The sequence below is a fragment of the Coregonus clupeaformis genome, chromosome 18 (genome assembly GCF_020615455.1).
Source record: "Coregonus clupeaformis isolate EN_2021a chromosome 18, ASM2061545v1, whole genome shotgun sequence".
Lineage (NCBI taxonomy): Eukaryota > Metazoa > Chordata > Actinopteri > Salmoniformes > Salmonidae > Coregonus > Coregonus clupeaformis.
The window spans coordinates 11,663,038-11,735,126 of NC_059209.1; the positions used below are offsets into that span (position 1 = coordinate 11,663,038).

At 44.5% G+C, this 72,089-nt stretch overlaps 1 protein-coding gene and 1 long non-coding RNA gene across 2 annotated transcripts; both read right to left on the reverse strand.

The window, feature by feature from the left end:
* Window positions 1-1,789: 1,789 nt before the first annotated feature.
* LOC121587485 (zinc finger protein 81) lies at window positions 1,790-21,555 on the reverse strand. The gene is made up of 4 exons (XM_041904459.1): window positions 21,064-21,555; window positions 4,703-4,818; window positions 3,843-3,969; window positions 1,790-3,378 (listed from the first exon to the last, which is right to left on the reverse strand). Exons 1-4 carry the CDS (start codon window positions 21,347-21,349, stop codon window positions 2,486-2,488), a joined length of 1,422 nt encoding a protein of 473 aa, XP_041760393.1. The 5' UTR covers window positions 21,350-21,555; the 3' UTR covers window positions 1,790-2,485.
* Window positions 21,556-22,095: 540 nt separating this feature from the next.
* LOC121587250 lies at window positions 22,096-23,314 on the reverse strand. Its single transcript, XR_006004025.1, has 2 exons — window positions 23,127-23,314; window positions 22,096-22,869 (listed from the first exon to the last, which is right to left on the reverse strand). It is a non-coding gene; the product is annotated as an uncharacterized LOC121587250 (long non-coding RNA).
* Between the last annotated feature and the right edge of the window lie 48,775 nt (window positions 23,315-72,089).

Consider the following 72,089-nt stretch of genomic DNA (forward strand, 5'->3'; position numbering starts at 1 on the left):
GCAATCTCCAGCGGTTATTGTTATGCCATTACTTTTGACAGGTGTCCTCCTGCTGCGACTGATTTGGATGGAGACCTTCACCTGGTGGGACTGGTTCTGTAACAATAGCTTGAGTTCTCGCTTTCCCATCGCTTCCTTGGGAAATTATAGGTCCTCGTTTTCCTTGTAGTTTATTGATATTTCTAATTGCAAAATTGCATAACCTTCATCAACTTCACAGATGTCAGCCACTGCTGCCTTGGTCAACGCACCAAAGAAGGACGCCAACTGCTTGTGCAAAGCCTTGGAATTCCACATGGGTCTGGGTATTCTGTTCATTTTCAGGGCTAGTCTGTTACAGTTTATCATTTGACACTTTAAAATGTCAAATTATATTTGGGTGGTACTATGGATTTGGAAATACCGATGTGCAAAAAGTTTGTTATTCTGGAGAATAGCTAGCTACAAACAATAGGAAAGGGGTGAAGAAGAGATACTTCCTGTACCCCATACTCAGTCTTCAAAATAAAAGTTTTAAACAGCAGCCTTGGTGACAGCCTGCGATCTCATCACACAAATGCTGCAGGTGGATCCCCTGAAGTTGCACAGGCAGGAACCAGATAAATGTGGTTATGTTCACTTTACTATATACCTTTGTGAAGTGTATTATGTGACAGTTATGTAAATGCATTGTAAAGGAACTCAGAAATTACAAAACGGATATTCATGAATATTAGAAATATATTGCAATGCACAAGTTCTCAACAATTACCTGATGGTGAGCTAGAATTTACTTATTCCTGACTTTTTATATTGCATATGAACAAGTAATAAACACTGTTCTGACTCACTAATTTCAGACATATTGTGGAAGTTATTCACCTTCAATGTCAACACACTGCCAAACCCAAATATTGACAATTACATGCTAATTGTATGGCTCCCACTTTAAACAAACTACAATCTATAAAGGCTTTATATAGTGTGCATAGTCTTCATAAGAACACCATAGATGTTTCACAAATCATCTATAAGCTATTGTCATATTCCTACTGTATAAATGGTGGCATTACATATGACATTGCCCTATCTGGGGGCTTTCCTCAATACAACCAATGTCATGTGTAATGTCACCATCAGCATTACACCATGTAATCCTTTGTATGTTTTTGGGGGGAATGGGTTATGGTACATTGCAAAATGTGACGTGCAACAGCCAGACCTGGCCTAGAGCGTGTTCTGACCCTGGAGTTGTAAATGTCATGTTTACAGCATGTTTTATGGTAAAGCTGAGATAATAACACATGGTCTCAGTAAACCGGTAATAAATCAATACATTTAAAAGGGTTTAGCTGAAATTGTATTTTGTTCAAACTGTCGTTTGACATGTCTGGAGGAACACACACTCACTCTTATCCATAATAATCTCATCATGTAGACTAGCATACTGTATCTGCGAGCTGTTGGCCAGAGCGCACGTGCCAAGACCAGAGTAGGCACATTTGCTATTGAATGCAACAGTTTGTGACAAAGCTATCGGTAGAGTTGAAAATGCAATGGAAACACATTGAACACATTTTATCCAGTACCTGAAAACTTAAACGAAAAAGTAAATTGTGTGCACTGTCATCAGGCACTGATTTTTATCCGCAAGAAGTCCGGAAACAGACCACTGGTTGGAAAATGCGCATTTTCTTTATGCAGATTTTATAATTTTGGCATGAAAATCACCAATTGGATGGAAACCTAGCTACTGACCCACAAAACGTCTTTGTAGATACATGAGTGTTGTTAGACAAAACAAGGAAAGTGAACTTCAAAACGTGATGTCGTTTTATTGGGATTTGCAGCTGTTGGTAAATAATGAATCTTCTGAAATAACTTACATCCTTTAAATAAACTTTCCTGCTGTCCGTATTGTAAAAGGTGAGTTTACTGGGAGAACACATTTTCTCTTACAGTTCTTGCGAGTTATCTTCTTGCAATCACACTAATAATGTTATATTGTTACGTATAATTACAACCCTTTATAAAGCACAGCTTTTTTGAGAATTTTCATAGTAGGATATGATGCATTAGGCAATGCACTCTATAGTTCCTATGAATACTTTATGTGTGCTATATAAAGCCTTTATGAATTGTGGTTCATTTAAAGTGTGACCATTATGGTAACAACTTATATGGAATGACTGTTCCATTTTCAAAATACATTCAAATAGCTTTGTTTCATTGGGTTAAATATTCTCAATTGTATCATTTCAAAAGGCAATTAAATGGAACAGAAATTGAAATGAGAGCATCGCAATGTTAGGCCACGTTTTTCACCTCTACCATTCTTGCGAAGCTCATCCATCAAAACATATCATCAGTGTGAAAATACAAAATAGCCTAATCTTTATGACTAATGTTCAAACTTAGATGTCAAACAGTGTCAAGGTTCTGGTCTAAAGCTTCTAAAAATGTTAGGCATAACCGTATTCATGGAGCTCTCAACTAGCGTCACACCTCACGGATTAGGGTGGTTTTTCTGTTGGTGTAACCTCAAATTTTGTTTCCCTGCAAATCTTTTACCACACTGCTCGCAGGCAAATGGCCGCTCTCCGGTATGTACGCTCTGATGTGTTTTCAGATGGCCAGACTGGGTGAACCTCTTCCCACACTGGGCGCAGCTGTACGGTCTCTCTCCCGTGTGAACCCGCAGGTGTGTCTCCAGATTTCGCGACGATGTAAAACACTTGCTGCAGAAGGTGCAAATAAAACGCTTGCCGTCTCTGCTGTCGTACTTGGCTGCAGCGTGAAGTCCGGCGGCGGTCATTTGATATTGGCCAGAGCTCAAGTCTGCAGCCTTGTCAAGCAGCATTTCCCTGCGGTCCGGTTTCAGGTATTGCCCGTGCTGCATGGAAACCATTCCCAGCATACCCTGGTTGCTCCATGAAGAACACATATCCAGTTCCACGTCGTAAGGTAGAGAGCTGACCATGGAAACTTCTCTTTTCATTTCGAAATTCCCAGCGAGAGAATTTGGACTACTGTCTGGTTCAAAAGGAAACCGTTTCCCTGTCAGGTGAGTAGGGGGGATGTCGGTGTCTGTTTCTGAAGGGAAATCATAAACGGGTTCCACTGTCTCCATTTCATCACCCCCCCCCTGTGGACTGGAGGACCCAGACTCACTGGGTGTCTCATGCAGCGTGTAGTCAAGGCTCAGGGGGTTCCATCTTCCGGCCGTGAACTTAGAGCGCAAAAACTGGGGGGTCCTCTGAGAACTCTCGTTCCCCTGCTCGGATCGGTGGCCACTATCCTCTCCACTTCTGTCCCACTCCCTCGTAGTCATGTTGGAGGAGGTCATTCTGGATGGCCCTTCTTCACAGTCATTCACTTCGACATACAACGCCTCAGTACCTTAGGGAAGAGATTGGAGCAAATAGGGATGTCAATAAATTGTTTTGTAAGGGGAGAGGTAGGAGATGTGCCTGGCAACAGGGTGGGGGTACATATTGCCCTACACAAGCAATGATAATGTAGATGATAAAGATTTTTCCTATGTCTCAAAAACATTTTAAACGGGGTTGTAGTTCAGCCATCTGCAACTAATGTCTGGGAGATGCAGATGAACCAGTTTGGCCCAAAACGCTCACGACAAATGATTGTCAGCGTTGATGTGCGGAGCAATATTGCCAGTAATGGGGGAGATTGTGTAGGCCTACACTTTATTTTTTGTGTGACAATGTTAGGAGTGTGATTCAACTAAGTTCACTTTACCACATCGGGGAGAGAAAAGCAGTTGACATAATAACAGACGTAGAATTTCCAATGTACATACAATTCCACCTGGCTAACAATTCATGTGTACACCTTTCACTTACCCTTCTCACTGAATAGCAGAACATCCTGTGTGTCATCACTATTATCCAAGTCCCCGCCCAGCTTCTCCTCCTTGATCAAGACTATGTCAGGTCCGCTCTTCTCCTCGTCAGGTAACTGCAAAACCACCTGATATGGCGAGAGAGCATATTTAATTGAAAATACAGGAACATGCAGGGTTTGCGGAATGAGTTGTAGAGGCAGCAGAATTGGGGACATGTACTGTAAGTCATGTTAAAAGACAAACTAGACATTAATAGTATAAAATGTTTGTATAGACCAGGGGTGTCAGACATACAGCATCTGGGTTAGATCTACACTGAAATGGCTCAAACCCAATAAAAACTGTGTAGACATGATAATAGTCTCTTCACTCTGTCCAACTCGCTAACAATTACCGAAAGAAAAGTTAGGACAGGGAGGATTGAAAATTCAGAAAATGATGGATAGAGGACTAGCACATTTTGAAGGTAAGGAAATATAGCACATTTTCAGTGTGTTCCTCCAGACCTTGGTGAAGACAGAATGCGGCCTGCGGGACAAAATGAGTTTGACACCCCTGGTATAGACATTGTGGTTTCACCAGTAGAGTCCATTACTTCCTAATGGAAAATGTCCCAAGACACTCAATGTAATGGAACCACCAAGTAATGGTTTTAGTTTGGATGTAGTGGAAACCATTAGATTGCGGTCTACTGGTCACTGATATTTTTTAAAGTTGGGCTCTCAACAGAAAAAACAGAATGCATTTGGGATAAATCAAGGATTTATCATCAATTAAACATGGATGGCAAAACAGAACATTAGAGAAAGCAATAAACCATCTCTAATAAAAGCTTAATGTAGACATTTTTTCTATTACCTCTTTATTTTCAGACTGTTGTGTGGCTTCCCGAACAGCTGTGATCTTTCCAGCTCCTCTTAGATTTTCATTTGACTGCTTGGTACAGGCAGCCCTTCCAGATGAAGAGGAACGTTCTAGGGACAAAGTGAGAAGTAGGCCTGATAACTAAGTAAGCTACAATATTGTAATGAAGACAGTATGTGCCATCAATGAATAACATATGATGGACAAGACCATCAAACACACACAACCAAAAGTATGTGGACACCTGCTCGTCTCATTCCGAAATCATCAGCATTAATATGGAGTTGGTCCCCCCCTTTGCTGCTATAACAGCCTCCACTCTTCTGGGAAGGCTTTTCACTAGATGTTGGAACATCTGAGTGTACAAAACATTAGGAACACCTTCTCTTTCATTTACATTTACATTTTGCAGACGCTCTTATCCAGAGCGACTTACAGTTAGTGAATACATATTATTATTATTATTATTATTTGATTTTTTTATACTGGCCCCCCGTGGGAATCGAACCCACAACCCTGGCGTTGCAAACGCCATGCTCTATCAACTGAGCTACATCCCTGCCGGCCATTCCCTCCCCTGAAACTCCAGGCTAACCGCCAGAGATGAGTCTGTACAGGCACACCTCTGTGTGGACACGCCCTGGCAGCCATCAACCACTGGCCCACTGCCTTGTGGGTTAGTCTGGTACGACAAAGGCTAGGTGAGCACACCCTGAGAGAAAAGCAGAGTAATGGCGGTGCCCGGTAGGCAGATGCAGACAGACTGGGGATCCGGGAGCCTACTTCAGCTGTGGAAGATGCTGGTCGTCCTGGGTTTCCCCCCTTGCCACTGGAATCCACCTTCCTACAGTGAAGTAGTGCTGTTGGGGATTGCGCACCCTCAGTGGCACTTTAAATAACCTCCTTTGCGCAGGTATCCACTTCTGACCTGGGTGAAGTCATCAACCGGAAACCAGACTAAAGCCTTGCAGAGTTGGAGTGTCTGGTGACAGGGGTAGGAGTGAATGCACCGGGAGCCCTTAATCAGACCCCTGCACGCCAGCGGCACAAGGCTATTATGGTCGCCAGCAGCTGGGACTTGAGTGGCAGCTGCTTTTGGCAGGCTACTGTGGGACTCAGCAGCCCTATTTAGGAGCCACACTGCTCACCCCAGCTGAGGAGAGGCCTAGAAAAGGTGGCCCAAAAATTGCCCACTCATTCATCCCTGGATAGGCTACTGCACCTATCGGGAGTTCCACTCAGCAGTCGAAAAATGCTAAAGAAAATAATTCCCCTGAAATTGGAGGAGACATGAAACATCAGAACTCTTTTGGACACTGATGACAATAACGATAGACCCTATCGGAGAACAGCTCTGATTGCTGCAGAACTAAGACACTACAACATTGACATTGCTGCCCTGAGTGAGATCAGGTTCCTGGATGAAGGTTCCCTGAAAGAGGAGGGAGAAGGCTACACCTTCTTCTGGAAAGTTTACGCTCCGGGTAGACAACATCAGCACGGTGTGGGACTGGCAATTAAGAACAGCCTTTTACCCAGTCTCTCCGAAACACCTGTCGGCATAAGTGAAAGACTCATGTCTCCGTATCCCCCTAGCCACGATGCGCTACGCCACTCTTCTCAGTGCAATACACGACAATGTTACCATCTGAAAATGAGGCAAAGGACTGCTTCTACCAGTCACTAGATGAGGCCCTTCACCACATCCCCAGGAATGACAAGATATTTCTGCTGGGTGACTTCAATGCTAGGGTGGGACAGAACAACCGGATATAGAGCGGAGAGCTGGGTAGGCATGATGTTGGCCAAGTCAATGAGAACGGCATGAGACTGCTAACTCTATGTGCCGAGCATGATATTAGTCATCACTAGCACCTTGCTCCAGCAGAAGAACAAATATAAAACACCCATGGATGCACCAAACACTGGCACCTGATCGACTAAGTCATAGTGAGACGTTCTGACACCAATGACGTCCTGCTAACATGTGCCATTAGGGGTGCAGAATGCTGGACAGATCATTGTATGACACTGGTTAAACTCCAGGTGAGAATATGTCACCCCTAACGCCTGCAGAAGTCCAGGAAGAGGAGTCTGCACTGTACCCGGCTTGAGAAAGCTGCAGTAGGGGACGAGGGAGATTGAGTTGAGAAGAAGCTCAGAGGAACCCATAGACCAGAAGTGGGCATCTATCAGCTCAGTGCTCTATCAGGCAGCGGCCCACTCCATTGGCTAGAGAGGTAGGAAACATAAGGACTGGTTCATTGAGAACTCGGACACCATCACAACCTTACTGGACAATATGCACAAAGCGCACAGGGATACTCTCAACAGCCCCACATCTGCTACCCTCCGCCAGCAATGGTGAGCATCACGCAAGGAAGTGCAAACAACCTTGCGTGCTCCACAAAAGGAATGGTGGACGAATAAAGCACAGGAAATCCAAATTTATGCCTACCAATACAACATGCACAATTTCTACAACTCAGCTAAAGCCATCTATGGCCATATAAATTGCTCCATCACCCCCCTGAAAACAGCTGATGTTCTGACTCTCTTGAAGGACCAAAACTAGATCCTGCGGAGGTGGGCTGACCATTTTGAAGCACTACTCAATCAGCGCTCTCCAACAGACCACTCCATCCTGGAAGAACTGCCTGCCTGTCCACCCATTCGAGACCTCAACCATTCGTCAACCTTCCTAGAGGTGTTATCAGCTATCCATTCCCTCAAGAACAACAAGACTCCTGGTGCTGACAGCCTCCCGGCAGAGCTACTGAAGAAGAGAGGTTACTTCTGCACCAGAACGCTCCACCAGTACATCACCGAGGTTTGGGACCGGGAGATTATCCCCCAACAGTGGCGGGATGCAAACATTGTCACCATCTATAAAGAACAAGGGTGACAAGTTCATCTGTGGCAACAGCCAGGGGATATCCCTTCTTGCTGTTGCTGGAAAGGTCCTGGCCAAGGTGATGCTACACAGGCCGGTGAATAACATCACATAGGAACTGCTGCTAGAGTCAAAATGCAGCTTCCGAAAGAACAGAAGCACGGTCGACATAATATTCACGGCAACTCCAGGAAAAGTGCCTTGAACAACATCAGGACCTTTTCATGGCCATTGTTGATCTCTCAATTGGGTGGAGGTCAGGGGAATGTGGAGGCCAGGTCATCTGATGCAGCACTCCATCACTCTCCTTCTTGGTAAAATAGCCCTTACACAGCCTGGAGGTGTGTTGGGTCATTGTCCAGTTGAAAAACAAATGATAGTCCCACTAAGCCCAAACCAGATGGGATGGCGTATCACTGCAGAATGCTGTGGAAGCCATGCTGGTTAAGTGTGCCTTGAATTTTTAAGAAATCACAGACAGTGTCACCAGCAAAGCACCCACACACCATAACACCTCCTCCTCCATGCTTTACAGTGGGAAATACACATGCAGAGATCATCCGTTCACCCACACTGCGTCTCACAAAGACACAGCGGTTCGAACAAAAATCTCAAATTTGGACTCCAGACCAAAGGACAAATTCCCACCGGTCTAATGTCCATTGCTCGTGTTTCTTCGCCCAAGCAAGTCTCTTCTTCTTATTGGTGTCCTTTAGTAGTGGATTCTTTGCAGCAATTCGACCATGAAGGCCTGATTCACACAGTCTCCTCTGAACAGTTGATGTTCAGAGTGTCTGTTACTTGAACTCTGTGAAGCATTTATTTGGGCTGCAATTTCTGAGGCTGGTAACTAATTAACTTATCCTCTGCAACAGAGGTAACTCTGGGTCTTCCATTCCTGTGGCGGTCCTCATGAGAGCCAGTTTCATCATAGCGCTTGATAGTTTTTGCGACTGCACTTGAAGAAACTTTCAAAGTTCTTGACATTTTCCAGATTGACTGACCTTCATGTCTTAAAGTAATGATGGACTGTCGTTTCTCTTTGCTTATTTGAGCTGTTCTTGCCATAATACGGACTTGGTCTTTTATCAAATAAGGCTATCTTCTGTATACCTTGTCACAACACAACTGATTGGCTCAAACGCATTAAGAAGTAAAGAAATTCCACAAATTAACTTTTAACAAGGCACACCTGTTAATTGAAATGCATTCCAGGTGACTACCTCATGAAGCTGGTTGAGAGAATGCCAAGAGTGTGCAAAGCTGTCATCAAGGCAAAGGTTGGCTATAAATAGATATATTTTTATTTGTTTAACACTTTTTGGGTTACTACATGATTCCATATGTGTTACTTCATAGTTTTGATGTCTTCACTATTATTCTACAATGTAATTTTTTTTTACAAATAAAGAAAAGGCCTTGAATGAGTTGGTGTGTCCAAACTTTTGACTGGTAGTGTACACACACACTCTGAACAAAAATATAAAGCAACATGCAACAATTTCAACGATTATACTGAGTCACAGTTCATATAAGGAAATCAGTCAATTGAAATACATTTATTAGGCCCTAATCTATGGATTTCATATGACTGGGCAGGGGTGCAGCCATGGGTGGGCCTGGGAGTGCATAAACCCACCCACTAGGGAGCTAGGCCCAGCCAATCAGAATTAGTTTTTCCCCATTAAAGGGCTGTATTACAGACAGCAATACTCCTCAGTTTCATCAGCTGTCCGGGTGGCTGGTCTCAAGACGATCCCGCAGGTGAAGAAGCCGGATGTGGAGGTCCTGGGCTGGCGTGGTTACACGTGGTCTGCGGTTGTGAGGCCGGTTGGACATACTGCCAAATTCTCAAAAAAAAACGGATGCGGCTTATGGTAGAGAAATTAACAATAAATTCTCTGGCAACAAATCTGGTGAACATTCCTGGTCAACATTCTGTTGTGTGACAAAACTTCACATTTTAGAGTGGTCTTTTATTGTCCCCAGCACAAGGTGTACCTGTGTAATGATCATGCTGTTTAATCAGCTTCTTGATATGCCATACCTGTCAGGTGGATGGATTATCTTGGCAAAGGAGAAATGCTCACAAACAGGGATGTAAACACATTTGTGCACAACATTTGAGAGAAATAAGCTTTTTGTGCAGGACTTTTAGTTATCAAAATCCTCAACTTAATTGAGCGAACAACAGTAGGCCTATAGCTTATTGGCACCAGCGGAGAGCATCGGCCATATCCCCGGTGAGTGCGCACTTCACATATTCACTCTTTATCATTGTTGGGTCAGTGCCACTTAAAAGCTTGTTTTTGGACAATTTCCTCCTCCAGTTTAGATGACGTCATATTCTATTTGTCTCTCCCCTTTTCATAGGCCTATTATATGGACAACGTCGTTTCTATTAATCTGTTTGTCAGTGCAGGCAGAGTAGGCTACCCTGTAATTTGTCATACTAAAAAAGATTCTGCTAATGTCTCCAGTCATATAAAGTGTAGTAGAATTGCATGAAATGTCTGGGAATACAGATATGCATCTGTTGGTCACAGATACCTTAAAAAAGTAGGGGCTTGGATCAGAAAACCAGTTAGTATCTGGTGTGACCACCATTTGCCTCATGCAGTGCGACACATCTCCTTCGCATAGAGTTGATCAGGCTGTCAATTGTGGCCTGTGGAATGATGTCCCACTCCTCTGTGTGAAGTTGCTGGATATTGGCGGGAACTGGAACACACTGTTGTACACGTCGATCTAGAGCATCTCAAACATGCTCAATGGGTGACATGTCTGGTGAGTATGCAGGCCATTGAAGAACTGGAACATTTTCAGCTTCCAGGAATTGTGTACAGATCCTTGCGACACGGGGCCGTGCATTATAATGCTGAAACACGAGGTGATGGTGGCGGATGAATGGCACGACAATGGGCCTCAGGATCTCGTCATGGTATCTGCGCATTCAAATTGCCATCGATAAAAAGCAATTGTGTTCGTTGTTCGCAGCTTACGCCTGCCCATACCATAACCTCACTGCTACCATGAGGCACTCTGTTCACAACATTGACATCAGCAAACCGCTCGTCCACACGACGCCATACATGTGGTCTGCGGTTGTGAGGTCGGTTGGACGTACTACCAAATTCTCTAAATTGACGTTGGAGGCAGTTTATGGTAGAGAAATTAACATAAAATTATCTGACAACAGCTCTGGTGGACATTCCTGCAGTCAGCACGGCAATTGCTAGCTCCCTCAAAACTTGAGACATCTGTGGCATTGTGTTGTGTGACAAAACTGCACATTTTAGACTGGCCTTTTGTCCCCAGCACAAGGTGAATCTGTGTAATGATCATGTGGTTTAATCAGCTTCTTGATATGCCACACTTGTCAGGTGGAAGGATTATCTTGGCAAAGCTTTTTGTGCATATGGAAAGATGTTGGGATCTTATTTCAGCTCATGAAACCAACACTTTAATGTTGCGTTTATATTTTTGTTCAGCATACATTTTGGAACATTCGCAGGTAGCCTACTGCCATGTGCGCTTATAATGTGAATAAATAGTTTATCAACATTAAGTTAAAACGTTCTAATCTGTTGCATTAGCCTAGTTGTATGAATTTTGGATCTAACGTCTCAGAGTCGATCAAAACTATCATGGCAACCCTGCTGTCTGTGTGGGAGGAGGGTGGTGTGTGGTACCCTTTCAGTTGTTGATTGATGGTCCTGTATGGCTCAGATGGTAGAGCATGGTGCTGGCAATGCCAGGATTATAGGTCTCGATTCCCAGGCTACCCATTCGTTAAAATTGTATGCACACAAAGTTTTCGTTATGAAAATGTGACTTTTAATATACCGGATATTTGAGAAATGACATAAAATGACAATTAAAGTTATGGTTAAATAGTTTCAAAATGCTGACTGCCTCTGCTCAGATTGCAAGGTGGGTGATGTGTGCAGTGCGCAACAGGCACTGGCCATTCTCTCTGTTCATGACCATTTGATCTGAACGAACCATGCCTCGAGTATGTCAACAGAATCAAGCCTTTAGACATTAATGTTAAATATCCTACATTATAATTGTCAAACATGACTGCCGTTTAGCCTATATTTATGTAATTAAAATTCACATTAAAGTTTAGCTACATTTTCTGGCGCCTCCCTCATGTCAGTATCGGTGTGGACATGAGGTTGTAGCCAAAATGCATAACAACCTAGGATACAGTTTTACATGTAGTCTAATTATTAATGTACATTAATGCAAAATATGATTCAAATATTCACCTTTTTAGAGACACTTTTTTATGTGAATTTTTTGCCTCATTTGACAGCCCCATTTATCAATTTCAGTAGTAGGCTACTCTTCTTAGCCTTTTAAATCATTGTGAATGACACTATGGTACTATGATTAGACCCATGTTGTCGCATATATACAGCTCTGGAAAAAATTAAGAGACCACTGCAAATTGTTCTTAAATCAGCATCTCTACATGTATGACAGCCATTCCATTCCAGTGTCTGTTAAATTCCAACACAGGCACACCTCATTCTACTGAATTACAGTCGTATGAAAAAGTTTGGGCACCCCTCTGAGGCTGCATAATAATTTACTCTGTCGTCACAGAAAATGATCACAGTGGCATGCCATTCATTTTCTAATAAAAGCTGAGTACTGGGGTATTGTCCAGACAAAGATTTTTAGTATAGCAATATTAACTTGTATGAAATTAAATCAGATGTGAAAAATAGGCTATGCAGAAATTTGGGCACCCTTGTCATTCTGTTGATTTGAATACCTGTAACTACTTAGCACTGATTAATTGGAACACACAATTGGTTTGAGGAGCTCATTAATCCTTGAACTTCATAGACAAGTGCATCCAATCATGAGAAAAGGTATTTAAGTTGGCCAATTGCAAGTTGTTGTTCTCTTTGACTCTCCTCTGAGGAGTGGCAACATGGGGGCCTCAAAACAACTCTCAAATGACCTGAAAACAAAGATTGTTCAACATGATGGTTTAGGGGAAGGCTACAAAAAGCTTACGCAGAGATGAAAGCGGTCAGTGTCCACTCTGAGGAACATAGTGAGGAAATGGAAGACCACAGGCACAGTTCTTGTTAAGGCCAGAAGTGGCAGGCCAAGTAAAATATCAGAGAGGCAAAGGCGAAGGATGATGAGAACGGTCAAAAAACAGCCCACAGACCACTTCCAAAGACCTACAACATCATCTTGCTGCAGATGGTGTCACTGTGCATCGTTCAACAATTCAGCGCACTTTGCACAAGGAGAAGCTGTACGGGAGAGTGATGCGGAAGAAGCCCTTCCTGCCCACAAGCCACAAAAAGAGTCGCTTGAGGTATGCAAACGCACATTTGGACAAGCCAGCTTCATTTTAGAATAAGGTGCAGTGGACTGATGAAACAAAGATTGAGTTATTTGGTCATAACAAGGGGCGTTATGCATGGCGGCAAAAGAACACAGCGTTCCAAGAAAAACACTTGCTACCCACAGTAAAATTTGGTGGGGGTTCCATCATGCTGTGGGGCCAGTGCCGGTACTGGGAATATTGTTAAAGTTGAGGGTCACATGTATTCCACTCAATATCAGCAGATTCTTGGGAATAATGTTGAAGAATCAGTCACAAAGTTGAAGTTACGCCGGGGCTGGATATTTCAACAAGACAACGACCCAAAACACTGCTCAAAATCTACCCGGGCATTTATGCAGAGGAACAAGTACAATGTTCTGGAATGGCCATCCCAGTCCCCAGACCTGAATATCATTGAGAATCTGTGGGATGATTTGAAGCGGGCTGTCCATGCGCGGCAACGATTACATTTACATTTTACATTTTAGTCATTTAGCAGACGCTCTTATCCAGAGCGACTTACAGTTAGCACATACATTATTTTATCGAACCCACAACCCTGGCGTTGCAAACGCCATGCTCTACCAACTGAGCTACATCCCCTGCCGGCCATTCCCTCCCCTACCCTGGACGACGCTGGGCCAATTGTGCGCCGCCCCATGGGTCTCCCGGTCGCGGCCGGCTACGACAGAGCCTGGATTCGAACCAGGATCTCTAGTGGCACAGCTAGCACTGCGATGCAGTGCCTTAGACCACTGCGCCACTCGGGAGAGCAACCACAAACCTAACTGAAGTGGAGATGTTTTGTAAGGAGGAATGGTCCAAAATACCTTCATCCAGACACTCATTAGAGGCTATAGGAAGCGTCTAGAGGCTGTTATTTTAGCAAAAGTAGGCTCTACTAAATATTGATGTGATTTTTCTGTTGGGGTGCCCAAATGTATGCACCTGTCTAATTTCGTTTGGTTGCATATTGCACTTTCTGTTAATCCAATAAACCTAATTTCACTACTGAAATATTACTGTGTCCTTCAGTTATTTGATAGATCAAAATGAAACTGCTGATCCAAAACCCAATTATTTATAAATGGAAATCATGGAAATTGTCAGGGGTGCCCAAACTTTTTCATACGACTGTAGGTACTGATTAGGTGATCACCTGAACCAAATCTTTATTTAACAAGGAAAAGTATAAAAACCACTGCTGTGGTCATCACTATACGCTTGCAATAGGACAAGCTGGATGGCAAAAAGTGCTAATAGTACCTCAAAAGTAATAATAAATCAAAAAACAACTATTGACCATGCCAAAAGAGTTGAAAAGGAAAGTTTTGAGTGAGGAAAAGAAGGGTTAAATTCTGGCTTTACTGGCAGAGGGATACAGTGAGCGTCAGGTTGCTTCCATCCTTAAAATGTAAAATACGGCAGTTCATGAGAACAAGGTCAAGCAGCAGACATTGGGGACAACAAAGCTACAGACCGGCAGAGGGCGAAAATGACTCTCTACTGACCGGAATGACCGGCAACTCATTTGAATGTCACTCAACAACCGTAGGATGACATCAAGTGACCTACAAAAAGAATGGCAAATGGCAGCTGGGGTGAAGTGCATGGCGAGGACGGTTCGAAACAGGCTCCTAGGGACAGGGCTGAAGTCGTGCAAAGCTAGAAAAAAGCCCTTCATCAATGAGAAGCAAAGAAGAGCCAGGCTGAGGTTTGCAAAAGACCATAAGGATTGGACCGTAGATGACTGGAGTAAGGTCATCTTCTCTGATGAGTCCAATTTTCACCTTTGCCCAACACCTGGTCGTCTAATGGTTAGACGGAGACCTGGAGAGGCCTACAAGCCACAGTGTCTCGCATCCACTGTGAAATTTGGTGGAGGATCGGTGATAATCTGGGGGTGCTTCAGCAAGGCTGGAATCGGGCAGATTTGTCTTTGTGAAGGACGCATGAATCAAGCCACGTACAAGGTTGTCCTGGAAGAAAACGTTCTTCCTTTTGCTCTGACATTGTTCCCCAACTCTGAGGATTGGTTTTTCCAGCAGGACAATGCGCCATGCCACACAGCCAGGTCAATCAAGGTGTGGATGGAGGACCACCAGATCAAGACCCTGTCATGGCCAGCCCAATCTCCAGACCTGAACCCCATTGGAATGTGATCAAGAGGAAGATAGATGGTCACAAGCCATCAAACAAAGCCGAGCTGCTTGAATTTTTGCGCCAGGAGTGGCATAACGTCACCCAACATCAATGTGAAAGACTGGTGGAGAGCATGCCAAGACGCATGAAAGCTGTGATTGAAAATCAGGGTTATTCCACCAAATATTGATTTCTGAACTCTTCCTAAATTAAAACATTACTATTGTGTTGTTTAAAAATGAACATGAACTTATTTTCTTTGCATTATTCGAGGTCTGACAACACTGCATCTTTTTTTGTTATTTTGACCAGTTGTCATTGTCTGTAAATAAATGCTCTAAATGACAATATTTTTATTTGGAATTTGGGATAAATTTTGTCAGTAGTTCATAGAATAAAACAAAAATGTTATTTTTGCCCAAACACATACCTATAAATAGTAAAACCAGAAAAACTTTTAATTTTGCAGTGGTCTCTTAATTTTTTCCGCAGCTGTAAATAAATTATATATATATATATACACACACACACACAGTTGAAGTCAGACGTTTACATACACCTTAGCAAAATACATTTAAACTCAGTTTTTCACAATTCCTGACATTTAATCCTAGTAAACATTTCCTGTCTTAGTTAGGATCACCAATTTATTTTAAGAATGTGAAATGTCAGAATAATAGGTAGAGAGGATTATTTATTTCAGCTTTTATTTCTTTCATCACATTCCCAGTGGGTCAGAAGTTTACATACACTCAATTAGTATTTGGTAGCATTGCCTTTAAATTGTTTAACTTGGGTCAAACGTTTTGGGTAGCCTTCCACAAGCTTCCCACAATAAATTGGGTGAATTTTGGCCCATTCCTCCTGACAGAGCTGGTGTAACTGGAGTCAGGTTTGTAGGCCTCCTTGCTCACACACGCTTTTCAGTTCTGCCCACACATTTTCTATAGGATTGAGGTCAGGGCTTTGTGATGGCCACTCCAATACCTTGACTTTGTTGTCCTTAAGCCATTTTGCCACAACTTTGGAAGTATGCTTGGGGTCATTATCCATTTGGAAGACCCATTTGCGACCAAGCTTTAACTTCCTGACTGATGTCTTGAGTCCCCTGTAGCTCAGTTGGTAGAGCATGGCGCTTGCAACGCCAGGGTTGTGAGTTCGTTTCCCACGGGGGGCCAGTATGAAAAATGTATGCACCCACTAACTGTAAGTCGGTCTGGATAAGAATGTCTGCTAAAAGACTAAAATGTAAAATGTAGAGATGTTGCTTCAGTATATCCACATAATTTTCCTTCCTCATGATGCCATCTATTTTGTGCACCCCCACAGCATGATGCTAACACATCCGTGCTTCACGGTTGGGATGGTGTTCTTCGGCTTGCAAGTCACCCCCTTTTCCTCCAAACATAACGATGGTCATTATGGACAAACAGTTATATTTTTGTTTCATCAGACCAGAGGACATTTCTCCAAAAAGTACGATCTTTGTCCCCACGTGCAGTTGCAAACCGTAGTCTTGCTTTTTTATGGCGGTTTTGGAGCAGTGGCTTCTTCCTTGCTGAGCGGACTTTCAGGTTATGTTGATGTAAGACTTGTTTTACTGTGGATATAGATACTTTTGTACTTGTTTCCTCCAGCATCTTCACAAGGTCCTTTGCTGTTCTTCTGGGATTGATATGCACTTTTCGCACCAAAGTATGTTCATCTCTAGGAAACTGAACGCGTCACCTTCCTGAGCGGTATGACGGCTGAATGGTCCCATGGTGTTTATATTTGCGTACAATTGTTTGTACAGATGAACGTGGTACCTTCAGGCGTTTGGAAATTGCTCCCAAGGATGAACCAGACTTGTGGAGGTCTACACATTTTTTTCTGAGGTCTTGGCTGATTTATTTTGATTTTCCCATGATGTCAAGCAAAGAGGCACTGGGTTTGAAGGTAGGCCTTGAAATACATCCACAGGTACACCTCCAATTGACTCAAATGATGTCAATTAGCCTATCAGAAGCTTTTAAAGCCATGACATCATTTTCTGGAATTTTCCAAGCTGTTTAAAGGCACAGTCAATTTAGGGTATGTAAACTTCTGACCCACTGGAATTGTGATACAGTGAATTATAAGTGAAATAATCTGTCTGTAAACAATTGTTGGAAAAATTACTTGTGTCATGCACAAAGTAGATGTCCTAACAGACTTGCCAAAACTATAGTTTGTTAAAAATTAATTTGTTGAGTGGTTGAAAAACGAGTTTTAATGACTCCAACCTAAGTGTATGTAAACTTCACACTTCAACTGTACACACACATATATATATATATATATATATATATATATATATATACACATACATACATACATACAGTGAGGGAAAAAAGTATTTGATCCCCTGCTGATTTTGTATGTTTGCCCACTGACAAAGAAATTATCAGTCTATAATTTTAATGGTAGGTTTATTTGAACAGTGAGACAGAATAACAAAAAAATCCAGAAAAACGCATGTCAAAAATGTTATAAATTGATTTGCATTTTAATGAGGGAAATAAGTATTTGACCCCCTCTCAATCAGAAAGATTTCTGGCTCCCAGGTGTCTTTTATACAGGTAACGAGCTGAGATTAGGAGCACACGCTTAAAAGGGAGTGCTCTAATCTCAGCTTGTTACCTGTATAAAAGACACCTGTCCACAGAAGCAATCAATCAATCAATCAGATTCCAAACTCTCCACCATGGCCAAGACCAAAATAGCTCTCCAAGGATGTCAGGGACAAGATTGTAGCCCTACACAAGGCTGGAATGGGCTATAAGACCATCGCCAAGCAGTTTGGTGAGAAGGTGACAACAGTTGGTGCGATTATTCACAAATGGAAGAAACACAAAAGAACTGTCAATCTCCCTCGGCCTGGCGCTCCATGCAAGATCTTACCTCGTGGAGTTGCAATGATCATGAGAACGGTGAGGAATCAGCCCTGAACTACACGGGAGGATCTTGTCAATGATCTCAAGGCAGCTGGGACCATAGTCACTACGAAAACAATTGGTAACACAATACGCCGTGAATTACTGAAATCCTGCAGTGCCCGCAAGGTCCCCCTGCTCAAGAAAGCACATATACAGGCCGGTCTGAAGTTTGCCAATGAACATCTGAATGATTCAGAGGAGAACTGGGTGAAAGTGTTGTGGTCAGATGAGACCAAAATCGAGCTCTTTGGCATCAACTCAACTCGCCGTGTTTGGAGGAGTAGGAAGGCTGCCTATGACCCCAAGAACACCATCCCCACCGTCAAACATGGAGGTGGAAACATTATGCTTTGGGGGTGTTTTTCTGCTAAGGGGACAGGACAACTTCACCGCATCAAAGGGACGATGGACGGGGCCATGTACTGTCAAATCTTGGGTGAGAACCTCCTTCCCTCAGCCAGGGCATTGAAAATGGGTCGTGGATGGGTATTCCAGCATGACAATGACCTAAAACACACGGCCCAGGCAACAAAGGAGTGGCTCAAGAAGAAGCACATTAAGGTCCTGGAGTGGCCTAGCAGTTTCCAGACCTTAATACCATAGAAAAACTGTGGAGGGAGCTGAAAGTTTGAGTTGCCAAACGTCAGCCTTGAAACCTTAATGACTTGGAGAAGATCTGCAAAGAGGAGTGGAACAAAATCCCTCCTGAGATGTGTGCAAACCTGGTGGCCAACTACAAGAAACGTCTTGGTTTTGCCACCAAGTACTAAGTCATGCTTTGCAGAGGGGTCAAATACTTATTTCCCTCATTAAATGCAAATCAATTTATAATATTTTTGACATGCGTTTTTCTGTCTCTCACTGTTCAAATAAACCTACCATTAAAATGATAGACTGATCATGTCTTTGTCAGTGGGCAAACGTACAAAATCAGCAGGGGATCAAATACTTTTTTCCCTCACTGTACATACACACACACAGACACACACAGTGCCTTCGGAAAGTATTCAGACCACTTGACTTTTTTCAGATTTTGATAGGTTACAGCCTTATTCTAAAATTGATTCAATTGGGGGTTTTTCTCCACACCAATCTATACACAATACCCCATAATGACAAAGCAAAAACAGTTTAGAATTGTTTTGCTAATTTATAAAACCAAATATCACATTTACATAAGAGACCCTTTACTCAGTACTTTGTTGAAGCACCTTTGGCAGCAATTAGAGCATTGAGTCTTCTTGGGTATGACGCTATAAGCTTGCACACCTGTATTTGGGGAGTTTCTCCCATACTTCTCTGCAGATCCTCTCAAGCGCTGTCAGGTTGGATGAGGAGCGTTGCTGCACAGCTATTTTCAGGTCTCTCCAGAGATATTAGATTGGGTTCAAGTCCGGGGCTTTGGCTGGGCCACTCAACGACATTCAGAGACTTGTTCCGAAGCCACCCCTGCTGTGTGCTTAGGGTCGTCGTCCTGTTGAGGTCCTGAGCGCTCTGGAGCAGGTTTTCATCAAGGATCTCTCTGTACTTTGCGCGGTTCATCTTTCCCTCGATCCTGACTAGTCTCACAGTCCCTGCCGCTGAAAAACACCCCCATAGCATGATGCTGCCACCCCCATGCTTCACCGTAGGGATGGTGCCAGGTTTCCTCCAGATGTGACGCTTTGCATTCAGACCAGAGAATCTTGTTTCTCATGGTCTGATAGTCTTTAGGAGCCTTTTGGCAAACTCCAAGTGGGCTGTCATGTGCCTTTTACTGAGGAGTGGCTTCTGTCTGGCCACTACCATAAAGGCCTGATTGGTGGAGTGCTGCAGAGATGGTTGTCCTTCTGGAAGGTTCTCCCATCTCCACAGAGGAACTTTAGAGCTCTGTCAGAGTGACCATCGGGTTCTTGGTCACCTCCTGACCAAAGGCCCTTCTCCCCCGATTGCTCAGTTTGGCCGGGCGGCCAGCTCTAGGAAGAGTCTTGGTGGTTCCAAACTTCTTCCATTTAAGAATAATGGAGGCCACTGTGTTCTTGGGGACCTTCAATGCTGCAGAAATGTTTTGGTACCCTTCCCCAGATCTGTGCCTCGACACGATCCTGTCTCGGAGCTCTACGTACAATTCCCTCACCCTCATGGCTTGGTTTTTACTCTGACATGCACTGTCAACTGTGGGACCTTATATAGACAGGTGTGTGCCTTTCCAAATCATGTCCAATCAATTGAATTTACCACAGGTGGACTCCAATCAAGTTGTAGAAACATATCAAGGATGATCAATGGAAACAGGATGCACCGGAGCTCAATTTCGAGTCTCATAGCAAAGGGTCTGAATACTTATGTAAATAAGGTATTTATTTTATTTTATACATTTGCAAACATTTTAAAAACCTGTTTTTGCTTTGTCATTATTGTTTATTTGTGTGTAGATTGATGAGGAAATATTTCAATTTTAGAATAAGGCTGTAACGTAACAAAATGTGGGAAAAGGGAAGGGGTCTGAATACTTTCCGAATGCACTGATATATATATATAAATAAATTGGGACAGTTTAAATTGCGCTTCAGAACGATTCTGGGCCAGTGATGAAAAAAGTTAGTCTCGAGCGATTTATATACCCCTGTTGAAAATGCTTTTATTTTAGAGCAATGTGACTTGTATTAACACTATTTCAATGGTTAACATTTTACGAGGATGTTTTCTGTGGAAAAAAACATACATTTGACCATTCACTATCAATCACTTCTATGGTTCAGATTAAATAATTTGGTGTGATGAACCAATAAAGGGAGAAATGCAGAGAACAAGGTAAAGCAAGTTTACCAGTTGTATTTAGATTGTTATTATGGAGACACCTATTGGATAAATGTGGCAACTCCTCTTTAGTTGCGAAAAACATTTTTGGGGTTAGTTTTCAGGCCTTGCGGGCAGGTTTTGAGTCCTCATTGTTTAAACAATTTCAGCTACAGCTGGCAACCCTGAGACACACACACGCGCGCTTACTTACACACACACTTACCAGCATTGATGGAATCAATGTTATCTTGCTGGTTTGTTTCAGCCATATTCCCTCTCTGCCCACGCGCAATGATGGTCTCGATCAACTCGAGTTTCCTTCTCAATGCCTCATTCTCTTTGTGGCTTCGAGATATTTCCAATTGTAAAAGAGCATAACTGTCATCTACGAGCTCGCAGATTTCTGCCACTGCCGCTTTGGTCAATGAATCCATGATGGACGACAGTTGTGTCTGAAAACCTCTGTAGTTGGTCATTGTGTTCGGTAGAATTTGACGCACAGCTCGCATCTTCTCCAGTGACCATAGGTCTTCTCCCGTGGAAATATGGTGTAAACGGCCTCTTCGAATTAAATCAAAAACGCAGATTTTGTTATCTGTGAATTTATCAAGTGAGCCTGTACGGTGGTCCCAGAGAATTGAGCTAGCTTATCTCTGAACCGCAACAAATAAAATAAATGTTCCGGTTTTTGTTTTCTTCTTCTTCTTCTTCTGTGGTTTTGTTGACGTTCAGGAACTTTCAAAATAAAAGCCCTCATCCATAAAATTCGCCAGCCAGAGAGGATAAGCATCGAAGAGCACCGGTGTTATTATTTTAATTGCAACAAAACATATCAATACAAAAATGCATTATTAGATGGACCCCTGTCCAACAGCCAGCGATATAAAGGGTAAAATACCATATAATAAATCATATTTTAGTAGGCCACATTCCAATATTAAATATAGCTGCAAGCGGCAAAGAACGTGGTTCACAGGATGACGGAAACCCAGTTAGCAATAAGCACTCGGGAGGCCGGTGTCCCTCCAGAGTGGTCGAGCGCCGTGCGACAGCTTTTTTGCCCGTTGGCCTCATTCACCGGGCGCCCGCTATAGGCCGCTTTCTCAAGCGGCAGCCGTGCTCCGCTGTTCACGTGCCTTTTCCTCAGCTCCGCTGTTCACGTGCCTTTTCCTCAGCTCCGCTGTTCACGTGCCTTTTCCTCACACAGTCCACCCGCCATTAATCCTAACACTACAGCTGCCAGTTGGAGACGAGACACTTTTTTTCAGGGTGAAGCCACCGGCTTTCCTACTCCCTTATTGATTTTTATTATTTAAGATACATTGGGTGCCATTTGAAAAACATTTGTGGAATAGTACTGTAAATGATTATGTATGTGCTAAATCTATCCTATAACGAGGGCCAGTCCTGGTCACCTGGATCCACTGGTGATGACAAATCAAATCCAAATCCAGTCAAATCAAATGTTATTGTCATGTACTTGCAGGCTTCTCACACAGTGCGACAAAAGTGACATAGTAATCAAATAAGTAACATAGGAAAGCAATCAAATAAGTGACATTGTAAATATATAACAAACTAATAAAAAGACGCATGCAGATAAAATAAAATAATATATCAATTAAAATAAGATTGTAAACAATTGCCTATAGGGATATAGCATGGATATTGTTCGCCCATGGGCATATTGAGTGGAAAAGGTACAGCGTAGTAGCAGCATAGAATTATATGAAAGTATATCCATTAGTAGTGCAGTAAGGTGACATAACTATTGCATTGGTCCGGTAGACAAAGGTAGTTTCAGTGTGTACAGAATATAAATAAATGGTAAGTGTTTGGTAGGATGCCGTAGTCATCCCAGGGTTGAGCTGTTGTAACAGTCTTGTGGCTTGCAGGTTGAGGCTGGCTTTGAGACAAGTGGTCCGAGACTTGATGTTGATCCTGAATGCAGCGGATCCCTCTCCCCCGTGCGACACTGCCTCCCACCTTCACAATCAGAGGCCCCTTTCAGGGAATGGATGACCTAAATCTGCATGTCGGAGTGAACAGCTGTGTTTGAGAGAAGCTCCGGCAACTTTTTATGAAACAACCTAACTTGACCTACTTTACTGCCCTTTTTGCACCATAAGTCTCTTTTTAATACAATATTATAACTTTTTATGTCAACATGTAGGATAATAAGCGACTAAAGGATAAGAAATCCTCATCGAAGGCCTCCTCCCTACCGCACAACGAGACAGCCATGGCAGAAGGCACATGTAATAATGTGACACTTTCAGAACTTACCCTGGCTCTGGGAGAATTACGTGTTGCTATAGCTGAGGATTTCAAGGCTGCGATTGGTGAACTGGATGCCAAAATCGTGAGCACTAACAGAACGGTTGCTTCGCAGGGCCAGAGTATTGTGGATCTTGAGAAGGCTGCTGAATTCAACACTGGTAGGATTGACGAGTTAGAGAAGCTAAGGACATCTTTGCAGGAGAGTGTGCAGAGGCTTTCCGTGAAAGTGGTCGACTTAGAGGGCAGGTCCAGATGTCATAGCCTTCTTATTATTGGTCTAGCAAGGGGGTGGAGGCTGGATCTCGCCCCACCAACTTCTTGCCTGTTTGATTGGCTTGCCAGGTCTGATCATTGACACTTTTGAATTGATGTCCTTATATTCCCCCATTTTTGTTTTATTTTGATAGTTATTTGTTTATCAATTATAAAAAAAAAACAAAAAAACATTCTATATCTCGGTTGAATGTATACAGTACCAGTCAAAAGTTTGGACACACCTACTCATTCCAGGGTTTTTCTTTATTTTTACTATTTTCTACATTGTAGAATAATAGTGAAGACATCAAAACTATGAAGTAACACAAGTCCCCTGTAGCTCAGTTGGTAGATCATGGTGCTTGCAACGCCAGGGTTGTGGGTTCGTTTCCCATGGGGGGCCAGTATGAAAATGTATGCACTCACTAACTGTAAGTCGCTCTGGATAAGAGAGTCTGCTAAATGACAAAAAATGTTTAAAAAAAAAATATGGAATCACGTAGTAACCAAAAAAGTGTTGTGGTCAGCAGTGGAGTGGAGTGGTAAGTTGATGAGTGGTCAGTAGTTGTGTTGTCAGAAGTTATGTGGTTGTGATCAGCAGTTTTGTGGTTGTGGTCAGAATTTGTGTGGTTACGTTCAGTTGATTTGGTAAGTAGATGAGTGATCAGTAGTTGTGTGTTCAGAAGTTGGGTGGTTGAGGTCAGTAGTTGTGTGGTTGTGGTCACTAGATGTCGTCAGAAGTCGTGTGGTTGTGGTCAGTAGTTGTTTGGTTGTGGTCAGAAGTTTAGAGGTTCTGGTTGCTAGATGTGGTCAGCAGTTGTGTGGTTGTTTTCAGCAGTTGTTTGGTTTGGTCAGACTTTTTGGTAGTTATGGTCAGTTGTTATGTGGTTGTGGTCAATAGATGTGGTCAGCAGTTGTGGGTTGTGTTCAGAACTTGTGTGGCTGTGGTCAGGTGATATAGTCAGTAGATAAATGGTCAGGAGTTGTGTGATCAAAAGTTGGTTGGTTGTTGTCAGTAGTTGTGTGGTTGTGGTCACTAGATGAGGTCAGAAGTTGTGTGGTTGTGGTCAGTATTGTGGTCAGCAGTTGTGTGCTAAGCAGTTGTGTGGCCAGAAGTTGTTTGGTTTTGGTCAGTAATTTGGTGGTTGTGGTCACTAGTTGTGGTAAGCAGTTGTGTGGTTGTGAACAGAAGTTTAGTGGTTGTGGTCAGTAGTTGTGTGGTTGTGGTCAGATGTTGTGTGATTGTTGTCAGTAGTTGTGTGGTTGTGGTTAGATATTGCGTGTCAGTGGTCACTAGATGTGGTCAGAAGTTGTGGGCTCTTGATCAGTAGTTATGGTCAGAAGTTGTGTGGTTGTCGTTAGTAGTTGTAGTCAGTAGTGGAGTGGTCAGTAGTTGTGTGATCATGGTCAGTAGTTGTGTGGTTGTGGTCAGACGTTGTGTGGTTGTGGTCAGTAGTTGTGGTCAGTAGTTGTGTTGTTGTTGTCAGAAGTTGTTTGGTTGTGGTCAGTTGTTGTGGTAAGTAAATGAGTGATTAGTAGTTGTGTGGTCAGAAGTTGGGTGGTTGTTGTCAGTAGTTGTGTGGTTTTGGTCACTAGATGTGGTAAGCAGTTGTATGGTTGTAGTCAGTGGATAAGTGGTCAGTATTTGTGTGGTCAGAAAGTTGTGTGGTTGTTGTAATTAGTTGTGTGGTTGTGGGCACTAGATGTTGTAAGCAGTATTGTGGTTGTGGTCATTAGATGAGTGGTCAGTAGTTGTGTGGTCAGTAGTTGTGTAGTCAGATGTTGTGTGGTTGATTGTGTTTAGTAGTTGTGTGGTTGTTGTCAGTAGTTCTGTGGTTTTGTTCAGTAGCTATGTGGTAGTTGTCCCTAGATGTGTTCAGAAGTATTGAGATTGTGCTCAGTAGTGTGGTTGTGGTCAGAAGTTGTGTGGTTGTGGTCAGAATTTGTGTGGTTGTGGTCAGTAGTTTTTGTCAGCAGTTTAGTGGTCGGTAGTTGTATTTTCAGAAGTTGTGTGGTTGTGGTCAACAGTTATGTGGTTGTAGTCAGAAATTGTGTGATTTTGGTCAATAGTTGTGTGATTGTGGTAACTTATTGTGGTAAGCAGTTGTGGTTGTGCTCAGAAGTTGTGTGGTAGTGGTCACTAGACGTGGTTGGAAGTTGTGTGGTCTTCGTCATTAGTTCTTTGGTTATGGTCACATTGTGTTCAGAAGTTATGTGATTGTAGTCAGATGTGTGGTTGTGGTCAGTAGTTTTGGTCAGCAGTTTAGTGGTCAGTAGTTGTTTGGTCAAAAGTTGTATGGTTGTGGTCAGTAGTTATGTGGTTGTGGTCAGATGTTGTGTGGTTTTTATCAGTAGTTATGTGGTTGAGGTCATTTATTGTGGTAAGCAGTTGTGTGATTGTGCTCAGGAGTTGTGTGGTAGTGGTCACTAGATGTGATTGTGTGCTCTTTGTCATTAGTTCTTTGGCTTTGGCAAAAAGTTGTGGCATTGTGGTCAGTAGTTGTGGTCAGCAGTGGAGTGGTCAGTAAAATTGGGTTCAGAAGTTATGTGATTGTGGTCAGATGTTGTGTGGTTTTTGTCAGTAGTTGTGTGGTTGTGGTAATTTGTTGTGGTGCCTCGTCGTCCACGGCGTGAGCCCCCCCCTAATTTTTTTTTGGGCTTGTCTCTCCCCCGTGATCATGGCCTCCATCCCTCTTGCCAGACTCTCGCTCATCTCCTCCCAAGTCCATCCTCTCTCCTCGTCACGCTGCTTGATCCAGGATTGGTGGGATCTTCTGTCAGGCTCGTTTACGGACGAGACGGACCAAGGCGCAGCGTGATAAGCGTACATGTTTATTGACGACTAAACATACGACAAAACAACAAACGAAACGTGACGTCCAAGGTAGACAAATAACATACCTCACACGGAACAAGATCCCACACCCCACTAGTGCCAACAGGCTACCTAAGTATGGTCCCCAATCAGAGACAACGAGCTACAGCTGCCTCTGATTGGGAACCACACTGGCCAACATAGATCTAAACGATCTAGAAACTAACCTAGACAAACCCAACACAGAAAATACACACACTGACTCAACAAATACAAGTCCCTAGAGTCAGGGCGTGACAGTACCCCCCCCAAAGGTGCGGACTCCGACCGGGCCACATAAACCTAACAGGGTAGGGGCCGGGTGGGCATTCCACCTCAGAGGCGGATCCGGCTCCGGGTGTGACCACCACTTACTCTCCACCTCCTCGTTGCGCCCCTGGTCTGGTCTGGACCTTGGCGCGCTGCTTCCTCTCTCCTTCCTCCCACAAAGTACCACGCCCTGTCTGGACCCTGGTGTGGGAGACCCCGAACCTGGAGAGGGGCTGACATCTGGGTCTGGACTGGAACCGCTGACTGGAGCTGGACCCGACGACGGTGGATCGAACTGCTCTGGCTCCGGGGTGGAGCCGCTGACCGGAACTGGATCAGGCACCGGTGGAGCGGACTGCTCTGGCTCCGGAGTGGAGCCGCTGACCGGTGCCGGACCAGGCACCGGTGGAACAGGCACGGGCCGTGCCGGACTGGACACACGCACCACTGGCTTGGTGCGGGGAGCAGGAACGGGCCGGACTGGGCTGACGACACGCACCCCTGGCTTGGTGCGGGGAGCAGGAACGGGCCGGACTGGGCTGACGACGCGCACCACTGGCTTGGTGCGGGGAGCAGGAACGGGCCGTACCGGACTGGCGACGCGCACCACTGGCCTGGTGCGTGGAGCAGGAACAGGCCGGGCCGGGCTGGCGACGCGCACCACTGGCTTGGTGTGAGGGACAGGAACAGGTCGGACCGGGCTGGCGACGCGCACCACTGGCTTGGTGCACGGGGCAGGAACAGGCCGGGCCGGGCTGGCGACGCGCACCACTGACTTGGTGCGAGGGACAGGAACAGGCCGGACCGGGCTGGCGATGCGCACCACTGGCTTGATGCGAGGAGCAGGAACGGGTCGAACCATACTGGGAACACCCACCACTGGCTTAGTGCGGGAATCAGGTACGGGTCGGACCGGACTGGCGACACGCACCATTTGATTGGTGCGAGGAGCGGGACTGGGTTCCTTCATTAACCCCCGCTCCTTCTGCTGCCTAACCAGCTCCTCTCGCCGTGCCTCTACACTTTCCTTCTGTTCCCTCTGAACCAATGACCCCCTTAATCTAGCGGCCTCCTCTGCTAAACGGCTGAACCGCTCTATCGTGGCCTCCTGCTGCCTCGTCATCCACGGCGTGAGCCCCCCCCTAAAAAATGTTTGGGCTTGTCTCTCCCCCGTGATCATGGCCTCCATCCCTCTTGCCAGACTCTCGCTCATCTCCTCCCAAGTCCATCCTCTCTCCTCGTCACACTGCTTGATCCAGGATTGGTGGGATCTTCTGTCAGGCTCGTTTACGGACGAGACGGACCAAGACGCAGCGTGATAAGCGTACATGTTTATTGACGACTAAACATACGACAAAACAACAAACGAAATGTGACGTCCAAGGTAGACAAATAACATACCTCACACGGAACAAGATCCCACACCCCACTAGTGCCAACAGGCTACCTTAGTATGGTCCCCAATCAGAGACAACGAGCTACAGCTGCCTCTGATTGGGAACCACCCTGGCCAACATAGATCTAAACGATCTAGAAACTAACCTAGACAAACCCAACACAGAAAATACACACCCTGACTCAACAAATACAAGTCCCTAGAGTCAGGGCGTGACAGTTGTGTGGTTTTGGTCAGAAGTTTTGGTCAGCAGTTTACTGGTCAGTAGGTATGTGGTCAGAAATTCTGTGGTTTTGATCAGTTGTTATGTGGTTGTGGTCAGAAGTTGTGTGATTTTGGTCAATAGTTGTGTGATTGTGGTAACTTATTGTGGTAAGTAGTTGTGGTTGTGCTCAGAAGTTGTGTGGTAATGGTCACTAGATGTGGTTGGAAGTTGTGTGGTCTTCTTCAGTAGTTATTTGGTTGTGGTCAAATTGTGTTCAGAAGTTATTTGATTGTGTTCAGAAGTTATTTGATTGTGGTCAGATGTTGTTTGGTTGTGGTCAGAAGTTGTGTGGTTATGGTCATTAATTCTCTGGTTGTGGTCACTAGATGTGGTAAACAGTTTTTGGTTGTGGTCATTATATGAGTGGTCAGTAGTTGTGTGGTCAGTAGTTGTGTGGTCAGATGTTATGTGGTTGTGTTTAGTAGTTGTGTGAATGTGGTCAGACGTTGTGCGGTTGTGTTCAGAATCTGTGTGGTAGTGGTCTCTAGATGTGGTCAGAAGTTGTGTGATTGTCCTCAGTAGTTTTGTGGTTGTGGTCAGTCGTTTTGGTCAGCAGTTTATTGGTAAGTAGTTTTGTGGTCAGATGTTGTGTGGTTGTGGTCAGATGTTGTGTGGTTTTTGTCAGTAGTTGTGTGGTTGTGGTCATTTATTGTGGTAAGCAGTTGTGTGGTTGTGCTCAGAAGCTGTGTGGTTATGGTCATTCATTCTCTGGTTGTGGTCACTAGATGTGGTAAGCAGTTGTGTGGTTGTGGTCATTAGATCAAATCAAATCAAATCACATTTTATTGGCCACATGCGCCAAATACAACAGGTGCAGACATTACAGTGAAATGCTTACTTACAGCCCTTAACCAACAGTGCATTTATTTTTAATAAAAAAGTAAAATAAAACAACAACAAAAAAGTGTTGAGAAAAAAAAGAGCAGAAGTAAAATAAAATAACAGTAGGGAGACTATATATACAGTGGGGTACCGGTGCAGAGTCAATGTGCGGGGGCACCGGCTAGTTGAGGTAGTTGAAGTAATATGTACATGTGGGTAGAGTTAAAGTGACTATGCATAAATAATTAACAGAGTAGCAGCAGCGTAAAAAGATGGGGTGGGGGGGCAGTGCAAATAGTCCGGGTAGCCATGATTAGCTGTTCAGGAGTCTTATGGCTTGGGGGTAGAAGCTGTTGAGAAGTCTTTTGGACCTAGACTTGGCACTCCGGTACCGCTTGCCGTGCGGTAGCAGAGAGAACAGTCTATGACTAGGGTGGCTGGAGTCTTTGACAATTTTGAGGGCCTTCCTCTGACACCGCCTGGTATAGAGGTCCTGGATGGCAGGAAGCTTGGCACCAGTGATGTACTGGGCCGTACGCACTAGATGAGTGGTCAGTAGTTGTGTGGTCAGTAGTTGTGTGGTCAGATGTGTGGTTGTGTTTAGTAGTTGTGTGAATGTGGTCAGACATTGTGTGGTTACTGTTCAGTAGCTGTGTGGTAGTGGTCACTAGATGTGGTCAGAGGTTGTGTGATTGTCCTCAGTAGTTTTGTGGTTGTGGTCAGTCGTTTTGGTCAGCAGTTTAGTGGTAAGTAGTTGTGTGGTCAGACGTTTTGTGGTTGTGGTCAGATGTTGTGTGGGTTTTTGTCAGTAGTTGTGTGGTTGTGGTCATTTATTGTGGTAAGCAGTTGTGTGGTTGTGCTCAGAAGTTGTGTGGTAGTGGTTTTTAGATGTTGTTTGAATTTCTGTGGTCTTTGTCATTAGTTCTTTGGTTTTGGCCAAACGTTGTGTTGTTGTGGTCAGTAGTTGTGGTAAGCAGTGGAGTGGTCAGTAGAATTGTGTTCTGAATTTATGTGATTGTGGTCAGAAGTTGTGTGGTTGTGGTTAGTTGTGATGGTCAGTAAATGAGTGGTCAGTAGCTGTGTGGTCAGAAGTTATGCGGTTGTGGTCAGTAGCTGTGGTCAGGAGTGTTGCAGTTGTGGCCAGTTGTTGGTCAGAAGTTGTGTGGTCAGATGTTGTGTGGTTGTGTTTAGTCGTTCTGTGGTTATGGTCAGACGTTGTGTGGTTGTGTTCAGCAGCTGTGTGGTAGTGGTCAGTAGATGTGGTCAGAAGTTTTTTGATTGTGGTCAGTAGTTGTGTGGTTGTGGTCAGTTGTTTTCGTAAGTAAATGACTGCTCAGTAGTTGTGTGGTCAGACGTTGTGTGGTTATTGTCAGTAGTTGTGTGGTTGTGGTCAATATATGTGGTCAGAAGTTGTGTTTTTGTGGTCAGTAGTTCTGTGGTTGTGTTCAGTAGCTGTGTGGTAGTGGTCACTAGACGTGGTCTGAAGATTTGTGATTGTACTCAGTCATGTGTGGTTGTGGTCAGACGTTGTGTGGTTGTGGTCATTAGTTTTGGTCAATTGTTTAGTGGTCAGTAGTTGTGTGGTCAGAAGTTCTGTGGTTGTGGTCAGTAGTTATGTGGTTGTGGTCAGAAGTTGTGTGGTTTTTGTCATTGGTTGTGTGGTTGTGGTCAATATCTGTGGTTAGAAGTTGTGTGGTCAGATGTTGTGTGGTTGTGTTTAGTAGTTGTGTGGTTATGGTTAGACGTTGTGTGGTTGTGGTCAGTAGTTGTGTGGTTGTGTTCAGTAGCTGTGTGGTAGTGGTCACTAGATGTGGTCAGAAGTTCTGTGATTTTGCTCAGTAGTTGTGTGGTTGTGCTCAGAAGTTGTGTGGTAGTGGTTTTTAGATGTTGTTTGAATTTCTGTGGTCTTTGTCATTAGTTATTTGGTTTTGGCCAAAAGTTGTGTTGTTGTGGTCAGTAGTTGTGGTAAGCAGTGGAGTGGGTCAGTAGAATTGTGTTCAGAAGTTATGTGATTGTGGTCAGAAGTGGTGTGGTTGTGGTTAGTTGTGATTGTCAGTAAATGAGCGGTCAGTATCTGTGTGGTTAGAAGTTATGTGGTTGTGGTCAGTAGTTGTGGTCAGGAGTTTTGTGGTTGTGGTCAGTTGTTTTGGTAAGTAAATGAGTGGTCAGTAGTTGTGTGGTCAGAAGTTGTGTGGTTATTGTCAGTAGTTGTGTGGTTGTGGTCAATATATGTGGTCAGATTTTTGTGGTCAGAATTTCTGTCACTTATTGTGGTAAGCAGTTGTGTGGTTGCGCTCAGAAGTTGTTTGGTAGGTGTCACTAGATTTGGTTGGAAGTTGTGGTCTTTGTCATTAGTTCTGTTTTTGTGGTCAGATGTTGTGTGGTTGTGGTCAGTTGTGATGGTCAGTAGATGAGTGGTCAGTAGTTGAGAGGTTGTAATTAGAAGTTGTGTTGTTGTGGTCACTAGATGTGGTCAGCAGTTGTGTGGTCGTGGTCAGCAGTTGTTTGGTTGTGGTCAGTTGTGGTGGTCATTAGATGAGTGGTCAGTAGTTGTGTGGTCTGTAGTTGTGGGGTTGTGGTCAGAAGTTGTATGGTTGTGGTCAGTAGTTGTTTGGTTGTGGTCACTAGTTGTGGTAAGCAGTTGTGTGATTGTGGTCAGAAGTTATGTGGTTGTAGTCAGCAGTTCAATCAATCAATCAAATGTTATTTATAAAGCCATTTTTACATCAACAGATGTCACAAAGTGCTATACAGAAACCCAGCTTAAAACCCCAAACAGCAAGCAATATTGATGTAGAAGCAGTTGTGTTGTAGTGTTCACTAGAAGTGGTCAGAAGTTATGGGGTCTTGAACAGTAGTTGTGTGGTTGTGTTCAGAAGATGTGTGGTTGTGGTCAGTAGTTGTGTGGTTGTGGTCAAAAGATGTGGTTGAAAGTGGTGGTCTTCGTCATTAGTTCTTTGGTTGTGGGTAAAAGTTGTTTGGTTGTGGTGAGTAGTGGTCAACAGTGGAGTGGTCAGTAGAATTGTTTTTGTGGTCAGATTTTGTGTGGTTGTGGTCAGTTGTGATGGTCAGTAGATGAGTGGTCAGTAGTTGTATGGTCAGAAGTAATGTGGTTGGGGTCAGTAGTTGCGTTGTTGTGGTCAGTAGTTGTGGTCAGGAGTTGTGTGGTTGTGGTCAGAAGTTGTGTGGTAGTGGTCAGTTGTGGTAATCAGATGAGTGGTAGGTAGTTGTGTGGTCAAAGGTTGTATGGTTGTTGTCAGAAGTTGTGTGGTTGTGGTCAGAAGTAGAGTGGTTGTGATTAGAAGTTGTGTGGTTGTGTCACTAGATGTGGTCAGCAGTTGTGTGGTTGTGGTCAGTTGTGGTGGTCATTAGATGAGTGGTCAGTAGTTGTGTGGTCAAAGGTCGTGTGGTTGTGGCCAGTTGTTGTGTGGTCAGAAGTTGTGTGGGTTTGGTCTGTAGTTATGTGGTTGTGGTCAGTAGTTGTGGTCAGCAGTTGAGTGCTCAGTAGTTGTGTTGTTGTGTTCAGAAGTTGTGTGGTTGTGGTCAGAAGTTGCGTGGTTGTGGTCAGTAGTTTTGGTCAGAAGTTGTGGGGTCTTGATCAGTAGTTGTGTAGTTGTGTTCAGAAGTTGTGTGGTTGTGGTCAGAAGTTGTGTGGTTAGGCCCCCTGAGTGGCACAGCAGTCTAAGGCACTGCTGAGTTGTCATTACAGACCCGGGTTCGATCCCGGGCTGTGTCGTAGCCAGCCGCGACCGGGAGATCAATGAGGCGGTGCATAATTGGCCCAGCGTCGTCAGGGTTAGGGGAGGGTTTGGCCGTCCGGGATGTCCTTGTATCATCGTGCTTTAGCAACTCCTTTGGCGCACCGGGCTCCTGCACGGTCTTTCCTCCGACACTTTGGTGCGGTTGGCAGGGTTGTTTTTTGGAGGACGCATGGCTCTCGACCTTCGCCTCTCCCAAGCACGTACGGGAGTTGAAGCAATGGGACAAGACTTTAACTACCATTTGGATATCACGAATTGAGCGGGGAAAAAATATATATATAAAGAAGTTGTGTGGTTGTGGTCAGTAATTGTGTGGTTGTGTTCACTAAATGTGGTCAGAAGTTGTTTGGTTGTGGTCAGGTGTTATGGTCAGTAGATAAGTGGTCAATAGTTGTGTGGTCAGTAGTTGTTTGTCCTGTAGTTTTGTGGTCAGATGTTGTGTGGTTGTGGTCAGTAGTTGTCTGGTTGTGGTCAGTAAACGTGGTCAGCTGTTGTGTGGTTGCGGTCAGTAATTGTGTGGTTGTGGTCAGTTGTGATGGTCAGCAGTTGAGTGTTCTGTAGCTGTGTGGTCAATTGTTGTTTGGTCAGATGTGTGGTCATGGTCAGTAGTTGTGTGGTTGTGGTCAGGTGTTATGGTCAATAGAAGAGTGGTCAGTAGTTGTGTGGTCAGAAGTTGGGTGAGTGTTGTCAGTTGTTGTGATCATTAGATGTGGTCAGAAGTTGTGTTTATTATGGTCAGTAGTTTTTTAGTTGTGGTTAGATGTTGTGTGGTTGTGGTTAGTAGTTGTGTGGTTGTGGTCACTAATTGTGGTAAACAGTTGTGTGGTTGTGATCAGATGTTGTGTGGTTGTTGTCAGAAGTTGTGTGGTTTTGATCAGTAGTTGTGTGGTTGTGGTCACTAATTGTGGTATGCAGTTGTGTGGTTGTGGTCAGAAGTTGTGTGGTTATATTCAGTAGTTGTGTGGTAGTGGTCACTAGATGTGGTCGGAAGTTGTGTGGTCAGTAGTTCTGTGGTTAGAAGTTGTGTGGTTGTGGTCACTAAGTGTAGTCAGCAGTTGTATGTTTGTGATCATTAGATGTGGTCAGAAGTTGTGTTGTTGTGGTCTGTAGATGTGTGGTTGTGGTCAGGTGTTATGGTCAGTTGATGAGTGGTCAGTAGTTGTGTTGTCAAATGTTGGGTGCTTGTTGTCAGTAGTTGTGTTGTTGTGGTCTGTAGTTGTGTGTTTGTGGTCAGGTGTTATGGTCAGTTGATGAGTGGTCAGTAGTTGTGTTGTCAGATGTTGTGTGGTTGTGTTCAGAAGTTGTGTGGTTGTGGTCAGAGGTTGTGAAGTTGTGGTAAATTATGGTGGTCAACAGTTGAGTGGTCTGTAGCTGTGTGGTCAGTTGTTGTTTGGTCAGAAGTGTGGTTGTGGTTAGTAGTTGTGTGGTTGTTGTCAGAAGTTGTGTGGTTGTGGTCAGCAGTTGTGTGGTTGTGGTCAGACATTGTGCATTGTGGTCAGTTGTTGTGTGGTAGTGGTCACCAGATGTAGTCAGAGGTTGTGGGGTCTTGATCATTAGTTGTGTGGTTGTATTCAGAAGTTGTGTGGTTGTGGTCAAAAGTTGTGTGGTTGTGGTCATTAGATGTGGTCAGATGTTGTGTTGTTGTGGTCAGATGTTGTGTGGTTGTGGTTAGTAGTTGTATGGTTGTTGTCACTAATTGTGGTAAGCAGTTGTATGGTTGTGGTCAGAAGTTGTGGGGTTATTGTCAGTAGTTGTGTGCTAGTGGTCACTAGATGTGGTCGGATGCTGTGTGTTCAGTAGTTCTGTTGTTAGAAGTTGTGTGGTTGTGGTCACTAAGTATAGTCAGAAGTTGTGTGGTTGTGGTCAGCAGTTGTGTGGTTGTGGTCAGGTGTTATGGTAAGTTGATGAGTGGTCAAGTAGTTGTGTTGTCAGTGGTCAGTAGTTGTGTTGTCAGATGTTGGGTGGTTGTTGTCAGTAGTTGTATGATTGTGATCATTAGATGTGATCAGAAGTTGTGTTGTTGTGGTCAGAAGTTGTGTGGTTGTGGTCAGTAGTTGTGTGGTTGTGTTCAGTAGCTGTGTGGTAGTGGTCACTAGATGTGGTCAGAAGTTCTGTGATTTTGCTCAGTAGTTGTGTGGTTGTGCTCAGAAGTTGTGTGGTAGTGGTTTTTAGATGTTGTTTGAATTTCTGTGGTCTTTGTCATTAGTTATTTGGTTTTGGCCAAAAGTTGTGTTGTGGTCAGTAGTTGTGGTAAGCAGTGGAGTGGGTCAGTAGAATTGTGTTCAGAAGTTATGTGATTGTGGTCAGAAGTGGTGTGGTTGTGGTTAGTTGTGATTGTCAGTAAATGAGCGGTCAGTATCTGTGTGGTTAGAAGTTATGTGGTTGTGGTCAGTAGTTGTGGTCAGGAGTTTTGTGGTTGTGGTCAGTTGTTTTGGTAAGTAAATGAGTGGTCAGTAGTTGTGTGGTCAGAAGTTGTGTGGTTATTGTCAGTAGTTGTGTGGTTGTGGTCAATATATGTGGTCAGATTTTTGTGGTCAGAATTTCTGTCACTTATTGTGGTAAGCAGTTGTGTGGTTGCGCTCAGAAGTTGTTTGGTAGGTGTCACTAGATTTGGTTGGAAGTTGTGGTCTTTGTCATTAGTTCTGTTTTTGTGGTCAGATGTTGTGTGGTTGTGGTCAGTTGTGATGGTCAGTAGATGAGTGGTCAGTAGTTGAGAGGTTGTAATTAGAAGTTGTGTTGTTGTGGTCACTAGATGTGGTCAGCAGTTGTGTGGTCGTGGTCAGCAGTTGTTTGGTTGTGGTCAGTTGTGGTGGTCATTAGATGAGTGGTCAGTAGTTGTGTGGTCTGTAGTTGTGGGGTTGTGGTCAGAAGTTGTATGGTTGTGGTCAGTAGTTGTTTGGTTGTGGTCACTAGTTGTGGTAAGCAGTTGTGTGATTGTGGTCAGAAGTTATGTGGTTGTAGTCAGCAGTTCAATCAATCAATCAAATGTTATTTATAAAGCCATTTTTACATCAACAGATGTCACAAAGTGCTATACAGAAACCCCAGCTTAAAACCCCAAACAGCAAGCAATATTGATGTAGAAGCAGTTGTGTTGTAGTGTTCACTAGAAGTGGTCAGAAGTTATGGGGTCTTGAACAGTAGTTGTGTGGTTGTGTTCAGAAGATGTGTGGTTGTGGTCAGTAGTTGTGTGGTTGTGGTCAAAAGATGTGGTTGAAAGTGGTGGTCTTCGTCATTAGTTCTTTGGTTGTGGGTAAAAGTTGTGTGGTTGTGGTGAGTAGTGGTCAACAGTGGAGTGGTCAGTAGAATTGTTTTTGTGGTCAGATTTTGTGTGGTTGTGGTCAGTTGTGATGGTCAGTAGATGAGTGGTCAGTAGTTGTATGGTCAGAAGTAATGTGGTTGGGGTCAGTAGTTGCGTTGTTGTGGTCAGTAGTTGTGGTCAGGAGTTGTGTGGTTGTGGTCAGAAGTTGTGTGGTAGTGGTCAGTTGTGGTAATCAGATGAGTGGTAGGTAGTTGTGTGGTCAAAGGTTGTATGGTTGTTGTCAGAAGTTGTGTGGTTGTGGTCAGAAGTAGAGTGGTTGTGATTAGAAGTTGTGTGGTTGTGTCACTAGATGTGGTCAGAAGTTGTGTGGTTGTGGTCAGTTGTGGTGGTCATTAGATGAGTGGTCAGTAGTTGTGTGGTCAAAGGTCGTGTGGTTGTGGCCAGTTGTTGTGTGGTCAGAAGTTGTGTGGGTTTGGTCTGTAGTTATGTGGTTGTGGTCAGTAGTTGTGGTCAGCAGTTGAGTGCTCAGTAGTTGTGTTGTTGTGTTCAGAAGTTGTGTGGTTGTGGTCAGAAGTTGCGTGGTTGTGGTCAGTAGTTTTGGTCAGAAGTTGTGGGGTCTTGATCAGTAGTTGTGTAGTTGTGTTCAGAAGTTGTGTGGTTGTGGTCAGAAGTTGTGTGGTTAGGCCCCCTGAGTGGCACAGCAGTCTAAGGCACTGCTGAGTTGTCATTACAGACCCGGGTTCGATCCCGGGCTGTGTCGTAGCCAGCCGCGACCGGGAGATCAATGAGGCGGTGCATAATTGGCCCAGCGTCGTCAGGGTTAGGGGAGGGTTTGGCTGTCCGGGATGTCCTTGTCTCATCGTGCTTTAGCAACTCCTTTGGCGCACCGGGCTCCTGCACGGTCTTTCCTCCGACACTTTGGTGCGGTTGGCAGGGTTGTTTTTTGGAGGACGCATGGCTCTCGACCTTCGCCTCTCCCAAGCACGTACGGGAGTTGAAGCAATGGGACAAGACTTTAACTACCATTTGGATATCACGAATTGAGCGGGGAAAAATATATATATATAAAGAAGTTGTGTGGTTGTGGTCAGTAATTGTGTGGTTGTGTTCACTAAATGTGGTCAGAAGTTGTTTGGTTGTGGTCAGGTGTTATGGTCAGTAGATAAGTGGTCAATAGTTGTGTGGTCAGTAGTTGTTTGTCCTGTAGTTTTGTGGTCAGATGTTGTGTGGTTGTGGTCAGTAGTTGTCTGGTTGTGGTCAGTAAACGTGGTCAGCAGTTGTGTGGTTGCGGTCAGTAATTGTGTGGTTGTGGTCAGTTGTGATGGTCAGCAGTTGAGTGTTCTGTAGCTGTGTGGTCAATTGTTGTTTGGTCAGATGTGTGGTCATGGTCAGTAGTTGTGTGGTTGTGGTCAGGTGTTATGGTCAATAGAAGAGTGGTCAGTAGTTGTGTGGTCAGAAGTTGGGTGAGTGTTGTCAGTTGTTGTGATCATTAGATGTGGTCAGAAGTTGTGTTTATTATGGTCAGTAGTTTTTAGTTGTGGTTAGATGTTGTGTGGTTGTGGTTAGTAGTTGTGTGGTTGTGGTCACTAATTGTGGTAAACAGTTGTGTGGTTGTGATCAGATGTTGTGTGGTTGTTGTCAGAAGTTGTGTGGTTTTGATCAGTAGTTGTGTGGTTGTGGTCACTAATTGTGGTATGCAGTTGTGTGGTTGTGGTCAGAAGTTGTGTGGTTATATTCAGTAGTTGTGTGGTAGTGGTCACTAGATGTGGTCGGAAGTTGTGTGGTCAGTAGTTCTGTGGTTAGAAGTTGTGTGGTTGTGGTCACTAAGTGTAGTCAGCAGTTGTATGTTTGTGATCATTAGATGTGGTCAGAAGTTGTGTTGTTGTGGTCTGTAGATGTGTGGTTGTGGTCAGGTGTTATGGTCAGTTGATGAGTGGTCAGTAGTTGTGTTGTCAAATGTTGGGTGCTTGTTGTCAGTAGTTGTGTTGTTGTGGTCTGTAGTTGTGTGTTTGTGGTCAGGTGTTATGGTCAGTTGATGAGTGGTCAGTAGTTGTGTTGTCAGATGTTGTGTGGTTGTGTTCAGAAGTTGTGTGGTTGTGGTCAGAGGTTGTGAAGTTGTGGTAAATTATGGTGGTCAACAGTTGAGTGGTCTGTAGCTGTGTGGTCAGTTGTTGTTTGGTCAGAAGTGTGGTTGTGGTTAGTAGTTGTGTGGTTGTTGTCAGAAGTTGTGTGGTTGTGGTCAGCAGTTGTGTGGTTGTGGTCAGACATTGTGCATTGTGGTCAGTTGTTGTGTGGTAGTGGTCACCAGATGTAGTCAGAGGTTGTGGGGTCTTGATCATTAGTTGTGTGGTTGTATTCAGAAGTTGTGTGGTTGTGGTCAAAAGTTGTGTGGTTGTGGTCATTAGATGTGGTCAGATGTTGTGTTGTTGTGGTCAGATGTTGTGTGGTTGTGGTTAGTAGTTGTATGGTTGTTGTCACTAATTGTGGTAAGCAGTTGTATGGTTGTGGTCAGAAGTTGTGGGGTTATTGTCAGTAGTTGTGTGCTAGTGGTCACTAGATGTGGTCGGATGCTGTGTGTTCAGTAGTTCTGTTGTTAGAAGTTGTGTGGTTGTGGTCACTAAGTATAGTCAGCAGTTGTGTGGTTGTGGTCAGCAGTTGTGTGGTTGTGGTCAGGTGTTATGGTAAGTTGATGAGTGGTCAAGTAGTTGTGTTGTCAGTGGTCAGTAGTTGTGTTGTCAGATGTTGGGTGGTTGTTGTCAGTAGTTGTATGATTGTGATCATTAGATGTGATCAGAAGTTGTGTTGTTGTGGTCAGAAGTTGTGTGGTTGTGGTCAGTAGTTGTGTGGTTGTGTTCAGTAGCTGTGTGGTAGTGGTCACTAGATGTGGTCAGAAGTTCTGTGATTTTGCTCAGTAGTTGTGTGGTTGTGCTCAGAAGTTGTGTGGTAGTGGTTTTTAGATGTTGTTTGAATTTCTGTGGTCTTTGTCATTAGTTATTTGGTTTTGGCCAAAAGTTGTGTTGTTGTGGTCAGTAGTTGTGGTAAGCAGTGGAGTGGGTCAGTAGAATTGTGTTCAGAAGTTATTTGATTGTGGTCAGAAGTTGTGTGGTTGTGGTTAGTTGTGATTGTCAGTAAATGAGCGGTCAGTATCTGTGTGGTTAGAAGTTATGTGGTTGTGGTCAGTAGTTGTGGTCAGGAGTTTTGTGGTTGTGGTCAGTTGTTTTGGTAAGTAAATGAGTGGTCAGTAGTTGTGTGGTCAGAAGTTGTGTGGTTATTGTCAGTAGTTGTGTGGTTGTGGTCAATATATGTGGTCAGATTTTTGTGGTCAGAATTTCTGTCACTTATTGTGGTAAGCAGTTGTGTGGTTGCGCTCAGAAGTTGTTTGGTAGGTGTCACTAGATTTGGTTGGAAGTTGTGGTCTTTGTCATTAGTTCTGTTTTTGTGGTCAGATGTTGTGTGGTTGTGGTCAGTTGTGATGGTCAGTAGATGAGTGGTCAGTAGTTGAGAGGTTGTAATTAGAAGTTGTGTTGTTGTGGTCACTAGATGTGGTCAGCAGTTGTGTGGTCGTGGTCAGCAGTTGTTTGGTTGTGGTCAGTTGTGGTGGTCATTAGATGAGTGGTCAGTAGTTGTGTGGTCTGTAGTTGTGGGGTTGTGGTCAGAAGTTGTATGGTTGTGGTCAGTAGTTGTTTGGTTGTGGTCACTAGTTGTGGTAAGCAGTTGTGTGATTGTGGTCAGAAGTTATGTGGTTGTAGTCAGCAGTTCAATCAATCAATCAAATGTTATTTATAAAGCCATTTTTACATCAACAGATGTCACAAAGTGCTATACAGAAACCCAGCTTAAAACCCCAAACAGCAAGCAATATTGATGTAGAAGCAGTTGTGTTGTAGTGTTCACTAGAAGTGGTCAGAAGTTATGGGGTCTTGAACAGTAGTTGTGTGGTTGTGTTCAGAAGATGTGTGGTTGTGGTCAGTAGTTGTGTGGTTGTGGTCAAAAGATGTGGTTGAAAGTGGTGGTCTTCGTCATTAGTTCTTTGGTTGTGGGTAAAAGTTGTGTGGTTGTGGTGAGTAGTGGTCAACAGTGGAGTGGTCAGTAGAATTGTTTTTGTGGTCAGATTTTGTGTGGTTGTGGTCAGTTGTGATGGTCAGTAGATGAGTGGTCAGTAGTTGTATGGTCAGAAGTAATGTGGTTGGGGTCAGTAGTTGCGTTGTTGTGGTCAGTAGTTGTGGTCAGGAGTTGTGTGGTTGTGGTCAGAAGTTGTGTGGTAGTGGTCAGTTGTGGTAATCAGATGAGTGGTAGGTAGTTGTGTGGTCAAAGGTTGTATGGTTGTTGTCAGAAGTTGTGTGGTTGTGGTCAGAAGTAGAGTGGTTGTGATTAGAAGTTGTGTGGTTGTGTCACTAGATGTGGTCAGAAGTTGTGTGGTTGTGGTCAGTTGTGGTGGTCATTAGATGAGTGGTCAGTAGTTGTGTGGTCAAAGGTCGTGTGGTTGTGGCCAGTTGTTGTGTGGTCAGAAGTTGTGTGGGTTTGGTCTGTAGTTATGTGGTTGTGGTCAGTAGTTGTGGTCAGCAGTTGAGTGCTCAGTAGTTGTGTTGTTGTGTTCAGAAGTTGTGTGGTTGTGGTCAGAAGTTGCGTGGTTGTGGTCAGTAGTTTTGGTCAGAAGTTGTGGGGTCTTGATCAGTAGTTGTGTAGTTGTGTTCAGAAGTTGTGTGGTTGTGGTCAGAAGTTGTGTGGTTAGGCCCCCTGAGTGGCACAGCAGTCTAAGGCACTGCTGAGTTGTCATTACAGACCCGGGTTCGATCCCGGGCTGTGTCGTAGCCAGCCGCGACCGGGAGATCAATGAGGCGGTGCATAATTGGCCCAGCGTCGTCAGGGTTAGGGGAGGGTTTGGCTGTCCGGGATGTCCTTGTCTCATCGTGCTTTAGCAACTCCTTTGGCGCACCGGGCTCCTGCACGGTCTTTCCTCCGACACTTTGGTGCGGTTGGCAGGGTTGTTTTTTGGAGGACGCATGGCTCTCGACCTTCGCCTCTCCCAAGCACGTACGGGGAGTTGAAGCAATGGGACAAGACTTTAACTACCATTTGGATATCACGAATTGAGCGGGAAAAAATATATATATAAAGAAGTTGTGTGGTTGTGGTCAGTAATTGTGTGGTTGTGTTCACTAAATGTGGTCAGAAGTTGTTTGGTTGTGGTCAGGTGTTATGGTCAGTAGATAAGTGGTCAATAGTTGTGTGGTCAGTAGTTGTTTGTCCTGTAGTTTTGTGGTCAGATGTTGTGTGGTTGTGGTCAGTAGTTGTCTGGTTGTGGTCAGTAAACGTGGTCAGCAGTTGTGTGGTTGCGGTCAGTAATTGTGTGGTTGTGGTCAGTTGTGATGGTCAGCAGTTGAGTGTTCTGTAGCTGTGTGGTCAATTGTTGTTTGGTCAGATGTGTGGTCATGGTCAGTAGTTGTGTGGTTGTGGTCAGGTGTTATGGTCAATAGAAGAGTGGTCAGTAGTTGTGTGGTCAGAAGTTGGGTGAGTGTTGTCAGTTGTTGTGATCATTAGATGTGGTCAGAAGTTGTGTTTATTATGGTCAGTAGTTTTTTAGTTGTGGTTAGATGTTGCGTGGTTGTGGTTAGTAGTTGTGTGGTTGTGGTCACTAATTGTGGTAAACAGTTGTGTGGTTGTGATCAGATGTTGTGTGGTTGTTGTCAGAAGTTGTGTGGTTTTGATCAGTAGTTGTGTGGTTGTGGTCACTAATTGTGGTATGCAGTTGTGTGGTTGTGATCAGAAGTTGTGTGGTTATATTCAGTAGTTGTGTGGTAGTGGTCACTAGATGTGGTCGGAAGTTGTGTGGTCAGTAGTTCTGTGGTTAGAAGTTGTGTGGTTGTGGTCACTAAGTGTAGTCAGCAGTTGTATGTTTGTGATCATTACATTTACATTACATTTTAGTCATTTAGCAGACGCTCTTATCCAGAGCGACTTACAGTTAGTGAGTGCATACATTATTTTTCATTTTTCATACTGGCCCCCTGTGTGAATCGAACCCACAACCCTGGCGGTGCAAACGCCATGCTCTACCAACTGAGCTATATCCCTGCCGGCCAATCCCTCCCCTACCCTGGACGACGCTGAGCCAATTGTGCGCCGCCCCATGGGTCTCCCGGTCGCGGCCGGCTACGACAGAGCCTGGATTCGAACCAGGATCTCTAGTGGCACAGCTAGCACTGCGATGCAGTGCCTTAGACCACTGCGCCATTAGATGTGGTCAGAAGTTGTGTTGTTGTGGTCTGTAGATGTGTGGTTGTGGTCAGGTGTTATGGTCAGTTGATGAGTGGTCAGTAGTTGTGTTGTCAAATGTTGGGTGCTTGTTGTCAGTAGTTGTGTTGTTGTGGTCTGTAGTTGTGTGTTTGTGGTCAGGTGTTATGGTCAGTTGATGAGTGGTCAGTAGTTGTGTTGTCAGATGTTGTGTGGTTGTGTTCAGAAGTTGTGTGGTTGTGGTCAGAGGTTGTGAAGTTGTGGTAAATTATGGTGGTCAACAGTTGAGTGGTCTGTAGCTGTGTGGTCAGTTGTTGTTTGGTCAGAAGTGTGGTTGTGGTTAGTAGTTGTGTGGTTGTTGTCAGAAGTTGTGTGGTTGTGGTCAGTGGTTGTGGTCAGACATTGTGCATTGTGGTCAGTTGTTGTGTGGTAGTGGTCACCAGATGTAGTCAGAGGTTGTGGGGTCTTGATCATTAGTTGTGTGGTTGTATTCAGAAGTTGTGTGGTTGTGGTCAAAAGTTGTGTGGTTGTGGTCATTAGATGTGGTCAGATGTTGTGTTGTTGTGGTCAGATGTTGTGTGGTTGTGGTTAGTAGTTGTATGGTTGTTGTCACTAATTGTGGTAAGCAGTTGTATGGTTGTGGTCAGAAGTTGTGGGGTTATTGTCAGTAGTTGTGTGCTAGTGGTCACCAGATGTGGTCGGATGCTGTGTGTTCAGTAGTTCTGTTGTTAGAAGTTGTGTGGTTGTGGTCACTAAGTATAGTCAGCAGTTGTGTGGTTGTGGTCAGCAGTTGTGTGGTTGTGGTCAGGTGTTATGGTAAGTTGATGAGTGGTCAAGTAGTTGTGTTGTCAGTGGTCAGTAGTTGTGTTGTCAGATGTTGGGTGGTTGTTGTCAGTAGTTGTATGATTGTGATCATTAGATGTGATCAGAAGTTGTGTTGTTGTGGTCAGAAGTTGTGTGGTTGTGGTCAGTTGTTGTGTGGTTGTGGTCAGATGTTGTGTGGTAGTGGTCACTAGATATGGTCAGAAGTTGTGTGGTCTTGGTCAGTAGTTTTTTGGTTTTGGTCAGAATGTGTGTGGTTGTGGTCAGTAGTTGTGGTCAGCAGTGGAGTGGTCAGTAGATGTGTGGTTGTGGTCAGTAATTGTGTGGTTGTGGTCAGAAGTTGTGTGGTTGTGGTCAGTAGTTGTGGTCAACAGATGAGTGGTCAGTAGTTCTGTGGTTAGAATTGATGGGGTTATGGTCACTAAATGTAGTCAGCAGCTGCGTTGTAGTGGTCAGATGTAGTGTGGCTGTGGTCTGATGTTATGGTCAGTAAATTAGTGGTCAGTAGTTGTGTGGTTGTGGTCAGATGTTGTGTGGTTGTGGTCACTAATTGTGGTAAGCAATTGTGTGGTTGTGGTCAGAATTTGTGCGGTTGTGGTCAGAATTGTGTACTTTTGGTCAGTAATTGTGTGCTTGTGGCAAGTCATTGTGGCAAGCAGTTGTGTTGTTGTGGTCATAAATTGTGTGGTTGTTGTCAGTAGTTGTGTGGTAGTGGTCACTAGATGTGGTCAGTAGTTGTGTGGTTGTGGTCAGAAGGTGTTTGGTTGTTGTCAGTAGTTGTGGTCAGCAGTGGAGTGGTCAGTGTGATTGTGGTCAATAATTGTGTGGTTGTGGTCAGTTGTGTGGTTGTGCTCAATATAGTAGTTTTGTGGTTGGTGTCAGAAGTTGTATGTTTGTGGTCAGTAGTTGTGGTCAGCTGTTGAGTGGTCAGTAGTGTTGTGGTCAGAGTTTGTGTGGTTGTGTTCAGTAGTTATGTTGTGTTAACTAGATGTGGTCAGTAGCTGAATGGTCAGTAGATGTGTAGTCAGAAGTTTCGTGTTTGTGGTCAGTAGTTGTGTGGTTGTGGTCAGACATTTGTGTGGTTTTGGTCGGTAGTTTAGTGGTTGTGGTCACTAATTGTTTTAATCAGTTGTGTGATTGTGGTCAGTAGTTGTGTGATTGTGGTCAGTAGTTGTGTGGTTGTAGTCAGAAGTTGTGTGGTTGTTGTGGGTAGCTGGGTGGGTGTGATCACTAGATGTGGTCAGAAGTTGTGTGGTTTTGGTCAGGTGTTATGTTCAGTAGATGAGTGGTCAGTAGTTGTGTGGTCAGAAGTTGGGTGGTTGTTGTCAGTAGTTGCATGGTTGTGGCTACTATATGTGGTAAGCATTTGTGTGGTTGTGGTCAGTAGTTGTGTGGTTGTGGTCAGTAGTTGTGTTGTTGTGGTCAGAAGTTGTGTGGTTGTGGTCAGATGTGTGGTTGTGGTCAGCAGTTGTGTAGCGGGCCATTTAAGTTGGCAGTGGCATTGTTGATGAAATGCAGGCATCGCAGCAGAGCTAGGAAGCGGTCTTGGGAAAAGTGGGTGGAAACGAAGGGAGTTGCAAACATAGGATCTGTGCTCCAGTATTCTCTTTGGGAATTCTTCTTCACTATTCCCATGAGAATGACTGTCACCAGGAATTAATACATTTCACTAATTGGGGTTGTTACCTATTTAGCAAGTTTCCCCCTCAGTCCTGGCACTCTCTTCTCCTGTAGCTCCAAGGCATAGCGATTGGTCTCCTCCAGTATGTCTCGCACCAGCTCCTCTGTCAGAAACAGCTTGAAGCACTCTGCCTCCGAGGGAAATGGCAAGGGGCTTTGCACTCCAGACTGGGACTCATCAATGCAAACAGCAGGCCAGGAGGGGTGAAATGGCTGGTGGCCTTCCAGCTACCACAGACCTCCTGTACGTCATCCACTGTCGGTCTGCCTCCATCACCACCAGCATCTTCAAAGGGATCTTGGATTTCATCAGTGGGCAAGAGGTCCTCAGATTCAGCGGTCTCAATGGCAACAAGGTTGTGGGGCAGCTCCTCACTGTCGCTGTCACCGTCAGTGGGCAAGGGGTCCTCAGATTCAGGGTTCTCAATGGCTACAAGGTTGGGGGGCTGCGCCTCACTGTCACTGTCACTGTCAGAATCTGATTCCTGACTGTCATACACAGACTCATTGTCAGAATGTATAAAAATCTCCAGAATTTCCACACTTGTGAGTTGTCTCCTTTTGAAAGACGTTGCTAATTCCACAGCTTAGCCCACAATCTACATACAGTGAGGGAAAAAAGTATTTGATCCCCTGCTGATTTTGTACGTTTGCCCACTGACAAAGAAATTATCAGTCTATACTTTTAATGGTAGGTTTATTTTAACAGTGAGAGACAGAATAACAACAAAAAAATCCAGAAAAACGCATGTCAAATATGTTATAAATTGATTTGCATATTAATGAGGGAAATAAGTATTTGACCCCTCTGCAAAACATGACTTAGTACTTGGTGGCAAAACCCTTGTTGGCAATCACAGAGGTCAGACGTTTCTTGTAGTTGGCCACCAGGTTTGCACACATCTCAGGAGGGATTTTGTCCCACTCCTCTTTGCAGATCTTCTCCAAGTCATTAAGGTTTCGAGGATGACGTTTGGCAACTCGAACCTTCAGCTCCCTCCACAGATTTTCTATGGGATCAAGGTCTTGAGACTGGCTAGGCCACTCCAGGACCTTAATGTGCTTCTTCTTGAGCAACTCCTTTGTTGCCTTGGCAGTGTGTTTTGGGTCATTGTCATGCTGGAATAACCATCCACGACCCATTTTCAATGCCCTGGCTGAGGGAAAGAAGTTCTCACCCAAGATTTGACGGTAAATGGCCCCGTCCATCGTCCCTTTGATGCGGTGAAGTTGTCCTGTCCCCTTAGCAGAAAAACACCCCCAAAGCATAATGTTTCCACCTCCATGTTTGACGGTGGGGATGGTGTTCTTGGGGTCATAGGCAACATTCCTCCTCCTCCAAACACGGCGAGTTGAGTTGATGCCAAAGAACTCCATTTTAGTCTCATCTGACCACAACACTTTCACCCAGTTATCCTCTGAATCATTCAGATGTTCATTGGCAAACTTCAGACGGGCATGTATATGTGCTTTCTTGACCAGGGGAACCTTGCGGGCGCTGCAGGATTTCAGTCCTTCATGGCGTAGTGTGTTACCAATTGTTTTCTTGGTGATTATGGTCCCAGCTGCCTTGAGAGCATTGACAAGATCCTCCTGTGTAGTTCTGGGCTGATTCCTCACCGTTCTCATGATCATTGCAACTCCACGAGGTGAGATCTTGCATGGAGCCCCAGGCCGAGGGAAATTGACACTTCTTTTGTGTTTCTTCCATTTGCGAATAATCGCACCAACTGTTGTCACCTGTAGCCCATTCCTGCCTTGTGTAGGTCTACAATCTTGTCCCTGACATCCTTGGAGAGCTCTTTGGTCTTGGCCATGGTGGAGAGTTTGGAATCTGATTGATTGATTGCTTCTGTGGACAGGTGTCTTTTATGCAGGTAACAAACTGAGATTAGGAGCACTCCCTTTAAGAGTGTGCACCTAATCTCAGCTCGTTACCTGTATAAAAGACACCTGGGAGCCAGAAACCTTTCTGATTGAGAGGGGGTCAAATACTTATTTCCCTCATTTAAATGCAAATCAATTTATAACATTTTTGACCTGCATTTTTTTGGATTTTTTTGTTATTCAGTCTCTCACTGTTCAAATAAACCTACATAAAAATTATAGACTGATCATTTCTTTGTCAGTGGGCAAACGTACAAAATCAGCAGGGGATCAAATACTTTTTTCCCTCACTGTACATAAACAACAGCACTGAATGGCTCAGAGTGGGAGTCAGAGGTTAGGTGATTGACTGCTGGCACGCGCCACTTGTATCAATAAATCACTATCAGAAAATGTTTTGTGTGGTAATTATTTATTTATTCACGTTTTCAAGTACTGGTAACAAATCATGCATTCCGATTCGTGCATGGATTGTAATGGACACATATGATGTGTGTAAAATACTTTTTTGAAGGTTGTACTGATTATGATGAGCTATGCTAATTCCAGCTCTGTGTGGAGCCATGTTTGTTGACATAAAATGCATTCTGGGTTTCATGTAAACGTCTGTCAGACCGAAGACTTTATAACAAAATGAGGTGAGGGAGGATTCACTCATCTTTCGAGTAAACTTCTGGAAGTGAATGATGGGATGTGAATGATGGTAGATGACACACCCCCTTCAACATTCATACTGCAAACAGACCAAACTCATCTCTTTTTATTATCTTTGACGCAAAAAACAAACATGGCGGCACGCACAAGCTACCCATCGTCGGATTACTTTCGATTTCTAGAAAGTGTTTTACTGTTATTTCAATCAATGGTGAGCACACCCGTGATGTGATGACTTATAAATAGATAAATCATTGCTATTAGCTAATTCATATTGTGGTTTCTGTCAGCCGAGAGTTATCTAAATATGACCGCTTGTGTTACATCAACCTTTTCTCAATTAGCACTATTGTAGCCTATATTTTCCGGTTTGGATGATTATGTTATGCTGTCGCTACTGCTGTGGATGTCTGAACATTGCATCCCAAAATAAACTGGCCACATTCAGGACATAACTTTGTAAGGACTGTGTTTGTGCAAAATGTTTCTGTGAAAAAACAGTCTAGCTAGCTCAAATGCTGACTGTTGCGCAATCGAAACTGGACGTCCTAAATAAGCGTTCTAATCACACCGGTTTGATCATACACTGCAGGGACCACTGTAGAATGATCACACCCATTTGTTGGTACGTGTGAAAAGGTTAAGTTATTTAAAAAAAAATTCCTTCTTTTTGTCCTCCGTCCACTTTCATGGCATTTCCTGAACATTCTAAATGTCCTATTGTGATGTGTAACTTTTTTAACAAATCAGCTACTTTGTCCATTTTCCCAACAAGTTAGACAAACAGTTAGAGGGTATGACATCTTCATCTACTTCTCTGCTATTCAAATCTGTTCACGGAACCAAAATATATTCTAAGGATCTAACGATACAGCTGTTTTAGTAACTGCATTAACAAATTTTTTCCCCAACTCTTTCCAAACAACTGCTGTTTTGACCCCTCCCCCAACAAGTCAGGCAAAAACGTAGAGTGTATGAAATCTTCCTCTACCTTTCTGCCTTTAAAAAATTATCAGAACAGTGATATCTACTACTAATAAAAAAAAGTTACAGCTGTTTGTCGAGTTTAGATTGACAAAAAGCAGCTAACTAACGTCAGCTAAGAGATCTCTCTCATGTCTGATTATTGAGCAGCCCAAATGGAGCCGTTGGTATGGATACTCACAGATGCAGAGGTTAGGGAAAAACTATGACGAGGGTGAAGAGTGACCACACTTACTGACCACAACCACACAACTACTGACCACAACTAATGACCACCACTACTGACCACAACCCCACAACTACTGACCACATTTACTGACCACAACTACTGACCACAACCACACAACTACTTACCATAACTCCTGACCACCACTACTGAACAAAATCACACAACTACTGACCACAACTAATGACCACAACTACTGACAACAACTACTGACCACAATTACGGACCACAACCACACAACTACTGACCAGACAACTACTGAAACACACATCTACTTACCAAAACTATTGACCACTACTGACCACTACTACTGACCACAACTACGCAACAACTGACCACAACGACTGGTCACACAACTAATGAACCACACAAGTAATGACCACAACGACACAACTACTGACCACACAACTACTGACCAAAATTACTGAACACTACTGACCAGAAATTCTGACCACAGCTACTGACCACAACCACATAACTACTGACCACAGCTACTGACCACAACCACAAAACAACTGACCACAACTACTGACCACTACTGAAAACTACTGAACCACATACCTACTTACCAAAACTACTGACCACAACTACTCAGCACAACTACTGACCACACAACTACTGAACCACACAACTAACCACTACTGAACACAACCACAAAACTACTGACCACAACTACTGACCAATACAAAACACTACTACTGACCATATCTATTGACCACAACTACAGACCAAAGCCAAACAACTACTGACCACAACTGATTATAACAACTACTGACCAAAACTACTGAAAACAAACACACAACTACTGACCAAAACTAGTGAACCATTCACCTACTTACCAAAACAACTGACCAAAACTACTCAGCACAACTACTGACCACAACTACTGACCACAACCACACAACTACTGACCACAACTACTGAACTACCCAGCTACTGAACCACACCAATCACCAAAAACCTATCACTACTCACCACAAATACTGATCACAACTACTGACAACTACGGTCCACGACCAAACAACTATTACAACAACTACTGACCACTACTGACCACAACCCCACAACAACTGACCTCAATTACTGACCACTACTACTGACCACTACTGAACAAATCTACTGACCACACCTACTGACCACAACCACACAACTACTGATCACAACTAATGACCACAACTACTGACCAAAACTACTGACCACAACCACACAACTACTGACCACAACTGCTGAACCACACACCTAATTTCCAAAACTACTGACCACAGCTACTCACCACAACTAGTGACCACAAATACTGAACTACACAACTACTGAACCACATAATTAATGACCAAAACATATAAATTCTGACCACAATCATACAACAACTACTGACCACTACTGACCACAACTACTGACCACAGCTACTGACCACAACCACACAACTACTGACGACAACTAGTAATCCATAACTACTACCAAAACTACTGATCACTACTGACCACAATTACAGACCACAACCACACAACTACTGACCACAACTACTGAACCACACTCCTACTTACCAAAACTACTGAACACAACTACTGAACCACACAACTAATGACCACAACCACGCAATTGCTGACAACAACTACCGACCACAGTTACAGCATACAACCATTTTTATTTTGTTGACTCAGAACACATTCTCATTTACATCAACGACCCGGGGAATAGTTAAAGGAGAGAGGATGGGGGTTGAATGAGCCAATTGGAAGCTGGGGATGATTAGGTGCCATGATGCTATGAGGGCCAGATTGGGAATTTAGCCAGGACACCGGGGGTTAACACCCCTACTCATACAATAAGTGCCATTGGATCTGTTAGTGACCACAGAGAGTCAGGACACCCGTTTAAAGTCCCATCTGAAAACTGCACCCTACACAGGGCAAGCCCTGGGCTTTGGGCAATTATTATAGACCAGAGAAAAGAGTGCCTCCTACTTGCCCTCCAACACCACTTCCAGCAGCATCTGGTCTCCCATCCAGGGACCGACCAGTAGCAACCCTGCTTAGCTTCAGAAGCAAGCCAGCAGTAGGATGAAGGGGAGTATGCTGCTGGCCAACTACTGACTACAACTACTAAACCACAACTACTGACCACAACAACAAAACTACCGAACACAACTACTGACTACTGCTGAACACAACTACTGACCACAACTACTGAACACAGCCACACAACTACTTACCAAAATTACTGACCAAAACTGCTGACCACTACTGAGCACAACTACTGACCATAACTACTGACCAAAAATACTGATCAAAACCACACAACTGTTGATCACACACCTACTTACCAAAACTACTGACCACAATTACTCACCACAACTACTGACCACAACCACACAACTACTGACCACAAAACTACTGAACCACACAACTAATGACCACAACCACACAGCTATTGACCACAACTACTGACCACAACCAGAAACTACTGACCAGAACTAATGAACCACACAACTACTTACCAAAACTACTGACCAAAACTACTGACCAAAACTACTGACCACTACTGACCACAACTACTGAGCAAAACTACTAACCACAACCACACAACTACTGCCCACAACTACTGACCAAAAAACGACTTAACCACAAAACGAATGACCATTACAACACAACCACTGACCACAACTACTGCCCACAATGACACAACTGCTGACCACAACAACACAACTACTGACCACACAACTACTGACCACAACAACACAACTACTCACCACAACTACTGATCACGTCCATACTGTAGGGCCCAAAGAACCTGCAACACAACCACACAACTACTGACCACAACTACTGCTCTGGCCTGCACAAGCTCTGGTCCAGCTCTGATACTGGGCGTAGCTAGCTAGCTCTGGTACACACCAGTTCTGGTCTAGCTCTGGCCTGTACTATATATTATAACTACTTAAATGTCCATAAGTTAGCATATAATACCCTCCAACAATAATTGTTACTCTTGAACTGTTCAAGCTAGAGACACCAAACCAACTTTCACATGTTCACGCTCTCCTATCCTATCAATCAATCAATCAATTCATCAATCTCTTCATCTACCTACTTCTTCAACTATACCCAGTCTCCACCATTACTACTGCAGACACCACCACTATTGTAACGTATTTCAAAACCATACATACTTTAAAACACACCACATTTTCTTCAGGAAATGTACTTTTCAGTGATCACAGTTAGACCTACAGCTAGCTGGCGTTGGTCTACATACAAACCTATTCTACATAGTTCATCAACTACCATAAACGTATTTTTAAATAACTGTCATCACTAGATGCACCATCATATTTCTCTCCCCAAATTATAGCCTAAAACTTTCTAATCATTACATCATCATTCAACTTAAATCAATCTTCATTTACACTGAACGTTTTACAAAAGTAAATTGTGCATCTATCTGAAACCCACAGCATGAATGAATCAGAGTTGCTTTGCTTTCCTAAGAGTGTTGTCCACATGACCCTGCTTTTTATTGCCATCTTCTGAAAGAAGATCGCTTTATCTTTTGTCATTCTTCGTTTAGTTTTCACACTCAACAACTGTAGTTTAGACATTTTTGTGATCTAACTGCCCCACAATCCAAAGTAATATGGTTGATATAGTAGTCTATCAAAGTAATCAGACCAATTATTTCACATTTACATTTTAGTCATTTAGCAGACGCTCTTATCCAGAGCGACTTACAGTTAGTGAGTGCATACATTTTCATACTGGCCCCCCGTGGGAAACGAACCCACAACCCTGGCGTTGCAAGCGCCATGCTCTACCAACTGAGCTACATTTAACTTTGACTATATGTAACTGATTTGCTTTAAATAGTAAAACTTTTTAAAGTACTACTACTATCACAAAAGTTCTTACAAAGAGTTAAAGCAAGCCCCATCAATTGTACTTCATGTACAATTGTGACCGACCGGCTCGATTCAGTCTTATGTAGCAACATTTGAAATGGTGCTATTTACATTGGATAAAAATAGAGACTCAGAGCTAGAACATTTTATTTCATACACTACAGTTGAGGAACAATGGGAAAGTAATTCTGCTTTGAAAGTTGATCAACTTGTAACATGGCTTTTGAGAAAATGGCCTTTGAATGTTTTGGTACACCCACTGGAGAGCTCCTCTTTGTCTACACCCATTCAGCATCATTCACACTCTCTTAAACTATAGGCCAGATGTTGCCAGATTGTCCATTCGTAAATTCAGAGCGTTTCGCTCTCGGAGCGTTCAGAGCGCACACTGGACGCTCTGGCCAAGGAGTAGGTTTGAGCCGAGCATTCTGTCCTAACAACAGTAGTCAAGAACCCAAGCTAACATTGGCTAGCTTGCTAGCTACTTCCAGACACAAATGAGAGAACAGCTCACTCTGACCATTTTATTCGCCCTAGCAGAGCTGGTTAGGCTGTTTTTATGTTATCCATAGCGTTGGTGACTGCAACGGTGCTGCTGCCAACAATTTAATTACACTTTTTTGCCAACGTTTACTGACACCGGCGATATTCAACGGGTTTTGAGCGTTCGTAATTTGTCAGTTATTCTGCGCTCTGGCACACTCAGACAAGTCCTCTGAAATCGGAGTAGATAGCCAGAGCGAATTTACCAGCTACATCTATCAACAGTTGTCGCATTGACATCATGAACATTCTATTGAAATGGTAACTTGCAAAGTGGAGTCTTTTGTTAAGACATGTACCTACCTAGCTAGCTAGCTAAACAATGAACCATAATCCCACTCATGACGTTACTACCCTGCATGAATCTGCAGGTAGCTAACCAACAAGGTTCAATGTTAGCTCGCTAACATTAGGCTATAAGTAGCAAAGCAAAAGGCTCTGATATATGAATAATAAGATCATAGACGTAACGTTAGCTATCGAGCAAGCCAGCTAATGTTAGCTAGCTATCTAAGAGTACACTTTAACTTGAAATGAAAACGACTTTCTGTCAAAATTAGAAACGTGTAATATCTTAAAATGTAGCTAGCTGGACTATCTTACCCATATACATCATGGTTGGACGTTTCTCCCTGTCACAGATGCCATAGTTGCCCTTAGTTTGAAGATGTAATCCGGAGACAGGTGTTTTCTCCATCTCCTTAGCTATCATAATCTAATTCCACTGATTTCAAAACTCGGTCCTCCAGAAAGTGGAGAGCAACACTTATGCAGTTCTTCTAAGCGATATATATTTTTTTAAAGACGCGTTAGACAGGATTATCTACACATACTGTCCAGCTCAAATAGACAGAAGCGTGCTATATGGCAGACCAATCCGAACTCATCTCTAGGCATGTCCAGCCCACTCATTATCTCAGCCAATCATGGCTAGCGGGAAAGTTGCTGTCTTTTTCTGTGGCTAAACCAACTAGGCTCGTAATTTAACAATTTTATTCGTATTTACAGATGGCATACAAGTTTGCTATTAAGGCACATTAAAGTTCACATAGTCCAGAAGGTATTTCTGTCAATAAACGTATTTAGATTTATATTTGTTTACGTTCAAATGGCTCTCCTGTGAAGTAGCGACCCGCGACATACTCCCAGTTTCCTGAAACGAGTCACAATTACCATCTAGTTATTATTAATCAGGCTTGCAAAGCATGAGTCCCCAATCTAAATCTTCGACATATAGCACCGTCAAATGTTTGGACACACCTACTCATTCCAGGGTTTTCTTTATTTTTACTATTTTCTACATTGTAGATTAATAGTGAAGACATCAAAACTATGAAATAACACATATGGAATCATGTTCCTCTGTAGCTCAATTGGTAGAGCATGGCACTTGTAACGCCAGGGTAGTGGGTTTGATCCCCGGGACCACCCATACGTAAAAATGTATGCGCACATGACTGTAAGTCGCTTTGGATAAAAGCGTCTGCTAAATGGCATATTATGTAGTAACCAAAAAAGTGTTAAACAAATCAAAATATATTTGAGATTCTTCAAAGTAGCCACCCTTTGCCTTGATGTCTTGAAGGAGTTCACACATATGATGAGCACTTGTTGGCTGCTTTTCCTTCACTTTGCGGTCCAACTCATCCCAAACCATCTCAATTGGGTTGAGGTTGGGTGGTTGTGGAGGCCAGGTCATCTGATGCAGCACTCCATCACTCTCCTTGGTCAAACAGCCCTTACACAGCCTTGAGGTGTATTTTGATAGTCCCACTAAGCGCAAACCAGATGGGATGGCGTATCGCTGCAGAATGCTGTGGTAGCCATGCTGGTTAAGTGTGCCTTTTATTCTAAATAAATCACAGACATTTTCACCAGCAAAGCACCCCCACACCATCACACCTCCTCCTCCATGCTTCACGGTGGGAACCACGCATGAAGAGATCACAAAGACACAGCGGTTGGAAACAAAAATCTCAAATTTGGACTCATCAGACCAAAGGACAGATTTCCACCGGTCTAATGTCCATTGCTTGTGTTTCTTGGCCCAAGCAAGTCTCTTCTTCTTATTGGTCTCCTTTAATTGTGCTTTCTTTGCAGCAATTCAACCATGAAGGCCTGATTCACGCAGTCTCCTTTGAACAGTTGATGTTGAGATGTGTCTGTTACTTGAACTCTGTGAAGCATTTATTTGGGCTGCAATTTCAGAGGTGCAGTTAACTCTAATGAACTTATCCTCTGCAGCAGAGGTAACTCTGGGTCTTCCTTTCCTGTGGCGGTCCTAATGAGAGCCAGTTTCATCATAGCACTTGAGGGTTTTTGCGACTGCACTTGAAGAAATTTTCAAAGTTCTTGACATTTTCCGGATTGACTGACCTTCATGTCTTAAAGTCATGATGGACTGTCGTTTCTCTAATGCTTATTTGAGCTGTTCTTGCCATAATATGGACTTGGTCTTTTACCAAATAGGACTATCTTCTGTATACCACCCCTACCTCATCACTGATTGTCTCAAACACATTAAGAAGGAAAGAAATTCCAAAAATGTACTTTTAACAAGGCACACCTGTTCATTGAAATGCATTCCAGGTGACTACCTCATGAAGCTGGTTGAGAGAATGCCAAGAGTGTGCAAAGCTGTCATCAAGGCAAATGGTGGCTACTTTGAAGAATCTAAAATCTAAAATATATTTTGATTTGTTTAACACTTTTTTTTGGTTACTACATGATTCCATATGTGTTAATTCATAGTTTTGATGTCTTCACTGTTATTCTACAATGTAGAAAATAGTAAAAATTAAGAAAAACCTTCGAATGAGTAGGTGTGTCCAAACTTTTGACTGGTACTGTACTTCTGACTTATTGTGGGGCTTGCGAAGCAAAAGCCCCCACTTAAACCTTCAACGTTATTCTTCTTCTTCTTATGATTATTATTATTATTATCATTATCATTTTTATTAATACATTTTTCATTAATATTATTATTACTGTGGTAAAGTGTGTTTGAGATTCGATATTTGGCAGACATTCAGACCTTCAAACTTTAAAAGTTCACAAACTATTTGAGCTACATACCTCAGGTTGGGCTCTTTATGAAGGAAAAAAGGTGTACAACATTGCACAGGTCTTATTTTCCCCATTCTGACCAGAGTTTCATAATGACACGGCAACGGTCTAGGCTCCGACAATGGACCAAGTTAGGGACCGTCAACAATGTGCATGATCACAATATTACATTTACATTTTAGTCATTTAGCAGACGCTCTTATCCAGAGCGACTTACAGTTAGTGAGTGCATACATATTCAAATTGACACTATGTGACATAGCAACTTAATTTCAACTGGCCATTATTCATTAAATACAGAGGCAAGTTGCAAACCCTTTAGTTTTCTCATAACATTATATGTAATTTTTCAGATATATATTTAAACAAAATAACTTTAAATTCAATAGCTCCTTGCAAATGTGACCTAGACACCTCAACCCAACTTTGGAATGTAGGGACACACATAACATACCTTTTGTCCCATCGTCCAGAATGCCACACTAAATACATTTGCCAAGAAGGTGAATTTTGATGTGGAGAATCTGTTAAAAGGGTAAAATTGACTCCAACCAAACACGACGTAACCTTTCTAAGACAGAGAGGGATGCAGTTCAATCATTGTCCAAAAATGAACGGATAGTGGTTAAAAAGCAGACAAAGGTGACGCTACACTAGTGTGGAGTAAAGACAAATATGTGACAGAAGCCTACCATCAATTAGACAATGAAGAATTCTACCAATCTCTTACCTTCAACCCTACAGTGTTATGTGGGCAGCTTGTCTCTCCCTTTTCTGTTCCCCTTCCTCCTTGTTTTGTCCCCTCTTTGTCTGTTGTATCTCTATGTGTGTTTGTCCCCATTATGTTGGTGCGTCTGCCGGTGTGTGTCTGGAGTGGATCGGGGGGCGTGCTCAGGATCTGCCTCTCCTGTGCGGCTGCGGGTTGTTTCCAGTGATTCCTGCCTACGCAGCTGCATCCTATTCTCTCATCAACCTGCACTACTAAATCCTGGGCATGGCTCTCCACCGGCGCCAGATCGTTGTTCTTACTAGAGCGGTAACTTGGCTCACCAGTAGAGTTAAATTGTCTTTGTCTTCAGCCTGGCTCTTAACTCTCCTTAACCTGTCGTTTGTTTTGTCTTCAGTTCAGACATACCTCCCAACCTGCCTGCCTGCCTGCCTGCCTCAGCCTCTCATTCCTCCGGAGCCGACTAGCCCACTCTGTTCCTTTTCTTCAGTTGTTTTTGGACTAAGACAAATTGAACTTTTATTAAAATAATTTTTGTTTCTTCCACTCCCTTAGTCGTGTTTTGTTTCTCTGAGTGCTGGGTTTAACCATAGCGTAACATACAGAGGACCTAAAAACTGAATTGAAAGGGATCCTCACAGAAGCTAAGGAGAATGGCTAAATTTCCGACAATGAGTTCAAATTTATTTTCAATGGCAGTCCGCGTATGGCTTCTTTTGACCTTCTTCCAAAAGTACACAAAAATCTTGAAAATCCCCCAGGCAGGCCAGTCATTAGTGGTAATGAAAGTCTGACAGAACCCATCTCTAAGTACATTGATTAGTTTATTAAGCCTTTTCTGACGTCACTCCCAGCCTATTTTCAAGATACCACAGATGTGTTGAACAAAATTAAGGAATTGAATAATATAGGTACAGCTTCCTTTTTAGTCTCTATACACCACCATTGAACATGAACAAGGTTTGGTAGCTATGCACCATTTCTTGAGTCCCGACCTGAAAATGAGATGCCTCCTACAGAATTCATTGTCTCACTGACTGAATGGACTCTTAATCATAACATCTTTCAGGACCGTATTTTTAAACAGGTCAAAGGATGTGCCATGGGAGCTTGCTACAGCCCTTCCTACGCTGGTTTGTACTTGGGTAAATGGGAACTTCATTTTAGATCCTTCTAATAACCATTTCTTTGACCGGATTATATGGTGGGGACACTATATTAATGATGTTTGCCTGTTTTGGTCCGGCTCAGAAGATGAACTTATTTCCTTCCACCAATACCTTAACAGCATTAATCCTAACATCAAACTAACTATGGAGTACAGCAATGATAACTTTAATTTTTTGGACCTTGACATTAGTAAAAATGACAAAGGTGGTTTGCACACATCAATCTTTAGGAATGGGAATACCATTCTGAGGGCAGACAGCTTTCACCCCAAAAGGCTAAAAGAGAATATTCCATATGGGCAATTCCAAAGAGTCTGCAGAATTTGTGATCAGGAAACAGACTACAGTGTCAAATCTGTTGAATTGAAGAATCGCTTCTTGAATCGGGGTTACAGCGTTCAGGTCCTGAAAGATACAGGTATAAGGGCTGGATTACTTGACAGAGAATGGGCAAAAATGGGCAAAAATCCCAGTGGCTAGATGTGCCAAGCTTATAGAGACATACCCCAAGAGACTTGCAGCTGTAATTGCTGCAAAAGGTGGCTCTACAAAGTATTGACTTTGGGGGGATGAATAGTTATGCACGCTCAAGTTTTCTGTTTTTTTGTCTTATTTCTTGTTTATTTCTTATTTCTTATCTTCAAAGTGGTAAGCATGTTGTGTAAATCAAATGATACAAACCCCCAAAAAATTAATTCCAGGCTGTAAGGCAACACAATAGGAAAAATGCCAAGGGGGGTGAATACTTTCGCAAGCCACTATAATTTCAACTCTCCATTATTCCTTATATAGAGAGGCATGTTTTTTGTATAAACATTTATCAAATAAATAACTTACAATTGCATAGCTCCTGGATCACATGACATAGGCACCTTAAACAAACTTTGTATTTTTCACCACTATATTTGGTTTTCTTATAAAGCACTTACACAATTGTAAATAAATATTTGAAAATGTAAATGTTCTATAGGTTTTCAACCAAGTGACTTTCCAACCTCATTTCAACTGTCTATTATCTGTTATACAGAGAGGCATGTTGCACACCCTTTAGTTTTCTCATAAAATGATTCCTACATTTATAAAAAATATGTTTTATGAAAACTCACTTAAAATTAAATAGCTCCTTGATCATATGGCCTAGACCCCTCAAACCAACTTTGGAATGCTCAGAGGGTAGGGACAAATATTGCACACCCTTTGGTTTTCTGAACTTAAATGTTTTACTTAGAATTTCAATAGCTCCTTGATCACATAACCTAGGCACCTTAAACCAACATTGTATTGTTCAGAGGGTGGGGACAAATATTGCACACCCTTTGGTTTTCCCATAAGGCACAACATTAGAGCCCCAACTCTCTGACACACACAACAATAAGACTTTCTGCTCTGCAAAGTTGGACCACCAGGAACTCTTAATAGTATTGTGTAGTGGTCTAAGGCACTGCATCGCAGTGCTAGCTGTGCCACTAGAGATCCTGGTTTGAATCCAGGCTCTGTCGTAGCCGGCCGCGACCGGCAGACCCATGGGGCGGCGCACAATTGGCCCAGTGTTGTCCAGGGTAGGGGAGGGAATGGCCGGCAGGGATGTAGCTCAGTTGGTAGAGCATGGTGTTTGCAACGCCAGGGTTGTGGGTTCGATTCCCACGGGGGGGCCAGTATGAAAAATAAAAAAGAATGTATGCACTAACTTTAAGTCGCTCTGGATAAGAGCGTCTGCTAAATGACTAAAATGTAATGTAAATGTGTTGAACAGTTTGTCAGATTATCACCGGATTACTGCAACGCTCATCTCTATAGCCTCCCTGTCAACCCTCTTCAATATGTTCAGTGCTCAACCTGAAGAGTACACCATTTTGGTGTTACAGTTATGGCTCAATCTGTTTGCAGGCATTCGGATAGGCTGGCAGGGGTGGGCAAAATATAGTGTTCTCCCTCCTCTGGGTCCTTATCTGATGTTATGGTATAAAGTAAGGCTGCGGACCGTTGGAGAACTTTGCAGGCAGGTTGTATGCTACTTCTCATCATTGTGCACATTGTCTGAATGCTATTAAACCTTCAAAAGACCATTGTTGTTCGCTCTATCCTTGGATCCTTTATTTCACACCACTGAAAACCAAAACTTCTCTACATCCTAACGAAAACCTGGGAAAACATCACATCCATTCTCCGTCAACTCCACTGCTCACCTACACATCTCTCTATGTCCTGGCTCTTTCTTACCTCTCTGACATGCAGCACACCTAAATCCCCTGTCACTCACTCTACTCATCTGGCTCCGGCTTCCTTATCACCCCCAACACCAGACTCCTGGCCAGTGGGGACCTTGTCTTCAGTGCGTTCAGCTCAGCTGCACTCCTCTGAATCTCCTGGAACATTCATCACTCCATTTGAAAAATAAACGGAATGGAGCTAAGAACAGGCAAAATCCTAGAGGAAAACCTTGTTGAGTCTGCTTTCTACCAGACACTGGGAGATAAATTTAACTTTCAGCAAGACAATTACCTACCACACAAGGCCAAATCTACACTGGAGTTGCTTACCAAACAGACAGTGAATGTTCCTGAGTGGCAGAGTTACCCGTTTTTACTTAAATCTCCTTGAAAGTCTATGGCAATAAAGATGGTTGTCTAGCAATGATCAACAGCCAATTTGACAGAGCTTAAATCATTTTGAAATCATTTATTTTACCTGGTAAGTTGACTGAGAACACGTTCTCATTTACAGAATCGACCTGGGGAATGGTTACAGGGTAGAGGAGGTGGGATGAATGAGCCAATTGGAAGCTGGGGATGACTAGGTGGCCATGATGGAATGAGGGCCAGATTGGGAATTTAGCCAGCAAACCGGGCTTAACACCCCTACTTTTATGATAAGTGCCATGGGATCTTTAGTGACCACAGAGAGTCAGGACACCCGTTAAACATCACACATAGGGTAATATCCACAATCACTGCCCTGGGGTATTGGGATCAACAACAAAAACATTTGACTAGAGGAAAGAGTGCCTCCGACTGGCCCTCTAACACCAATTCCAGCAGCATCTGGTCGCCCACCCATGGACGGACCAGGACCAACCCTGCTTAGCTTCAGAGGCAAGCCAGCAGTTGGATGCAGGGTGGTATGCTGCTGGCGACTGTCCAGGTGTGGAAAGCTTTTAGAGACTTACCCAGAAAGACTCACAGCTGTAATCGCTGCCAAAGGTGCTTCTGCAAAGTATTGACTCAGAGGTGTGAATATTTATGTATATTAGATACTGTATTTCTGTATTTCATTTTCAATAAATGTGCTACAATTTCTAAAATGTGTTTTCACTTTGTCATTATGGGGTATTATGTGTAGATGGGTAAGAAGAAAAAAAAATCAATATAATCCATTTTGAATTCAGGCTGTAACACAACAAAATGTGGAATAAGTCAAGTGGTATGAATACTTTCTGAAGGCACTGTATGTTACCCTCCACTCAGCACCCAGTCTCAAATTTCTTGTTAGACGTTTGACTAGAACCCCCCCAAAAATCATATTACTCCAGTGCTAGCCTCTACACTGGCTTCCTGTTAAGGCTAGGGCTGATTTCAAGGTTTTACTGTTAACCTACAAAGCATTCCATGGACTTTCTCCTACTTATCTCTCTGATTTGTACCTACATGTACGCCACGGTCACAAGACACAGGCCTCCTTATTGTCCCTATAATTTCTAAGGGAAACAGCTGGAGCTATCTCTTATAGAGCTCCTCTTTTATGGAATGCTGTGCCAATTCATGTGAGAGAAGCAGACTCGGTCTAAACTTTTAAGTCTTTACCGAAGACCCATTTCTTCAGTGGGTCCTATGACGCTCAGGGGTGCGAATGTGAACGGCAAGGAACTGGTAAGAAGAACCACCCTTTCTGTCTTTGCCTGGCCGGCTCCCCACTCTCTCCTGGGATTCTCTGCCTCTGACTCTATTACAGAGGCCGAGTGACTGGCCTGCTTGCGCTCTCCCATGCTGTTCCCATGAGGGCGCATCAGTTCATGTCAGGCTTAGTTCACTATACTCGACTCCCTTGGGTGGGTTGAGTCACTGACGTAATCTTCCTGTCGGGTTTTTCCCTACGGCTAGTTTTTTATTTATTTTTATTTCACCTTTATTTAACCAGGTAAGCCAGTTGAGAACAAGTTCTCATTTACAACTGCGACCTGGCCAAGATAAAGCAAAGCAGTGCGAAAAAAAAACCCCACAGAGTTACATATGGGGTAAAACAAAACATAAAGTCAAAAATACAACAGAAAATATATATACAGTGTGTGCAAATGTAGCAAGTTATGGAGGTAAGGCAATAAATAGGCCATAGTGTGAAATAATTACAATTAGTATTAACACTGGAATGATAGATGTGCAAGAGATGATGTGCAAATAGAGATACTGGGGTGCAAATGAGCAAAATAAATAACAATATGGGGATGAGGTAGTTGGGTGGGCTAATTTCAGATGGGCTGTGTACAGGTGCAGTGATCGGTAAGGTGCTCTGACAACTGATGCTTAAAGTTAGTGAGGGAGATAAGAGTCTCCAGCTTCAGAGATTTTTGCAGTTCGTTCCAGTCATTGGCAGCAGGGAACTGGAAGGAATGGCGGCCAAAGGAGGTGTTGGCTTTGGGGATGACCAGTGAGATATACCTGCTGGAACGCATACTACGGGTGGGTGTTGCTATGGTGACCAATGAGCTAAGATAAGGCGGGGATTTGCCTAGCAGTGATTTATACAGTGGGGAAAAAAAGTATTTAGTCAGCCACCAATTGTGCAAGTTCTCCCACTTAAAAAGATGAGAGAGGCCTGTAATTTTCATCATAGGTACACGTCAACTATGACAGACAAAATGAGGAAAAAAATTCCAGAAAATCACATTGTAGGATTTTTAATTAATTTATTTGCAAATTATGGTGGAAAATAAGTATTTGGTCAATAACAAAAGTTTCTCAATACTTTGTTATATACCCTTTGTTGGCAATGACACAGGTCAAACGTTTTCTGTAAGTCTTCACTAGGTTTTCACACACTGTTGCTGGTATTTTGGCCCATTCCTCCATGCAGATCTCCTCTAGAGCAGTGATGTTTTGGGGCTGTCGCTGGGCAACACAGACTTTCAACTCCCTCCAAAGATTTTCAATGGGGTTGAGATCTGTAGACTGGCTAGGCCACTCCAGGACCTTGCAATGCTTCTTAAGAAGCCACTACTTCGTTGCCCGGGCGTTGTGTTTGGGATCATTGTCATGCTGAAAGACCCAGCCACGTTTCATCTTCAATGCCCTTGCTGATGGAAGGAGGTTTACACTCAAAATCTCACGATTCATGGCCCCATTCATTCTGTCCTTTACACGGATCAGTCATCCTGGTCCCTTTGCAGAAAAACAGCCCCAAAGCATGATGTTTCCACCCCCATGCTTCACAGTAGGTATGGTGTTCTTTGGATGCAACTCAGCATTGTTTGTCCTCCAAACACGACGAGTTGAGTTTTTACCAAAAAGTTCTATTTTGGTTTCATCTGACCATATGACATTCTCCCAATCCTCTTCTGGATCATCCAAATGCACTCTAGCAAACTTCAGACGGGCCTGGACATGTACTGGCTTAAACAGGGGGACACGTCTGGCACTGCAGGATTTGAGTCCCTGGTGGCGTAGTGTGTTACTGATGGTAGGCTTTGTTACGTTGGTCCCAGCTCTCTGCAGGTCATTCACTAGGTCCCCCCATGTGGTTCTGGGATTTTTGCTCACCGTTCTTGTGATCATTTTGACCCCACGGGGTGAGATCTTGCGTGGAGCCCCAGATCGAGGGAGATTATCAGTGGTCTTGTATGTCTTCCATTTCCTAATAATTGCTCCCACAGTTGATTTCTTCAAACCAAGCTGCTTACCTATTGCAGATTCAGTCTTCCCAGCCTGGTGCAGGTCTATAATTTTGTTTCTGGTGTCCTTTGACAGCTATTTGGTCTTGGCCATAGTGGAGTTTGGAGTGTGACTGTTTGAGGTTGTGGACAGGTGTCTTTTATACTGATAACAAGTTCAAACAGGTGCCATTAATACAGGTAACGAGTGGAGGACAGAGGATCCTCTTAAAGAAGAAGTTACAGGTCTGTGAGAGCCAGAAATCTTGCTTGTTTGTAGGTGACCAAATACTTATATTCCACCATAATTTGCAAATAAATTCATTAAAAATCCTACAATGTGATTTTCTGGAAAAGAAAATCTCAATTTGTCTGTCATAGTTGACGTGTACCTATGATGAAAATTACAGGCCTCTCTCATCTTTTTAAGTGGGAGAACTTGCACAATTGGTGGCTGACTAAATATTTTTTTCCCCCACTGTAGATGGCCTGGAGCCAGTGGGTTTTGCGACGAATATGTAGTGAGGACCAGCCAACAAGAGCGTACAGGTCACAGTGGTGGGTAGTTTATGGGGCTTTGGTGACAAAACGAATGGTACTGTGATAGACTACATCCAATTTGCTGAGTAGAGTGTTGGAGGCTATTTTGTAAACGACATCGCCGAAGTCAAGGATCGGTAGGATAGTCAGTTTTACGAGGGCATGTTTGGCAGCATGAGTGAAGGAGGCTTTGTTGCGAAATAGGAAGCCGATTCTAGATTTAACTTTGGATTGGAGATGCTTAATGTGAGTCTGGAAGGAGAGTTTACAGTCTAACCAGACACCTAGGTATTTGTAGTTGTCCACATACTCTAGGTCAGACCCGCCGAGAGTAGTGATTCTAGAAAGGGTGGGCGGGTGCCAGCAGCTTTCGATTGAAGAGCATGCATTTAGTTTTACTAGTGTTTAAGAGCAGTTGGAAGCTACGGAAGGAGTGTTGTATGACATTGAAGCTCGTTTGGAGGTTTGATAACAGTGTCCAATGAAGGGCCAGATGTATACAAAATGGTGTCGTCTGCATAGAGGTGGATCTGAGAGTCACCAGCAGCAAGAGTGACATCATTGATATACACAGAGAAAAGAGTCGGCACAATAATTTAACCCTGTGGCACCCCCATAGAAACTGCCATAGGTCCAGACAACAGGCCGTCCGATTTGACACATTGAACTCTATCTGAGAAGTAGTTGGTGAACCAGGCGAGGCAGTCATTTGAGAAACCAAGGCTATTTAGTCTGCCAATAAGAATGCGGTGGTTGACAGAGTCGAAAGCCTTGGCCAGGTCGATGAAGACGGCTGCACAGTACTGTCTATTCTCGATCACGGTTATAATATCGTTTAGGACCTTGAGCGTGGCTGAGGTGCACCCATGACCAGCTCGGAAACCGGATTTCATAGCGGAGAAGTTACGATGTGATTCAAAACGGTCTGTGATCTGTTTGTTAACTTGGTGGGGTTGGGGAGATCTTCCTGGGCTATACTCAACCTTTTCTCATGTTAGTAAGTTAGTGGTCTGTTGATTTCCCTTGAGTGGTGTAGGGGCTGTGCTTTGGCAAAGATTGGGGGTGTTTATCCTGCTTGATTTGCCCTGTCCATGAGTAATTTTGGATGGGGCCACTGTGTTGCACAATCCTCCTGTCTCAATCCCAAGAATCTATGCTGCAATAGCCTATGTGCAGGGGGGCTAGGGTCAGTCTGTCCTATCTAGTGTACTGTGTGGTCTTAAGCATGCTCCCTCTGATTCTCCTCTATCCCTCTGTTTCTCCTTACACACACACACACACACACACACACACACACACACACACACACATACACACACATCCACAGTGTACACAGTGATTGATTGATATTAGTGTTGTATATTGTTGTAATTTGTCATTCTACAGTAGGTAGAACCCTCTGCAAAGGTTTCTACCTAGCACCAAATGTGGTTCCCCTATGGGGACAAGCACTACATGTTCTACTTAGCACCTTTTTTCCTAAGACACTTTTTGAAGAGGTAGGGTTTCAGATGTTTTCGGAAGGGACTCTGCTGTCCTAGCTTCAGAGGCAAGCTGGTACCACCATTGGGGTGCCAGGACAGAGAACAGGTTTGACTGGGCTGAGTGAGAGCTGCCCTCCCTTAGGGGTCGAAGGGCTGCACATTGTAAATATGGTATTGGAACTGACCCTGTATATAGCTTCTTACTTTTTCATGTTCTTCTTATTTCTATTTCTTGTGTGTTTTTGTTCTACCTTATATTATTTTTTGTGCTACATTGATATTGATTAATGCATTGTTGGGTTTGGAGCTTGCAAGAAAGGCATTTCACTGTACTTATGCACGTACAACTTGAAACTTGAAACTAATCCTCCACCCCCTCCGTCTTTGCGGACGACTTTGTCAACCACTTTCAAAAGAAGGTTGACGACATCTGCTCCTTATTCACTCAGCCTATTGAGTCCACGGGTCCCACTCACACAGAACTACCCTACTCTCTGACATCTTTCTCCCCTCTCTCTCCAGATGAAATCCTGTGACTCGTGAGGTCCAGCCACCCGACAACCTTCCGCGCTCGACCCCTCCCCCCATTCCCACTGAACCATCTCTGGAGACTATCTCCCATTCCTCACTTCCCTCATCAACTGATCCCTGAACACTGTCTGCATCCCCTCTGACTTCAAAATGCCCAGAGTCGCTCCCCTCCTCTACTACTGACCGGTATCCCTTCAATATTTTCTTTCCAAAACACTTGAGCTCTGCTGTCTCTGACCAACTCTCTCGCTATCTCTTTTATAACTATTTTCTTGACTCTAACCAGTCAGACTTCAAGACGACTCACTCAACCGAGACTGCTCTCCTTTGTGTCACGCTCTTGGATTGCATCGTACCTTGCAGGGCACTCCTACCAGGTGACGTGGAGAGGATCTCTGTCTGCACCATGTACTCTCACTACTGGTATCCTCCAGAGCTTGGTTCTAGGCCCTCTCCTCTTCTCTATGTACACCAAGTTACTCAGCTCCATTATATCCTACCTTGGTCTCGCCTATCATTGCTATGCGGATGACACTAAACTACCTTTCTCCTTCCCCCCTTTTGACACCCAGGTGGTGACACGCATCTCTGTGTGCCTGGCAGATATCTCAGCTTGGATGTAGGCCCACCACCCCATCTCAACAAGACAGAGCTGCTCGTCCTCCCGGGTAAGGCCTGCCAGCTCCAAGACCTCTCCATCACAGTTGACAAATCCACTGTGTCCCCCTCCCAGAGTGCAAAGAACCTTGGCATGACCTTGGACAACACCCTGTCGTTCTCTGCAAACATCAAAGCAGTGACTCGCTCCTGCACGTTCATGCTCTACAACATCCGTAGAGTACGACCCTACCTCACACAGGAAGCGACGCAGGTCCTAATCCAGGCACTTGTCATCTCCCGTCTGGACTACTGCAACTCGCTGTTGGCTAGGCTCCCCACTTGTGCCATCAAACCCCAGCAACTTATCCAGAAAGCCGCAGCCTGCCTGGTATTCAGCCTTCCCAAGTTCTCCCATGTCACCCAGCTCCTCTGCACACTAGCTTCCAGTCGAAGCTTGCATTCACTACACGACCATGGTAGTTGTCTACGGAGCAGCAAGAGGAACTGCCCAGACCCTTCATTCAGGCAATGCTCAAACCCTACACCCCAACCTGAGTACTCGATTCTGCCAGCTCTGGTCTTTTGGCCCTCAAAGGGATACTGGAGTGATAGAGGTAGATATGTATAGGGGTAAGGTGACTAGGCATCAGGATATATGATAAACAGAGTAAATGATGATTGTATGTGTCACGGTTTACTAAGCCAGAACCCAGAAGCAGACCAGGACAAGGTAGGTTGAAACAAAGGTGAGTGTTTATTTAATAGATCCACGAGTGAGGCTGAATAATCCAGGGAACAGAGCGGGTGGCGTGGATGGGTTGTTGAGGGTGCAGTGGTAGGTCCAGTAATGGCTCGGCAGCCGCCGACCATCAGGCAGAGGTTGGGTGAAGGTTCCGGATGAGTGACTGCAGATGGAACAAAACGGAGGTAAGTACAAAACAAGCAAACAAGGTGCAAAACAACAAAACTAACGCTACATGCTCTAAGGCTGATCCACTGATAAACATACTGTTCATGGCTAACGATCCGGCAGGGGAATGGATGTTAGGTCAGAGCCTAAAAAGGGTGATGATCAGGACCAGGTGTGCAGATTGCTGATGGGATGCAGGTGCGGTAAATCATGAGAGCTCCCGCCTAGCAACCTCGCCCGGCAACCAGGCAGGGAGCGTTCCAGAACCCTCGGGAAACTGGAGATCCCGAGCAGAAAACTGACAACACAGACAGGAACCGACTCAGGATGCAGGGTTCGTTACAGTACCCCCCCTCCGACGAACGCCACCGGGCGGACTACCCGGAGCGCCAGGATGGAGGCGGTAGAAGTCACGAAGGAGGTCAGCATCAAGGATCTGTCGCCGAGGAATCCAACTCCTCTCTTCAGGACCATACCCCTCCCAGTCCACGAGATACTGGAAACCCCGGCCCCGCCGTCTGGAATCCATAATGCGTCGCACCGTGTAGGCAGGACCACCTCCGATCATCCGAGGAGGAGGAGGAGGAGGCGGAGGAGGCAACAGAGGACTGAGGAGAACAGGCTTGAGGCAGGAGACATGAAAGGTGGGATGGACTCTGAGCGTTCTCGGTAACTTGAGTCGAACTGCAACCGGATTGATCACCTTCTCCACCACAAACGGACCAATGAACTTCGGTGACAACTTCCTAGACTCAGTCCGTAGCGGAAGATCCCGTGTGGCCAACCAGACCCTATCTCCGATGGTATAGGTGGGAGCGGGAATCCGGCGACGATTCGCCTGGAGCTGATACCGGTCAGAAACTCTAAGGAGGGCCTTTCTGGCCCGATGCCAAGTCCGGTGGCAACGACGAATGTGGGCCTGAACAGAGGGCACTGAGAGATCCTTCTCCTGAGAAGGAAACAAGGGAGGTTGGTAGCCATACAGGCACTGGAAGGGAGACATCCCAGTGGCAGATGTAGGGAGAGTATTGTGGGCATACTCAACCCAAGGCAACTGAGAGACCCAGGAGGTGGGGTTGGAGGAGACAAGGCAGCGTAGCGTGGATTCCATCTTCTGGTTGGCTCTCTCCGCCTGACCATTAGATTGGGGGTGAAACCCAGATGTGAGACTGACTGTAGCTCCAATGGCCAAACAGAAGGACTTCCAGACAGCAGAGGTAAACTGAGGACCACGGTCGGAAACGATGTCACTAGGCAACCCGTGGACCCTGAAAACCTCCCTAACCAGGATCTCGGACGTCTCAGAGGCAGAGGGAAGCTTGGAAATGGGCACAAAGTGGGCGAACTTGCTGAATCTGTCCACGATAGTCAGAACGACCGTGTTCCCCTCAGAAGCGGGCAACCCAGTGACAAAGTCCAGGGCCAGATGCGACCATGGTCGCCGGGGAATAGGAAGGGGGTGAAGTAGTCCAGAGCTGGGCCGATTGGCACTCTTATTCTGCGCACACACTGGACAGGCAGCAACAAACCTCCGAGTATCCTCTCCCATGGCAGGCCACCAAAATCGTCTGCGAAGAAACGCCATCGTCCGAGCCACGCCAGGGTGACAAGCCATCTTGCTGGCGTGGGACCATTGGAGGACAGCAGAACGAACCGACTCAGGCACAAACAACCGACCGGGTGGACCGTTACCGGGACCGGGCTGCGTCCGAAGGGCCGCCATAACCTCCTCCTCAATCTTCCACATAACTGCTCCCACGACACAGTTCCGGGGAAGAATCGTCTCGGTCTTGGCCCCACTCTCCTCCGTCTTGGAGAACATCCGGGACAAGGCGTCCGCCTTGCCGTTCTTAGATCCAGGTCGGAACGTCAGGGAAAAATTGAATCGTCCGAAAAACAACGCCCACCTGGCCTGACGAGAGTTGAGACGTCTAGCCGATTGCACGTAAGCAAGATTCTTGTGGTCAGTCCAGACAATAAACGGTTGCTCCGCCCCCTCCAACCAGTGGCGCCACTCTTCCAAGGCAAGCTTCACCGCGAGAAGCTCCCGGTTACCCACATCGTAGTTCCTCTCCGCAGGCGAAAGGCGACGAGAGTAGTAGGCGCAGGGATGGAGTTTACTGTCCGTGGAGCATCGCTGCGACAGGATGGCGCCAACTCCCACATCAGACGCGTCCACTTCAACGACGAACTGACGGGCCGTGTCCGGTTGAGAGAGAATCGGTGCGTTGGTGAATCGCCTCTTCAAATCCAGAAACGCCGATCCGCCTCCGGATTCCACTTGAAGGTCCTGATACTGGAAGTCAAGGCAGTTAACGGAGCGGCCACACGGCTGTAATCCCGGATGAATCTGCGGTAGAAATTCGCAAACCCCAAAAATCTCTGGAGCTGCAATCTCGTACCGGGCTGGGCCCATTCCAGAACCGCTCTAACCTTCTCCTGGTCCATCCTAATCTCTCCCCTGGAGATGATGTACCCGAGAAAGGATGTCGTGTGGGCGTGAAACTCGCACTTCTCGGCCTTCACGAACAGGCGATTCTCCAACAATCGCTGCAGAACCTGCCGGACATGCTGGACGTGGTCGGAAGGTTCCTTCGAGAAGATCAGAATGTCATCCAGGTAAACAAACACAAAGAGACCGATCATATCTCTCAGGACGTCGTTCACCATACTCTGGAATACCGCTGGAGCATTGGTCAGTCCAAACGGCATCACCTGATACTCGAAGTGACCCATCGGTGTATTGAAACCCGTCAACCACTCGTCCCCCTCTCTGATCCGGGACCATGTGATACGCATTGCGTAGGTCTAGCTTGGTGAACACCGTAGCACCCTGTAAGGAGTCGAAGGCAGAACTCATCAAGGGCAGGGGATACTTGTTCTTGACCGTGATGTCATTCAACCCCCGATAATCAATACACGGTCGAAGAGAGCCATCCTTCTTACCCACAAAGAAGAATCCTGCCCCCAGGGGGTGATGACGAGGGACGAACGAGACCAGCAGCTAGGGACTCCTTGATGTAGGTCTCCAAAGCCTCACGTTCAGGTCGGGAGATACTGTATAACCTTCCCTTGGGGTAGACAGCTCCAGGGAACAGGTTGATGGCACAATCATATGGTCGGTGGGGAGGGAGTGACAGAGCCTTCTGCTTACTGAACACTTCCCCCAAATCGTGATATGTCTCGGGAACCAGGGACAAATCTGGGGGTTTAGCCTCAATCACCTGACTGGGAACCGAATGGGGACAGGCAGTCTTGAGACAGTTAGCATGACAATCAAGGCTCCAACTCGTTACCTTGCCCGTCACCCAATCGAACGTGGGATTGTGTTCCTTCAGCCAGGGGTATCCAAGGACCAGAGGAACATGGGAAGACGGCAGAATGAAGAATGAAATCATCTCCGAATGATTCCCCGACAACAGCATCTTAACCGGTTCAGTCCTCATCGTGATACGTGCCAGACTACTGCCGTTCAGAGTGGTCGCTTCAATGGCTTCCGGCAATTGCTCCTTGGAAAGCCCCAGCTGTTCCACCAACTCGGCATCAAGAAAGCTTCCATCGGCACCTGAATCGATAAAAGCGTTAATCGCTAAGCTCTGATTCCTGTTCATAAGGGTAGCCGGGAAACGGGGTCTGACAGAGGTATTGAGAGGTGAAACTGGCTCGCTAAAAGTCCTCCCAACTTTAGCGAGCCGCGCAGTTTGACGACCGCCGGGAACAGGTGGCGAGGTAATGTCCCGAACCACCACAGTAGAGGCAACAGTTAGTCCTACGTCTGAGTTGGCGTTCCTCCTTGGTTAACCCGTGCCGCCCTACTTGCATTGGTTCAGAATCGGGAGACAGGACCTCTCCACTAATCCTGTGTGGTGGACGATGATCGACGTATTCTGATCCAATCCCCGACCCGACTGGAACCTGAGAAGCTGATCGATTGGACGGAACCCATTGCTTCTCCCCTCCTTCGGCTCTCGGACTCGATTATCCACCCGAATAGACAAGGCTACCAAGCTGTCCAGGTCACTAGGCTCCGGATAGGAGATCAACTCATCCTTGAGCTGCTCCGACAGACCCTGGTAAAAGGCCGCTTGCAGAGACTCCTCATTCCACCCACTCTCCACAGCCAACGTCTTGAACTCGATCACGAAGTCGGCCACGCTGCGAGTTCCTTGGCGAAGCGAAAACAGGCGCCTAGCTGCGTCCCTCCCTCGGACGGAATGGTCGAAGAGCTTCCTCATCTCGGCCGTGAACCCCTGGTATGAAGCCATGCAGGGG

What these genes read in the sequence shown, in the direction of transcription:
- LOC121587485 (XM_041904459.1), bottom strand. Translation starts at nt 21,349, where the DNA reads ATGCGAGCTGTGCGTCAAATTCTACCGAACACAATGACCAACTACAGA. An exon ending in CATTGATTCCATCAATGCTG is followed by an intron (nt 4,819 to 21,063) that starts GTAAGTGTGTGT and finishes CTTTGTCCCTAG; the next exon opens with AACGTTCCTCTTCATCTGGA. An exon ending in AACAGTCTGAAAATAAAGAG is followed by an intron (nt 3,970 to 4,702) that starts GTAATAGAAAAA and finishes TCGCCATATCAG; the next exon opens with GTGGTTTTGCAGTTACCTGA.